We start from the raw sequence: 60948 nt of genomic DNA, 5'->3' as shown, positions 1-60948 counted from the left end.
ATCCCCTGGAAAAGGAAATGGCAGCCCACTCCAGTTTTCTTGCCTGGGAAGTTCCATGGATAGAGGAGCCTGGCCAGCTAGAGTCCATGGGAGGGCGATAACAAAGAGTCAGACGTAACTTAGCATCTAAACAACGAAAACATACTCTGTAAAAGTACGAGCACAATCAAAGTGACTCTTCCTATTACTCTCAAAAGGTCCCTCGTGCCCTTCTGTGACCTCTCCTTCCCTCTCTCCCTGCTTCTGGGCCCCAGACAACCCCTGATCTACCTTCTGTTATTACAGGTCAGCATGCATGTTCTATGGCAGAGTTTTTCCATCTTGGTGCTTTTGACATTGGGGTTGAAAAGGTGAAACCAACTTAAGAAACTGGATTTTGGGGACTTCCCTGGTGGTCCAGTGGCCAAGACTCCGTGCTCCCAATGCAGGGGGCCAGGTTCGATTCCTGGTCAGGGAACTAGATCCTGCGTGCCGCAACTGAGAGTTCATATGCCACCACGATGATCAAAGATCCTGCCTGCTGCAACTAAGACCTGGTGCAGCCAAATCAATGAATTTTTAAAATAGTAAAAAAAAAAAAAAAAGGTCACAGACTTATTGCAGAAGCGCTAAGGAAACTTGGAATGCTCTTCCTGAGCTACATATTTTGAAATTTGTGAAAGGACATGATGTCTGTAATGGTAGGTCTGTGGTTCTCAGCTGTGGGTGGGGATTCTGCCCCAACGGGCCACCAGGCCACAACTGCGAGTGTCACCACTGGGGTGGGGGCTCCTGGCATTGAGTGGATGGGGCCAGCAATGCTGCTGAGCCCCTCACAGTGCTCAGGACGAACCCCTATAGAGAAGGACTCAGTCCCCATGTCAGCAGTGCTAGGAGAGAGACCTTGTTTAATTTAAACTGTCAAAACACATGAAACAATATAAACAGCCTTGTTGGTTTGTCCACATAATGTACTTTTAGCACACATGGGTCATCATAGGTGTTACCCATGGAAACAGCTCTTGGGACTTCCCTGACCCAGTAGCTAAGACTCCATGTTCCCAAAGCAGGGGTCCTGGGTTCAATCCCTGGTCAGGGAACTAGATCCCATATGCCACAACTAAGAGTTCATATGCTGCAACTAAAGATCCTGAGGGCCGCAACTAAGACCAATCAAATAAATAAACAAAAATGGCTAAGACCAGCTGTGGTATGGGGGCTTCCCTGGCGGCTCAGCAGTAAAGAGGCCACTTACAGTGCAGGAGTTGTTCAGTCGCTCAGCTGCATCTGACTCTCTGCAACCCCATGGACTGCAGCACGCCAGGCTTCCCTTTCCTTCACCATCTCCTGGAGTTTGCTCAAACTCATGTCCATTGAGTCAGTGATATTATCCAACCATCTCATCCTCTGTTGCCCCCTTCTCCTCTCAGTCTTTCCCAGAATCAGTCTTTTCCAACAAGTCGGCTCTTCGCATCAGGAGGGCAAAGTACTGAAATTTCAGCTTCAACATCAGTTCTTTCGATGAATATTCAGGGTTGATTTCCTTCAGGATTGACTGGATTGATCTTCCTGCTGTCCAAGGGACTCTCAAGAGTCTTCTCCAGCATCACAGTTTGAAAGCACCAGTCCTTCTGCGCTCAGCCTTCTTTATGGTCCAGAGGGAATGGCAACCCACTCCAGTATTTTTGCCTAGAGAATTCCATGGACAGAGGAGACTGGTGGGCTACAGTCTATGGGGTTGCAAAAAGTCGGACACAACACGACTGAGCGACTGAGCACATTTGTTTTTTTAAAGAGAACAAATTATTATGGACTGAAGCCCGCCAGTATGCAGACACCTGTTAGAGCAGCTGCGAAAAATTCAGTCCCCGAATATCCACACCCCTCACCCCATCTGATGATGTAAAGAAACCAGCTGCCCTGTGCTGGAGGGCAGGGGGGCTCAGCCTTCAAAGGCACATTCTAAAACCTGCAGCCAGCTGTTTGCAGCTGGAAATTGTGAGCCACTTCAGGATCCCTGAGAAGCAATGGGAAGTGGATTTTGTCAGTGACTCACCACCAGTGAAAGTCCTGAACACATAAGCCCCCCTCCCACCCCCAGGTGGTACTAGGAGACCTTCAGGGTGGAGGCTGGCACCCTCCTACCCCTCCCACCTCCTTCAAAAGCAACTCCTATTTCTATGCCTCGTGAAGCAGGCGAAACCGGACGTTTAGAAACATAGACAAGTTCAAAGAGCACAGTGTTTAAAACACCCACCTGCTCTTATTAAAAAACAGACACGGTTTAATATCTGAGGGTTCTTTCCTCGGATGTTTTTGCAACCTCACATTTCAATATTATTTACAGATTTATTTTCACAAGACTGGTATCATTAGTGAAGGTCTGAACATCTTATTTTGGAACCTACATTTTTTTTTTTCTCTTAAGAGTATATTATGGCTTGGCAGTTCCTCAAAAAGCTAAACATAGAGTCACCATATGACAGTGATTCCACTCCTACGTGTACACCCGAAGGAATAGAAAGCGAGGACTAGAATAGATATTTGTGAATGTACGTCCAGAGCAGTGCGATTCACAAAAGCCAAAAGATACAAATGACATAAACGTCCTTCGATAGATTAATGAGGAGATAAACACAGGTGTCCCTCCACACACTGGAGCATCACTCAGCCCCAAAAATGGGAGAAACCCTGATGCTCGCTATCACATGGACCAACCCTAAGAACACGATGCTCAGTGGGAGAAGCAGACACAGAAGGACACACAGGGTGTGGTTCTACCCATGGGAAATGTCCAGAACAGGCCAATCCACAGACACAGAGAGTGGGTTCATTTTTAACATCCTACTTTGAAATAATTTTAGGCTTGTAGAAGAAGGCAAAGACAGTCCCCAGAGTGGCTGTGTACCTTTCACCACCAGTTCCTAAATATTGCTTTGAAACTTTTCATTGTGGGAAAATACATATCCTGTGAAATTTACCATCCTGTCCATTCTGGGATCACGTCCAGGCTGGGGCCGTAGACTGCTGTCTGATTCCTTCCAGGGTCACAGCGAAATCCAATAGGGTGGGGTGCTCGGATCACTCCAGGGAGCAGCACCCCTTGTGGGCCCCAGAAGGCCATCAGGCAAGAGGAAGAAATACACTTGGATTGTGGGAGTGGGATGTCATTAAATATTTCTATTGTAAAATACACATACCATAATCTGCTGTCTTGACCTTTTCTAAGTCCACAGCTCAGTGGCATTAAGGACATTCACACTGTCCTGCAACCATCCCCACCATCATCTCCAGAACTTTCTCACCTTCCCAAACTGAAACTCTGTCCCCATGAAACTCTGACTCCTCATCCCTGGGGCTTCTCTGATGGCTCAGACAGGGAAAGAATCTGCCTTCAGTGCAGGAGACCTGGGTTCAATCCCTAGGTCAAGAAGATCCCCTGGAGAAGGGAATGGCTACCCACTCTAGTATCCTTGCCTGGAGAATCCCATGGACAGAGGAACTTGGCAGGCTACAGTCCACAGGGTTGCAAAGAGTTGGACACAACTGAGCAACTAAGACTTTCACTACTACTACTTTCCCCATCTCCTCCCCCCAGCCCCTGGCCCCACCATATACTTCCTGTCTCTGGATCTGATTCCTCTAGGACCTCTTGTGAGTGGGATCAGACAGTGTGTGTTCTGTGTCTGGCTTCTCTTACTGAGCATCACATCCTCAAAGTTCATCCATGTAGTCAGAATCTCCTTCCTTTTTAAGGCTGACTAATACTCCACTTACGTGTGGATAGACCTCATTGTGTTCATCCATCGTCCATCCATGGACACTTGGGGTGTCTCCATCTTTTGGGTGGCATGCATCAAGCTGCTGTGAACACGGGGGTACAAATATCTCTTCCAGTCCCTGTGCTCAGCTCTTTGCCGGATGCACCCAGGTCATATGGTGATTCTGTGTTCAGCCATCCAGACTTTCCCACACCAGCTGCACCATTTTCCGTCCTTCTCAGCAGCCATGCTCAAGCTTCCAGTTTCTCTGCATCCTCGCTGCCTCTTGCCATTTTGCATCTTTTTAATAACAGTCAGCTTAGTGGGTATGACGTGGCGTCTTGCTGTGGTGAGCCCTTCCTGCTTTTTTGAAGACAAAAATTTTTTTAATTATGTACTTATTTATATTGAATTTTTTTGTTTTTCTTGGCTGCACCTCTCAGCATGAGGGACCTTAGTTCCCCACACCAGGGATGGAACCCACATCACCTACAGTGGAAGCCAACAGTCTTACCTGCTGGACCACCAGGAAGTCCTGAGCCCCTCCTGCCTTAAGCCATTTTGTTTCTGCAGCAGACCCCAGTCTTCCTGACTAACATAAACACAGCAGAAAGAAAATCTCCCCCAGGAGAAGACTTCCCAACCCCACATGCAAGCATTCGCATGCAGATCAAGGCAACAAGTGTTGCAAGACCTTTTTTTATGATAATACTTCCTATCAGTGAGGCTGTGGCAAAGCAGGCCTTCGCCTCTGCCGCTAGTGGGAGAGTAGATTCTTACAGCATTTCTAGAAGGCCTTAGGTAACAGCTGTTTGTTGCCCTAGAAATGCCACTTCTAGGAACTGATCCTAAGAAAATTATCTAGAATGCCACAAATATGTATACACTGAGGACCAAGACATCCTTTGTGTAATCACCACAAAACTGGAAACTCTGAGCTTCCCTGGTGGTACAGGGGACAGGAATCTGCCTGACAATGCAGGGGACACAGGTTCGATCCCTGGTCCGGGATGATTCCACACGCCTTAGAGCAACTAAGCCCCTGTGCCACAGCCACTGAGCCTGCCCTCCAGAGCCTGGGAGCCACAACTGCTGAAACCCGTGTGCTCTGGAGCCCATGCTCTGCAGCATGAGAAGCGCTGCAATGAGAAGACTGAGCATTGTAACTCAAGAGTAGCCCCCACTCACCACAGCCAGAGGAAGCCCACGCACAGCAGCAGACTTGGTACAGCCCAAAGTAAACACATAAGCGACTGGAAATTCCAAAACAGACAAGTAACAAGGAGCTATTGTATAGCACCGGACTTCTCCGAGGGCTCACGTGGTGAAGAATCTGCCTGCAGTACAGGAGACCCAGGTTCAACCCCTGGGCCAGGAAGAGCCCCTGGAGAAGGGTATGGCTACCCACTCTAGTATCCTTGCCTGGAGAATCCCATGGACAGAGGAGCCAGAGGGCTATAGTGCATGGAGTCACAGAGAGTCAGTCATGACCGAGTGACTTCCACTTCAGCCTTCACTGTATAGCATAGGGAGCTATATTCAATATCCTGTAATAACCTATATGGGAAAAGAATCTGAAAAAGGAAGTATGTGCGTGTGTGTGTGTAAAACTGATTCACTTTACTATACACTTGAAATTAACACAACATGGTAAATTAACTATACTTCAACTATATATATATATATATATATAAATGAGATAAAAAGTAGCCCAGAGTCTGAGATAAGCCTGCTCATCTCTGCCATCCCCCTCCAGCCCTCCAGTCCCTGGTGAGGGTGTTTTTATGGAGCTGCCATAATGCCAGGGTGCCTTGAGTTTTATCGCCAGTGACAGACGTGTGTGCATGCGGATTTGTGGCCAAATCCGGCCTCTTCAGGCTGAGGCCTGGTTCTTGCCCAGGCCTGTGCGAGGCATAGGGAAAAGTGGTTGTTTTTTGTTTACTTCCCTTTTCTGGCTGTTTCTTCAAGAGTCCAGAGGACTCTGAATGGTTCTGTGTGGAGCGTAAGCTCAGGAGAGTGGGCGGGGCTTGAACAGGCCACTGAACGAGGAGAAAGGCATTTAGCTTCTTTTCTGCTGACTTTTCAGCATTCGATGAAGAAACTTTTCAAACGGAGGGAACTTGACAGGGAAGGCCCTTATTGCCACTGCCCAGAGGCTATACAAGTCGTATTTTGCTGTGTTTGCTTTGTCCACTTACCCATCTTGTTGTTTAGTTGCTCAGTCGTGTCTGACTCTCTTCGATCATATAGTCTGGGGCCTGCCAGGTTCCTCCATCTATGGGATTTCCCAGACAAGAATACCAGAGTGGGCTGCCTTTTCCTTCTCTGGGGTGGGGGTGGGAGGGGGGAGAGGCGATCTTCCTGAGGGATCCAAAGCCAGTCTTCTGCATTGCAGGCAGATTCTTTATCACAGAGCCACCAGGGAAGCCCCTTACCCATCTTACTTTTTAAATTTTTTGGCCACACCATGCAGCTTTTGGGATCTTAGTTCCCCGAGTGATGGTTGACCGGTGCCAGTGAGTGTGGAAACCTAACCACTGGACTCGCCATACTGATTCCAGTGGGACCCTGGGCATGGGGCCTCCAACATCCATGTCTTCTCCTTTCCGTTCCTAGCAGCTCTGCTCTCACCACCTTCAGGAAGCCCTCCCTGATGCCCCTCTTTTCCTCCCTGTAGTCCAAGGGCCTTCACCTCTCACAGACTCCCTACCCCCAGTGAGGCACCTCCCCTCTGATTTCTTGCTTTTTCTTTTTTTGTCCTTTTAAAAAATTGTTTTGATTTTATTTTATTGAATTAGAGGACCCTGGAGGTCTACAGTCCATAGCATCTCAAAGTCAGACATGACTGAAACGACTTAGCAGGCACACACACATAGTTGATTTACAATATTGTGTTAATTTCCTCTGTACAGCAAAATGACTCAGTTATACTTACATGTACATTCTTCTTCATATTCATCTTCTCCCACTGTGTATATGTATTTATTTCTGGTGGTGCTGGGCCTTTCTTGCTGTGCAGCGCCTTTCTCTAGTTGTGGTGAGCGGAGGCTACCCTCTAGTTACTCGGTGCGTGGCCTTCTCATTGTGGTGGCTTCTCTTGTTGCTGAGCACGGGCTCTAGAGCACAGACTCAGTAGCTGTGGTGCACGGGCTTAGCTTTCCTCCACATGTGGGATCTTCCTGGACCAGGGATTAAACCTATGTCCCCTGCATTGGAAGGCGGATTCTTTACCAATGAGCCACCAGGGAAGCCGTCTTTTTCATATTCTTTTCCATTATGGCTTATCATAGGACATTGAATGTACTTTCCTGTGCTATATAGTAAGACCCTGTTGTTTACCCATTCTATGTATAATATATAGGGACTTCCCTGGTAGTTCAGTGGTTAAGAATTCACTGGGCAACGTAGGAGATGTGGGTTTGATTGCTGGTCAGGGAACTAAAATCCCACATGCCTTGGGGCAACTAAGCCTGCTCACCGCAAGCAGAGAATCTGTGAGCCTTGGAGAAAGATCTTGCATGCCACAACTAAGACCAGATAAAACCAAATAAATAATACATTAAGCTAATATGTAGGTTGCATCTGCCAATCCTACATTGTCACTCCTTCCCTTCCCCATCTGGGTGTCCCCGGATTACATGAAGAAAGAAGGAGAAAGTGACAGTGGAGGAAGACTGGATGAGTCGGGGAACTCCTGTGATTGTCATGCTGGTGACTGTCACTCCTGGCATCCTGTGGGGGGAGGGGGCTGGGAGGCTGCTCCACAGCCCACAGCTCCCAGGATGCCCCGAAAGTGGAGAGTGGGAATTCATTTCTCCCTCAAGAACTCCACCCTGGGACTTCCCTGGTGGTGCAGTGGCTAAGAATCCGCCTGCTGATGCAGGGGACGCAGATCTGGTCCCTGGTCCACGAAGGTTCAACATGCTGAGGAGCAACTAAAGCCGTGCGCCGCAACTCCTAAAGCCTGCGCTCCAGGACCTGTGCTCTGCAACAAGAGAACTCACCGCAGGGAGAAGCCTGAGCAGCACAACTAGAGAGTAGCCCCCACTCGCTGCAACTAGAGAAAAGCCTGCATGCAGCAAGAAAGACCCAGCTCAGACCAAACTAAAGTAATAATAATAATAGAACACCCAACCCTGACTGAGTTTCACGAGGGAGATGTGACAGCAAGCAACGTTTCTGGTGCTGGAAGAATCTGGGGGAGAGTTTGGTCCTATTCCATGTTTACCATCTTAGTGGCAGGTGCCTTGGTGCCCCTGATGGGCACCCACAGTGATAGAACAGAGGTATCATCTTGTACATCACTTCCACCTCCCCCACAGCAGGCTGAGGGAGCTGCCTCCAGAACCGGAGTACACTCTCCCCACCAGGATGACAGGACACTGCTCACATCTCTGCCCAGAGTTGGGAGCCCTCTGACACCCGGCTCCTCCATGGCCACTTTCCCAGACACATCCCACTGTAACCCTACAAACACCCATTTTTCCCTCCACCCCTGCTTTTCTCCAAGCTGCTGCAGTTTTTCGTTTGTTTTTTGCCAGTGTGTGCTCAGTCGCTCTGTCATGTCTGACTCTCTGTGATTTCATGGACTCCAGGTTCCTCTGTCCATGGGATTCTCCAGGCCAGAATGCTAGAGTGGGCTGCCATTTTCTCCTCCAGGGAATCTTCCTGACCCAGGGATCGAAACTTCGTCGCGAATCTCCTGCATTGCAGGCAGATTGTTTTACCACCAGTACCACCTAGGAAGCCCAAACCAGGCTGTATTTTTGCCCCTTTCCATCCACGGTGATTCCAAATTAAAGCGTGCTTTGGCCTGCAAGGGCTTGGGGCCAGCCACTGAGGAAGGAACCTCCTGACCCAAAGTTTTGAATCCAGAGGCTCCTGATGGCTCCTTGTGGACAGCAGAGACCTGGACGACATCCCCTAGACCCTGGCCTGGCAGGTGAGAACTTCTTGGAGACACCTCCCTGACCAGGTTCTGTATGCTGGGGGCTCAGCTCGGAGCCTGGTTGCTGTCTGCCCTCAGTCATGGGGGGTAAACACAGCTCAACCCAACTGCCCACTGCCATGGGCAGTTCTGGATCCTGGCATTCTTAACCCAGAATCGCTCATCTGTGTAACACACTAGAGAGTTGCCACGTGGCAAAGACCCAGATTTGGAAACCCAGAGGCTCTTCTGCCGCTGCTGCTGCTGCTAAGTCGCTTCAGTAGTGTCTGACTCTGTGCGACTCCATGGACTGCAGCCCACCAGGCTCCTCCATCCATGGGATTTTCCAGGCAAGAGTACTGGAGTGGGGTGCCATTGCCTTCTCTGAGAGGCTCTTCTAGCCTCAAGAAATCAGAGCCTAGGACTTCCCTGGTGGTCTAGTGGTTAAGAATCTGCCTGTCAATGCAGGGGACACCAGTTTGATCTCTGGTCTGGGAAGATCCCACACAGTGCGGGGCAACTAAGCCCATGAGCTACAACAACTGAATCTGCACACCCCAGAGCTCGTCTTGGCCACAAGAGAAGCCACCATAAATGAGAAGCCTGAGCATGGCAACTAGAGAAATCCCTTGGTAGCAACGAAGACCCAGTGCAGCCATAAATAAATAAATAACATTTTTTTAAAAAAGAAAACTCTTTAAAAAAGTTTAAATAATGACATACTGGCCCCACAAATAGTGAGGACCCTTAAGTGGTACCCTAAGATGGGGGATTTTCATTTCTTGAATGTTGAGTTTTAAGCTAGCATTTTCTCTCCTCTTTCACCTTCATCAAGAGGCTCTTTAGTTCTTCTTCGCTTTCTGCCATAAGGGTGGTGTCATCCTGCTTATCTGAAGTTATTGATGTTTCTCCCAGCAATCTTGATTCCAGTTTGTGCTTCATCCAGCCCAGCATTTCACACGATGGACTCTGCATAGAAGTTAAATAAGCAGGGTGACAATATACAGCCTTGACCTACTCTTTTCCCAATTTGGAACCAGTCCATTGTTCTATGTCCAGTTCTAACTGTTGCTTCTTGACCTGCATACAGGTTTCTCAGGAGGCAGATAAGGTGGTCTGGTATTCCCATGTGTTTAAAAATTTTCTGCAATTTGTTGTGATCCACACAAAGGCTTTGCTGTAGTCCATGAAGCAGAAGTAGATGTTTTTCTGGAACTCTCTTGCTTTTTCGATGTTGGCTTAGAACTCAACATTCAAAAAATAAAGATCATGACTGACATCCGGTCCCATCACTTCATGACAAATAGATGGGGAAACAATGGAAACAGTGACAGACTTTATTTTGGGGGGCTCCCAAATCACTGCAGATGGTGACTGTAGCCATGAAATCAAAAGACGCTCGCTCCTTGGGAGAAAAGCTATGACCAACCTAGACAGCATGTTAAAAAGAAGAGACATTACTTTGCCAACAAAGGTCCATCTAGTCAAAGCTATGGCTTTTCCAGTGGTCATGTATGGGTATGAGAGTTGGACTATAAAGCAAGCTGAGTACCAAAGAACTGACACTTTTAAATTGTGGTGTTGGAGAAGACTCTTGAGAGTCCCTTGGACTGCAAGGAGATCAAACCAATTAATCCTCAAGGAAATCAACCTTGAATATTCATTGGAAGGACTGATGCTGAAGCTGAAGCTCCAATACTTTGGCCACCTGATACGAGAACTGACTCACTGGAAAAGACCTTGATGCTGGGAAAGATTGAAGGCAGAAGGAGAAGACGACAACGGGGGGAGATGGTTAGATCAATGACTCGATCACTGACTTGATGGACATGAGTTTGAGCAAGCTCCGGGAGTTGGTTATGGACAGGGAAGTCTGGTGTGCTGCAGTCCGTGGGGTTGCAAAGAGTCAGGCATGACTGAGTGACTGAACTGAACTAAGATGGGTGAGTGACAGCAAACCCTGGAAATAAAAGAAACATTGAAAGCAATTATAAAGTTAAGTACAAATTCATCTGCTTTTTGTCTTCACAATGTGACAATTCTAAACAATATCATTGATTAAATACTCTTCCCCTGAGAAATTTCTTCAGTTGGCCTAACACTTGTTATTATTATAGTCTTTGTTGAGTTTTTCTTTAAAAAAAAAAGATTTTAAAAGAATTTATTTATTTATTTTTGGCTGTGCTGCGATTCATGGGGTTGCAGAGAGTCGGACACGACTGAGCGACTGAACTGAACTGAACTGAGGTCTTCATTGCTGCAAGCAGGCTTTTAAAAGATTCAGCAAGCCCGAGACTACTCTCTAGTTGAGGTGCAAAGACTTCTCATTGTGGTGGCTTTTTTGTTTCGGAGCACAGGCTCTAGGGTGCACAGGCTTCAGTAGTTTTGGAGAGTGGGCTCAGCAGTTGTAACACATGAGCTTAGTTGCCCTGTGGCATGTGGAATCTTTCCTGACTAGGGGTCAAACCCATGTCCCCTGCACTGGCAGGTGAATTCTTACCCAGTGGACCACCAGGGAAGTCCTAAGTAATTTTCGATGTGGACCACTTTTTAAAAGTCTTTATTGAGTTTGTCCTTACATTGCTTCTGTTCTATGTGTTGGTTGTTTGGCCCTGAGGCATGTAGGCTCTTAACTACAAGACCGGGGATGAAACCTGTACCCTGTGCATTGGAAGGTGAAGCCTTAAGCACTGAACTGCCAGGGCAATTCCTCTGTTCAGTCTTAATAATTGTACATAGGGAGGCTGAAAATTAGATGTTTGTATTACAAATGCTGTGTAAGTAAATAATAAAGTCTTCATCCAACAGAAAAGGGAATTTGAAAACACACAGGGACTCAGCCATATGCTTTGAAGAGTAAATTTCTATCAGTTTTGTATATTTCAAGGTCCCTCTGTGGAAAGTTTTTGTCTCTAACCCCAATGGACACAGCACTGTAGATTGGAAATAAAAACGAGATAAAACGGAGAGTCAAGGATTGTAAAGACAAAGAAGCAAGTAGCTACTTCATTCCGTGTAACTCTTTGGAGACTCTATTTGTGCCTAAAACATAAAAACATGAAACAAAGTGGGGCCTGAAAGAATAATATTTTTGCTTGGGGCAAAATTTAATTCAAACGTGAAATATCTCTGTCATTTTATCCACAAGCAAAAGCATTTTTGCTGAAGTCCAAATGGTACATGAAATATTTTACTAAATTTGAATATTACCTTTACCATTTAAATTTCTTTTTTAACTGTAAATTGTTTCAACATGTGAAAGATAGGATCCAGGTAATCATTATTAAGATCGATAAATATCAGGTTACTAAAAATTATTCTTTCCTATAAGGGGACGGGGCGCTAGGACGCCTCCTCCAAATATCCGTGGCCTTTGTCGCCCAGAGCCGGCTCCAGGAGAAGGGACCTTGACTAGGGCGACGTGGACCACGGTGGAGACGTGGCCCCCGTAACATTCCGACCCCACCCCCACCTCCACCCTAAAAGCCGGCGCAGAGGTGGGCCACGGTCGCTAGGCCCGGCTGAGGGGGGGCGGGGCGAGGTGCGCGCGCCGCGCGTTCCCGACGCCACGGCTGCCCCGCCCCCTCCGCGCGTCCGCAGAGCTTGGCAACGGAACGGGGCGGGACCCGAAGCATTCTTCCAATCCAAGGCGCGGCCCCAACTCGTGTACCTCGCCGCTTGCCAATCAGACGCCGAGAGGGGCGGGCGCGCCTGGGTTTCCCTGTGGCTCGGCACCCTCGTGCGGCCGCGTTCCCGCGGCGTGGGGGCGTGGCCTGAGCCCGTTGTCTATAAAGGTGGGCGGCGACGGCGGCGCCATTTTGCGAACGGCGAGCAGCGGCGGCGGCGCGGAGAAGCGCAGCGGAGGTTTTGCTGGTTTCGGACCCCAGCGGCCGGATGGTGAAATCCTCCCTGCAGCGGATCCTCAACAGCCACTGCTTCGCCAGAGAGAAGGAAGGGGATAAACCCAGCGCCACCGTCCACGCCACCCGCACCATGCCGCTCCTTAGCCTGCACAGCCGCGGAGGCCGCAGCAGCGAGAGGTAAGCGCCCCGCCCCCGCCCGAAGCTTCCAGAAGCGGCGCCGCGCAGGCCCGCAGGGGGCAGGCCTCGGGGCGCCGCGGAAGTCCGGGGAGCGCGAGGTCCGCCCCTTTGTCGAGGCCACAATCGCACCGGGGGCGGGGTGGGGGCGGGTCGGGCCCGAAGCGGGCGGAGGGGCCTCTGATTGGATTGAGGGGCTTCCAGGGTACCTGGTCGAATTGAGGTGTGGGGCGGGGGGAAACACGGCGGTTTCCGTTTGGATTGGGGGAAGCTTCCAGGGTCCCTGGTTGGGTTTGGGAGACACCAGAGTTCACGGCCCGTTTTAGAGGCGCGGGGGTCGGATTTGGGGGGCGGCTAAACTCGAGGGGCGAGGTCAGGCCCACGGGTCCGGGGAATGTGGACTTTGTGGGCGGACAAGCCCAGCGGAGTAGCCTTTCCCACGGGACGGCGGCCGCCCTGGCGATCTCTTTATAGCCCCGAGGACGCGCGGAGTCGGACAGCGCCACGTAGACGGCGCCCGGGGCCCTTATCAGGGTGAATGCCGGATCGCCCTTTCCCCGGAGGACTGCTGTGCCAGGAGTGGTCGTAGCCAGGGACGGGGGTCCAGGGGGCCGCGCTTGGCGCGGAGCGCGCGCTCTTTGATGAAGGGGACCCCGGATAGGAGCCGAGGAAAATGGAGGCGACTTTGGGGCTTGTTTACACTGCTCAGCAAATGGCTGCTGGCATTGCCGGCTGCGCGATTGTGAAAATCTCCCCCGGGGCCGAGGGCCCTTTGCCGAGATGACGCAACCGGAGGCCGCGGGGAGCGCGCGGGAGGGCGTCTCCGCGGGCCGGGCCTCGCAGCACCGGCGGGGGCGCTGATCGGGCCCCACGTCTCTGGGCGAGCGAAGGGACCGCCACAGGGACAGCGTCTGCGGACGGACAGGTCAGATCCCTAAGGAAAGCTTGCTGGAGCTTCAGGTCGGCTACAGACCGCACAGTGGGAAAGAGGAAGCTGGAGCGCTGGACTTAGAAATGGGAAGTAGAACTTGACGCAGAATTGGGTGGGGCGGCACTTCGTGCCAGTCGTGAGATGGGTAAAGGGCAAAAGCGCCCCCGCCCCCGGGGACGGGTGGGTCTTTAAGCAGCGTATCATTCGAGGCGTCTGGTTTGAATGGCCACTTGTTTCTGTGATTGTTTAGCTGCCCCGCCGCCCGATGTTGATTTTTGTGCTCAGTGTGAACATCGCCCTTGGAAAAGGGAGTCAGAGTCCCTGGTGGACTTGAGCTCTGGAAGGCCTTGACCTTCAGTTTGGCCATATTGGGACCCCAGGCCCTGTTGGCAAAGGCCGTGGGGTTTCCTCCCAGTGCTGCTCACCTGCTGTCTCCTCCAGTTCCAGGGTCTCCATCAACTGCTGTAGTAACCTGGGTCCAGGGCCTCGGTGGTGCTCCTGATGTCCCTCACCCACCCCTGAAGATCCCAGGTGGGCGAGGGAATAGTCAGAGGGATCACAATCTTTCAGCTAATTTATTTTACTCTGTAAGTATGCTCCTTCCTCTGGACTCCTGGGGACCTGAGCTAGGGGGGATGTGGTCAGACCCACAGTGCCTGCCTCTCAGCAGACGGCAATCGTCTGTGCTCTTGTCATGTGCTGGGAGCGCTCCTCCTGGTTTTACCCAGTGCCCTGAGCCCGAGATACAAGGAACAAAGGTGCGAGCCACTGCCCAGGCTTTGCCTGAATCTCTAGTCGTTGTTGGCAGCTCTTGATAGCACCTTAGCCTGGGGCTCTCTGTGGTCTTGGGCAGAGCTGCTCAGAGGCCTCCGTAGCCAACATCAGCACTGGGTGGTGGTGTGTGAGAGGTCATTTTGGTGCTTGTCTGGGTTGTCAGGGTAGCCGAAGGAAAGATCCCTAACCTGTGAAGGTTGGTGTTTATGGTTGAATGTGATTTTTTTTCCCCTGCAGGATAATCGGCTGAATGTAACAGAGGAACTAACGTCTAATAACAAGACGAGGATTTTTAATGTCCAGTCCAGGCTCACAGAGGCCAAACATATTAACTGGAGAGCGGTGCTGAGCAACAGCTGCCTCTACATCGAGATCCCGGGCGGCGCTCTGCCCGAGGGGAGCAAGGACAGGTGAGGGCCGGCCTGTGTGCAAGGAGGAGGGAAGCCTGAGTCAGGAGACAGATGGGTTGTTCATGTTCTGGAATGGGGGTTCCCCTTTGAGGCAGTGGACCAGCAGTTACCACCCAAGGGATGAGGGGAGGGGGTGTTACTGTTGGCCTCAGGTAGATGGGGCCAGGGGCACCCCACAGTGTCTAGGAATGTCCCCTTGAGTGACCTGGCTCCAGTGTCAGCAGTGCTGGAGGTGACCCTGGATTAGACCTGGGAGAAATTGGGGTTCAGACAGAAGTGGAAGAATCAGGCTGGGGCCCCGATGGGATATGGGCGGGCAGCTCCTGATGCTGGAACTTCAGCTTCGCAGTTCTTCTTGAGTTTGCTGAAGAGCAGCTCCATGTTGACCATGTCTTCATTTGCTTCCACAAGAACCGCGATGATCGAGGTAGGTTGACTGCCTTCCTCAGATTCTCCAGGGTTGGGGGGGGTGGGGGGCAGGCAAGGAGGTGGAGCTCATGGAGTCCAGGACTCAGGCCTTGGTCTCCAGACCTGAGCCCTGATTGTGGACAGGAGTTCTGACTTAATTGTCTCTCTTCCGTGTCTCTTCTGCAGCCGCCTTGCTCCGTACCTTCAGCTTTTTGGGCTTTGAGATTGTGAGACCGGGGCATCCCCTTGTCCCCAAGAGACCTGACGCTTGCTTCATGGCCTACACGTTTGAGAGAGAGTCCTCGGGTGAGGAGGAGTAGTGTGACGACCCTGGGGCCACTCGGGCCTCAGTTGCAGTCCCTTGCGTGTGTGCTTTGCGCCGTGCCTGGTGCGGGTGGTGTGATCAACTGTGCTGACCAGCGTCAGCCTGCTCACCTGCTGGTTTGTCCGCATGTTGTAATTGTGCAAATAAACGCTCACTCCAAATTAGCCGTGTATTTCTTGAAGTTTAATATTGTGTTTGTGATACTGAAGTATTTGCTTTAATTCTAAATAAAAGTTTATATTTTACTTTTTTATTGCTGGTTTAAGATGATTCAGATTATCCTTGTACTTTGAGGAGTTTCTTATTTGAAAGTCTTTTTGGAACAGTCTTAGGTCTCTTAACTTGGAAAGATAGGTATTAATCTACCATTCTATTGCTCTCAGAAATCCAAATAAAAGTGATTATCCCTCTTAAGACCTGTGTTGGCTTGATGGTTTTGATGGGCTCTGGGGCCAAGGGAATAGGGGCCTTGGGCTTGCCAGGGGCTGAGGGAGCTGCGCCAGCAAGAGTCGTGAGCCAAGTAAGGGCCTGGTGTCACCTTTGGCCACAGCCAGCTCACCCTGGGCTCCACCTGGCTACCTCCATACCTCATCTTCCTGCTACCCGTGGGCAGGTGGTAGCCCTTCCCACCCTACCTGCCACTCCCCTTTCCCCAGATCCCTTCCCTGGGGTGACTGAGGCAGGCTGGAGTGGCCTGGTTCCAGGCTGAAGCTGTTTACTGGGCCTTGAGAAGTGGAGCAGGGCCTGAGTGGGGCTTTCCCGGGGGGGAAGGGGAAGGAAGGGGTGGGTGTTTGGCTGTGGGCATCCTCAGCCCTCTTATGTTGTCTTGCTGGGGAGGGAGCTTTGCTGGTGGGTGTTCTGGCCAGAGCAGAGGTGCAGTCTGAAGCAGTCAGAAGGCAGACTCTTCATTGGTTGGGGTGCTGTGCTTAGTTGCCCAGTTGTCATGGGGTACATCTCTGTGACCCCATGGGAGACCCTCTGCTAGGCCTTTCTGTCCATAGGGATTCTCCAGGCAAGAATACTGGAGTAGGTTGCCATGCCCTTCTCCAAGGGATTTTCCTCACCCAGGGACTGAACCGAGGTCCCCCACATTGTGGGCAGATTCTTTACCATCTGAGCCCACCAGAGAAGAGTGGAGCTAAGTGGGTGGCTGAAGGCCGAAGACAGCAGTCCTGCAGTGCCACCTGCTGGCTGCATCTGGGGTTGTGCCCTGCAGATTGACAAATAGGTTGCAAAGCAGGTATCTTAAAGGAGTTCAGAGGGATTCAAGTATATCCGGGGGTTGGGTGGGATATTCAGTTACCTGATTGATGATGGAGTGGGCTTTCAAAGGTCTGGAGAGAGGGCTGGACATACTCCAGTCTGTGTGGGTAGGGCATGGGCAGAGAAAGGGCTTTGGGATTGGGGTGCTGGAGGATGTACAGGAGTCTGAAGCAGAGCATAGTGGGGAGGTATATCAGCAGAACAATGGGTAAGGTCTGGAGGCTAGATAGCACCTACATAGAAAGGTGATGTGGCAGGAGAGGGCCGGACAGCATGCAGAGGCTTTAGATGAACCCCTTGTGTTTTGAAGGTACTAGGGAGCCATGGGAGAGATTTGAGCAGGAGAGGGACGGAGTCATACCTGGGGGTTAGAAAGTTCCCCCCAGCATCACCATGGCTGGTGAAGAGGCATGACTGGAGATCCCAGACAAGGGCATTGAGACCCCTCAGGGCTCCTGTATCTACTTTTCAGAGGTATAAACAGACTTCCTCCTCATCCTCTCCCTCAGGTCCCTGATGAGTCTGTAAACAACTTTGTTTATTCTATCATTCTATGCTATTAAAGACTTGGTGTGTGTTAAGCATGGGCAGGGCCTCAGAACTCAACCTGATGGGTGAGATGAACAGGTGACAAGTGCTTTGGTGGGAAGCAGGGCCAGGAGCTGGAGAGGGCCCAGGAGGGTCAACTTTATTTGCTTAAAAGAGGTGAGATTCAGCAAGTCTGGCAGAGGAAAGAGCCAGTGCAAAGACTTGATGGCTGGACAGAATTTAGTGTCACAGAGGGGAGCAAGGAGGCCACAGTGGGTGGAGGGAGTTGGGGGGTGGGCATGGGAACCAGGGGAGCATGTGGGCAGGTGAGCTCAGACCCTGCTGGGGTGGGCTGGCTGTCTCAGATTCCAGAAACCTCTCTCCCCATGGAAGCCCCCAGCAGTTCTTGACAAGTTGTTGACAGTTCACACCACCAGCTTCAGCGCAAGGGCAGGCTCCAGGGCCTTTGGGAGGAGTGTCCACATTGCCATGGACACAGTGACCATCAGACCATAGTACTGCAAGGGCACCTGGTTTCTACTGGAAGGCGGTGGGAGGGGTTCCAATCACTGGGAGAGGCATGAACTGGCAGTGGTTGCACACCCGGATGGGCTGCTCTGAAAGCATCTACGAGCACTGGCCATTAGGTCCCAGCCCTGGAAGGGGGCAACTGCATTCTTGGGGGTAATAGGGGGGATTGGGGCTAATTTTCCAACTGCATTCTCTGCTGTCCTGTTGGTCCCTTCTGAAAAGGGGCATCCACCCTATGATGGATTCACCGGCCACCAGTTCCAGCCCTGGGAGGTTGAGGGGGGCCTGCCACTTGGAGGGGCCCTGGAACAGGTGCGTCACTCACGGGCAGGGTCAGTCCCACAGCAGACTGAGGGCGAGGTCCACTGAGGCTGCTGTGGCCTCCGTCAGGTATTCACAGCAGAGCCAGTCCTCCAGACCGGGCACCTCCCCACCCACGGCCCGCTCAGCCAGGTGCAGGACCAGCATGGTTCGGCGCACCCGCAGCCAGGACCCCAGTGGGGCTCCGTGGCTGCGCAGCTCTGGTCCGGGCCCCCAGAGCAGCGCCTGCAGCGCGCTGCGTGTCCGGGCCGCTGTTGGCCACACACGGGTCAGCTGGGCCGCCAGGCGCTCCAGGCCTGCGGCCACGGGTGTGGCCAAGGGCACTCCCGGGCCAAGCAGCTCTCGGAACAGGCAGCCCAGCTGCCGTGCGTGGATGCCGGGGGTGCCGGGAGGCCGCGGGCGAATGCGTCCGAAGTCCGCCAGCAGCAGGCGTGGGGGCCCAGTGGTCATGCAGCCCCGAGGCGCCACCAGCAGTAGGTTCTCCGGCCGAAGCTCAGCCAGGGCCGCGCCCTGTGCCTCCAGGCGCTCTAGGGCGGCGCTCAGCTGCAGCAGCAGCAGGGCCACAGTCTTTGTGAACTCCTCCGGCGGCTGAGCACCTGCCTCCACAAGCCACTGGGCCACAGTGAGCTCTGGCACCTCAGCCACCAGCGCCACACAGCCGCTCCAGGGCGCCTCAGGCAGTGCACCCTCGGGCAACAAGCCACACAGCCCCTGGAGGTTGAAATGTGGGAGCAGAGAGACCTGTAGCTCCAGGCCCCAGGGGTGGGGCTCCTCAGCTCCTGGCTTGGGCACCTGTGGGACAGAGGGGGCCTTCAGAGCCTGACCACAGAGCCCCTCCACCCTGAAAACCAGCATAGCTTGCCTAGAGGCTCTACCTGTTCTGAAACCTTCCCACCCACCACAACTTGCCCCGCTATCACTGATCACTCCAGAAGCAAGGTTCTTGTTAATTCAGATATTATTCGCCAACATGATTTAAGGAAAACCACCTGGGAGGATGGTGCTATGGGTCCTCCCTGATAGCTCAGATGGTAAAGAATCTGCCTGCAATGCGGGAGACCCAGGTTTGATACCTGGGTCGGGGAAGATTCCCTGGAGAATGGAATGGCTACCCACTCCAGTATTCTTGTCTGGAGAATCCCATGGACAGAGGAGACTGGTGGGCTACAGTCCATGGGTTTTCAAAGAGTCAAACACGACTGAGTGACTAACACTAACAGTACACCAGGGAGGAGGTGTTCAAGGGTTAAAGTTTCCAGCCTGCCAAAGGGTGTCCATCGTTTGTGCTTGCCACTTGGTAAGGAGGAAGATGACAGCAAAGGTGCTGGAGCACAGACCACAGTGTAATTCAAAATTTCCAGTAGCCACGTTTTAAAAAGTGAAAACAAACAGGTGAAAGTAACTTTCTTTCTTCTTCCTCTTCTTTTTAATATTCACTAGTTTAATTTTTTAGATTCTACATATAATTGAAAACATACAGGATTTGTCTTTTGTTTCACTAAGTATAATACCCTCTTGTGGTGTTGGAGAAGACTCTTGAGAGTCCCTTGGACAGCAAGATCAAACCAGTCAATCCTAAAGGAAATCAATCCTGAATATTCATTGAAAGGACTGATGCTGATGCTGAAGCTCCAATACCTTGGCCAACCTGATTCGAAGAACTGACTCATGAAAAAGACCCTGATGCTGGGAAAGATTAAAGGCAGGAGGAGAAGGAGACGACAGAGGATGAGATGGTTGGATGGCATCACTGACTTGGTGGATATGAGTGTGAGCAAGCTCCAGGAGTTGGTGACGAACAGGGAAGTCTGGCGTGATGCAGTTCACGGATGGGGTCACAAAGAGTCAGACAGAACTGAGCGACTGAACTGAACTGATAATACCCTCCAGGTTCATCTATGTTGCAAATGGCAAAATTATATTCTTTTTTATGGCAGATTAGTAGTTGTCCATTGTATATCTATTCCACATCTTCTGTTGATGGACAGTTAGGTTGCTTCCATGTCTTGGCTATTGTAAATAATGTTGCTGTGAACATTGGGGGCACATATATATTTTCTAATGAGTGTTTTGTTTTGTTTTGTTCCTAGATATATACTCAGGATTAGGGTTGTTGGATTATATGCAGTCCTATTTTTAGTTTTCTGAGGAACTTCTAAACTGTTTTCCACAGTGGCCACATCATTTTACATTCCCACCAACAGTGTACAGGATTCTCTTTTCTCCACATCCTTGCCAACATTTGTTATCTGTGGTCTTTTTGATGATGGTCATTCTGACAGGTGTGAGGAGATACCTCCTTATGGTGTTGCTTTATATTTCTCTCATTAGTGATGTTGAGCATCTTTTCATTTGCTTGTTGACTGTCTGTGTGTTTTCTTTGGAAAAATGTCTCTTCAGGTCTTCTGCCTAACTTTTCATTAGCTTTTTTTTTTAAATTGAGTTGTATGAGCTTGAAAATAACTTTCATAATCTATTTTATTTAATCCAACATACCCAGAATATTCTCATTCAACAGGTCATCAATGAAAAAAATATCAGTGAGATGTTTTTACACGATTGTTATTGATACTAAATCTTTGAGACCTGGTGTATATTTGGCACTCAGAGCACATCTCAGTCAGTACCAGCCCCATTTCAAGTGCTCAGAAGTCGCCCATGGCCAGCAGCTGCAGTACTGGTCAGCAAAGCTCCTTCTAGAAAGTAGGAGAACATCAACTCTGGAGATTACATTTGAATCACTCTGGGGCAGGGGTTAAAAAGCACAGGTGCTGAGGTGGGGCACTGGGAGTGTGTATTTTAAAAATAAAGACTTCTCTGGTGGTCCAGTGGTGAGGACTCCAAGCTTCCAGTGCGGGTTCAGTTCCTGGTTGGGGAACTAAGATCCCCCATGCCATGTGGCACGGCCAAAAAAACCCCAGAACAACCAACACAACAACTCCCCAGGGGCCTGTGAGATGGAATCAGGATCAAGCTGTCAACAAAAGAACTCACAGCTAGCAACAACTTACTCCCTCCACACTCCCATCTGTAAAATGGGTTCATAATAGCACAATCTGTCAAATGGATGAGGTTCCTCCAAAATGGTGACGTGTCTGACTCTTGGTGGTCACACTTATTTGACAGGAATCTTTTTTTTTTTCCCTTGGTGGTGCATAAAACAGAAGCACCTTATAATAAAGTATGGTAATGCTTGCATGAGGATTAGCTGAATGAAAGTGTTTAAATCTCATTAGAACAGCAAGCACAGGACACGAAGGAACAGCGCTCAGTACATTTTGTTGAAGATGTTGATGATGGAAAGTGGTATCTATCAGCTGGCAGTGGTCAGAATTTACTGGGGAGTGAGTTCAAAGGCAGACTACTGGGGACTTCCCAAGAGGTCCAGTGTTCAAGACTCCTAGCTTCTACTACAGGGGGTGCGGGTTCAATCCCTGGTTGGGGAACTAAGATCCCACATGCCCAGTGGCAGGAAATTAAAAAAAGCAGACTCCTGAGTCCCAGAGAGGCGTGGGGAGATTTTAACAAGACTCCCAGGTGACTCGAATGTAGGTGGCCCCACACCTTAGAAACGTGATTCCTGGGACTGACGGTGTTAGTTGCAAAATAAGCAATTAGGCCCGAGAAGAAAGGGTTATGCCTTGGAGGGGAAACTGGGGAAACCTCCAAGGGGCGGGGCGGGCAGAGCTCACCTTGGCAGCCAGGAGGTGCCACGCCTCCTCATGCACGCGCACCAGGCGGTAGTAGAGGGCGTCCCCGCTCTCCACACAGGGCGAGTTGTCCAGGAGGCGGAAGCCGTGGTCTGGCCGGCAGGGGCCCGGGCGGCCCCCCAGAAGCCGGGTGTGCAGCCGGGCGTGCACGGCGCGGAGACCCTCCAGCTGCCAGGCCTCCAGAGCTGCGTGCACGGCCTCCGGGTGGTGCAAATCGTGGAGGGAGAGGCCCAGTTCGGTGTCCAGCGAGCTGAAGGGCGGCTCTGCAGGAGACTGGGCTGACCCCGCCCTGTCGTCGCCTGCCTGGCTCTCATCCACACTGCGGGACCCCACAAGGGGCTTCCGAGGAGGCCTTGCTCGAGTGAGGCTGGGGCTGGAGGCTTTGTGGGTGGGCAGCGATTGGGTCCTGGTGAGGGTCTTCTTGGGCAGGGGTGGGGGCAGGGGCTGCGGGTCAGTCGCGGGAGGCTCAGATGTCCGTGGGCGGCAGGCCTTGGAGGGCAGCAGGTGGGTGCGGACCTCACCTGGACGGGGGGGGGAGCAGTGGGGGAAGGGCGTGAGGACAGGGGGAGTGGATGCCCGGGACTCTACCCTAGGCCGGAATTCCTGCCTCTCTGAAACGGAAGAAACGGGGACTTCTCTGGTGGTGCAGTGGTTAAGACTCCGTGTTGCCCCTGCAGGGGGCGCTGGTTCCATCCCTGAGCAGGGAGATAAGATCCCACATGCCACGGAAGTGGGGTGGGGGTACCCCAAAAAACTTTTTTGACTGGAAAAAAATAGGGAGTTCCTAGGTGGTCCAGCAGTTAGGACTCAGCGCTCTCACTGCTGGGGCCGGGGTTCAATCCCTGGTCAGGGAACTGAGATCCCACAAAACCGTACTGCACCGCCAAAAAAAGAAAATACCAATGCTCAACTACCTTGTGCCCTATGAGTTAAGGATGCCATCTCCAATTTGCAAATAAGGAAACAATGCTTCAGAGGAGTGACAAGTCAGTGGCAGAGAAACATCCGGCCCCCACTTTCCTGTGTGGTTCTGGGCAGGTGACTGAGCCTCTCTGAGCTTGTTTCCTCATTTTTAGAAGCTGGCGATCCAGCTTTTTTTTTTTTTTTTTAAAGAGTTTTATTAAAATACTTAAAAAGCTGCTATGGGGGACTTCCCTGGTGGTCCAGTGGCTAAGACTCTGCTCCCAGTGCAGAGGGCCCAGAACTAGCCAGGGAACTAGCTCCCACATGTCGCAACTACAACCCAGCACAACCAAATAAATAAGTATTTTTAAAAAGCTGCTATAATTGAGTTAAATGATTCCTTAGACGGTAATGAAAGACCCAACCTTCCTGTTCTGGCTGCCTTACCGGCCACCTGTCCCACCGCCCACCCAGAGCCCCTTCCCAGGCTCTCACCAAGGTTGCTGTAGGTGTGCTGTGCTGAACAGGTAGGGGTGTTGGCCCCAGGCATCTTGGTGGGTGGCTCCAGGTTGCTCATGCTGCTGGGGGAAGATCAGAGTGGATGGCATGTGTGTGAGGGCCCTCCCTGCTGTGTGGCCCTTGGGAGGGTTGCTTGACCTCTCTGGGTGAATGTCGCCCATCAACCTTTCAAGGCTACAGGAAGGAACTTGTACTCTAGTGATAGAGACGAAATGTCCAGCTGGGAGGGCAAGTCATCTAGGGGGCAGGTGTAGCATCTGGGGGCTGGTGACAATACCCAAGAACCAGTACTTAGGCCTTGTCCGCAGAGCTCAGCCCCCTCAAGCAGTTACCAACAGCAGCCTGACCCCTAGCCCTGCCCCGCCTAGATTCTAGGTCACCCCAGCCTTGAAAAGTAGCTTCTTCCTCCCAGCCCCCACCTCAGCCCCCCTCCAGGAGTGCCCTACCTTCAGGACTGGCTTGACCTCGGGGCAGGAGGCCCTTGAGGACCAACTCCCAATAGCTGCAGCTCCTGGCCTCCCGGACTGTCTGACCCGGTCCCTGCAGTGAACCGGAAACGCCAGGGCAACTGTTAGACCACAGGCCCAGACGGGAGGGGGCCTTTCTGCAGTACTTCCCCATGAAGGCTGATGGGCTCCAGGGCTGCAAGCTGATGGGAGGAGAAGGGAAGACGGGCCAAGGTCCCGAAGGTTACACGAGGTGGGCAGCCGAGAGGATCGAGCCCTGAGAGGTTGGGGGGAATCGAGGCTTTTAAGACTCCCCCACCTTTGGGGAGGCAGGGAAACTCAGAAGTGAAGGTTCAAGCAGAAATTCAGCCAGGTGACCTTTCCTCTGTGGTTTTCACTTCCTCCGAAGCCACTTCCCCTTCTGTAGGATCATCTGAGAAGACCCCAGAATGCATGCCCCCACTCCCCACCCATCCCAGGACCCTTGGCACGTACTGCTCCATTTGAGCCCCAGTTCTGTGACTTGCTCTGTGACTTTGGGCCAGTCACCACTCCTTCCGTGTTCCAGCAAATACAGAAAAATGGCTCCTGTTTGCTGTCTCCAGCCACACTAGTTGGATTTGTTTTTTTAATTTAATCAACTCACTTCCCTTTCCCTCCACTACCTTAATGGATTGATTTAGAAAAAGAGATTTGATAATAGAATTACCATACATGGAAAATGAAGGAATGGTGAAAATCCAGGGAAAGCCAGACAGTGTGAAATTTTAGCTTAAGTACATGCTGTCTAAACTGTCTGGGGGCCTGAGGCTTACCTTACCTGCACGGAGGCGTGAGTGGCATCTCTCTGAAACCCAGCCTCTTCCCCTCTGTAGAGGAAGAACCAAGAAGTCACAGCAGTTGAGAAGATGCAAAGACATTTTTGTTTTGTAGTCTGAGCATCTTCCATGCTGAGTTTCTCCTGCTCCATCTCATTTCCCTTAGAGGGCTGGAGTCCACGCAGGGTCACACAGCAGGTCCAGGATGGGCTGAGAGGTCTACAGGCCATTACTGGGTGCCCCCTGGGTGTGGGGAAGGAGAGAAATCCATCTCGTGGAGTCCCCCACATTTTGGGCCACTCTGACTTGCTGACCCTCAGCATTTCCAGTGTGAGGGTCCGTAACTTGATTCAACATTTTTTCTGTACTGGCACTCAGCTTCTGTAATTCACAGAATGGATATTCTCTGTCTTTAATCCATGGGGCAGCCTGTGATTTGGGTGGATTTCAGAATCATGCAGTGGGAGGACCGTGAGCTTGTGGAAGGGTCTGTGAATTATGCTGGACAAGGATTCCACAAATCCCAGACTGTTTCAGGTGGATCAGAAGGGACCAGGGGTACTGAGGAAATGGCCTCCTCAGTGCCCAAACCCCTGCTGATGACCAATTCTTATTCTTCCCTTCATAAGACCCTGGGGCGGGGGGAGGGGTAGTTACCCAGCCAGGCCACGGCTCCAATCCAGGATTAATTAGGGTGAGGCAAGCAAGACACTCACTTCAGGCACAGAATTTAAGCTGATGCCAACAAAACAAAACACCCCAGCAATCAAGATAAATAAGATTTTTGCTGTTGCTGTTCGTTACTAAGTCGGGTCTGACTCTTTGCAACCCCATGGACTGCAGCACGCCAGGCTTCCCTGTCCTTCACTATCTCCCTGATGTCGCTCAGATTCATGTCCATTGAGTTGGTGATGCTATCTAAACATCTTGTCCTGTCGCTTCCTTCTCCTCCTGCCTTCAGTCTTTCCCAGCATCAGGGTCTTTTCCAATGAGTCTGCTCTTCCCATCAGGTGGCCAAAGTATTGGAGCTTCGGCTTCTGCAGCAGTCCTTCCAATGAATATTCAGGGTTGATTTCCTTTAGGATTGCCTGGTTTGATCTCTTTGTTGTCCAAGGGACTCTCAACAATCTTTTCCAGCACCACAATTCAAAGGCATAAGTTCTTTGGTGCTCAGCCTTCTTTATGGTCCAGCTCTCACATCCATACATGACTACTGGAAAAACCATAGCTTTGACTATAGGCACTTTTGTCGGCAGAGTGATGTCTTAAATAACATTGTAATATAATATTAAAAAAAACTTATTTGCAAACTGTGGCCCTTGGGCTGGTGGCTGTTTTTGTAAATAACGTTTTGTTGGAATGAGGGCCAGCATTAGGGTGTGGGGAGTGAGGCAGGGTCATGCCAAGGCAGAGTGGATCTTTATTTAAAAGTTTGGTATTCTATCCATTGTGGACTTGGGGCATGAATTGATTCCATTTGTTGATTATTGATCTTTTTAAAAACTTCTTTTTATTTTTAAATTTTATTTGGCTGAGTCAGGTCTTAGTCACAGCACATGGATCTTTATCGCTTGATGGCGGGTCTTTTTTTGGGGCTCATGGACTCTCTAGTTGTGATTTTCACGTTCAATAGTCTCTGAGTTCAGGCTTAGCTGCCCTGTGGCATGTGGGGTTTTAGTTCCCTGACCAGGGTTGGAACCTGCATCCCCTGCACTGCAAGGTAGATTCTTAACCACTGAACCACCAGGGAGAGCCCTAGACTACTGATCTTGATGACTGAGATCTGGGCGCCCCCTTAAATTTTATGCTCAGGGTCAGTGCCTCACTCGCCTCACCCTGGGGTCGGGTAGGGGAGGCTGGCAGAGGGGCCAGGGTAGAACAAGCAGTGACATCCCCGGGGACTTCTCCACTCAGGACAGGCAGGGCTGAGGGGAACTAGTGTCTGGGACCGCCTCAAGATGGCCCCCCGTTGGAGTGGGTGGGGGGCTGTGTGGTGAAGGAGAGCAGTCGCCTGCTAACATCTGTTCAGCACCCCAACATGCCCAGCACCCCGTCGAGCCCCAACAGACAGTTCTCCCCTTCAGCCTAGAAATCGGGAATGCCTGCCTCAGCTCACCCTCAGATGTGACCTCCGTGTGTGTGACCCTCGCAGTGGCCCCGTCTGGCTACCCCAGCTCGGGGTCAGGCCCTCTGCAGATCCTAAAGCTGTTCTTTTATTTGAAGAGTATTTTTGGAGCACTGAGGGAGCTGAGGCCAAGCTCCCTGCATCCCTGGCATTACCCAGAGCAGGGTTCCCAATGCCAGATGCTCCCGAATTTTCCATGACTTGGCATTTCTGAGAAAAATGCCTCAGTTTTGGTGGCAGGCAGGGTTACAGTCCCCAAAGGCGTCCATCTCCAGGACCTGTGAAAATGTTATGTGGCATGACAGGGGGAAATGAAGGTTGCAGATTAGATGAGGATGAGAGTGACCCTGGATTCCTCGGGGGTCCTTATAAGAGGGAGGGGGAGGGTCAGAGGCAGAGAGAGACGGGCGATGCTGTGTTGTTGGCTGTGAGGATGGAGGAAGAGGCTGTGAGCCAGGGATGCGGTGCCTCTAGAAGCTGGAAAAGGCAGGAGCCTCTGCAAGAAACCAACTCCAATCCATTTTAGACTTCGGAGCCCCAGAGCTGTTGAATGACGAATCTCGGTTGTTGTAAGCCATTAAGTTTCGTTACAGCGGCTGTAGGAAGCTGATTCAGTTCCCTGCATGAAAGAGGACCACAATCCTCCAGTTTATGGATGTGCACACTGCACAGAGAGGGGGCCTGACTTCCCAGAGGGCACACAGCACTCAGGCCACAGACACCCATCTGAGGGGCCCCGCCTTGGGTTTCTGGCCACCAACTGGATGGGACCCCTTCTGCTGTCCTTGGACACCTGAGGAAGGAGTACCCCTCAGCTGCATCCCAAAGATAAGACAGGATTCAGGAAATCCTGGATCTTGTACCTGGTTTGAACCAGGGACTCAGGTGGCCCCTGTGGATGAGGAAACTGAGGCACAGGAGGAGGCAATCTTTTATCTGCCTTTACTACAGCACGATAGGGGAGATGAGGCCCCAAGGGAGGGTCCTATGGCCCAGTCCGCCCACTCCCACCTGACTTCTTGGAAATCGGGCTTGGTGGGGTTGCCCCAGAGTGCCCCCCACATCCCCTTTTCTGTTTCTGTCTCCTGCAGGGTAGGAAGGCAGTTTCATCCCACGTTCAAATGAAGCAAGTGAGGTCCTGGCACTGTTCTGTTGGTCCAGTGGCTAAGACTCTGTGCTCCCAATGCAGGGGACCCAGGTTCAATCCCTGGTCAGGGAACTAGATCCCATATGCTGCAACTAAAGGTCTCGCTTGCGGCAATGAAGATGGAAGATCCCGCGTGCTGCCACCAAGACCTGGTGCAGCCCAATAAGTAAATATTTAAAAAAAGAAAGAAACTGAGGCCCAGAGAGTGACCCTGGGGTGTGAGAGGCTGCCTTTGGCCATAGTTTCTACTGGGTGCCCTCAGGCCACCTCCTTCCAGAAATATTAATGGCAGAGGCCTCCAGGGCCCAGCAGGGTTTGAGCCCTGACATCAAGCTCTGTGCTGTGCTGTCCCCATCCATCAGGAGGGGGTGGGAGAGACTCTCCAGCCCCAGGGCAGGAAGCCGCCAGCTCCAGAGTCACAGCGGGGAGGGCATAAGTCTGCACCTCCTTTCTCCTTTCCTCCCAGCCGCTTGGCTCTTCCCCTGGATCCAGCTCAGGGCAGGAGTTTCCCTGGACAGCTTGGTCTCACTGGCCCCTCTCAGCAGCCTACTAATCCCTGGCTGCGGACTCTGGGTAGGCTTGACCCTCCCTTTGCCCATCTGTAAAATGGGGTTATAATCTTCCCTCATAACTCAGTCAGTAAAGAATCTTCCTGCAAGGCAGGAGACCAAGGTTTGATTTCTAGGTCAGGAAGATTCCTGGGAGAAGGCAATGGCACCCCACTCCAGTACTCTTGCCTGGAAAATCCCATGGATGGGGGAGCCTGGTAGGCTGCAGTCCATGGGGTTGCTAAGAGTCAGAAACGACTGAGCAACTTCACTTTCACTTTTCACTTTCATGCATTGGAGAAGGAAATGGCAACCCACTCCAGTATTCTTGCCTGGAGAATCCCAGGGACGGGGGAGCCTCGTGGGCTGCCATCTATGGGGTCGCACAGAGTTGGACACAACTGAAGTGACTTAGCAGCAGCAGCCAGTATTCTTGCCTGGAGAATCCCATGGACAGAGGAGCCTGGCAGGCTAGAGTCTATGGGGTTGCAAGAGTCAGCCATGACTTAGCTACTAAACCAACCACCACCAAAATGGCATCAGAGCAGTACCCAGCAGTACCAGTACCCAGGGGAGTGAACACAGGCAGTGCTGGGAACTGCATAAGCACTCCTGAAGTGTGACCTCCAACCTCATCACAGGGTTCATTCTTCACAAACACCCTGTTACTCAGGGTCAGCTTTGGTGCTGAAGCCAGGCAGCTCCCCGAGAGACCCCAGAAACTCCTACTTCCTCTCCTTGCTCTTCCCATAAAAAGAAAGCTCCGATGTTTGCTATTAAATTGGTTTCATCTTTATTGGATTCCAACCAAATACAGCAGGGTAGGGGTGGGAGGGGACAAGGGGTGTTGGTTCATGTTGGGATGGGGGCAGGCAGAGGGGGGCTGGGAGATCCCGATAACACTGACGTTCTATGAGTCCTAACACTGTCCTAACACTGTCAAGAACATACTCCCTCTCGTCATGATGATGCTAAAGGCACTTGGATGTCATTTTTTGAGGGACCCTCAGGGTTGTCATGGCAACCAAGGTCAGGCGGATGCTAAGGGAAAAAAAAACTCGTCCATTCTGTTCGACTCTGTATGGGGCTGCTGGACACCCCATTTGGCTCTCACTCACGTCCTGCCATGAATGGGGTTGGGTTGGGGTCCCCACCTGGACTGCCTGTGGCCAGTAGCCTGCCACTCTGTCCTATTGGCCCACTAACACAATATGGGGGCAGGACCAGGGCCTCCTAATGTTTCTAGCCCAGGGAGAACGGCCAGTGTCCATTCCCAAGTTCTGTCTGAATCCTTTGCTCAAAATTGCCAGGGTAGACATGTGTGAGCAGAAAGACCTTGAGGAATCCAGAAAACAAGTCAATCATCAAACTTGTCCGTGGGCCTGGCCTCTATGTATGGAGCAATAGGTTTGACCATCAGACTGATTTTATAGACGTGGACATCAATGGTCTTCAGTTGCCAAGCAGGATTACATAGCTGGGTGAAAACAGAGCCTTCTTACAAGGTCCGTGAGAATACTGTCTAACCTCCTGGTCAGTAGCCAAGCTCCTCTCTGGCTGAGGTCTGGCCCCACAACACTTCCTGTGCCCCTTCCCCCCAACTGCTTGTCTGGCCGAGGTAGAAAGAGTCGGGGCAAGGACCAGGCTAGGGAAGGCAGGGTCATGTATGGCTCCTGTTTGGTATCTGAATGCTTATGCAAAACCTCAGCTCCTGCTGCACATCTCCAGTGACAGGGAGCTCACTACCTGTAGAGCAACAGGCAATGACCTTGGGGCAGTGACCTTCTTTCACCTGAGCGACAGTCTTCCTGTGACTCTCCACTCTTTGGCCCTAGATCTGCCCCAGTGTTGCAGAGACAAATGTGCCTCTGTCATCTAATGTCCCAGGTTTGGACTTCCTTGTGGCTTGAACCTCTGTTCCATCCTTGCTCCCTGTCACTGCCCCTACGGTGCACGTGACAAGGACCCTCAGAACCATCCAGACACTTGTCTTCTTCCCAAGGCGAGCAGTGGTCAACAGGGTAGGGGTGGTGCAGACTCAAGACCGAAGGTCTCACCATCTGGCCTGCTGGAAAGGGACACCCTGGAAGCAATGCTCCTGGACCAGGGGCCAGGACAGCTGTCCCTCCAGGGTGGTGAGGGCACAGGAAGCAAGCAGCAGCTGAAGGATGGTGGGAGGAACTGGAGGAATGGCTTCTCCTAGCTGGCAGCCCGTCTTGCTGGCCTGGCAGGTCCTGGTGGGAGAGAGTCTGGGTACAGGTACTTGGGCCATCAGGTCAGGGGCCATCCTGTGTGCTGGACCCCTTCAGGGTGAGCCTGATCAGCAAGACCTTAGCTCAGCACCTGAGGTCTGCATCAAGTGGCCAGCTGAGAGGGAGCTGGGGGTCAGTGAACGTCTGGGTGTGTGTGAGCAGAAATGGGTCCCAGATGGGAGCTGCCTGGCCGAGGTAGGGACTGGTCTCTACCAAGAGCCCAAAGCGCCCGTGGTGATATCAGGGCACCTGCTTAGTGTCAGCTGGGTATGAGGGCTGTGTGTGTGTGTGTGTGTGTGTTCCCCTATGGATCTGTGCATCATTGTTCTATGTCCTGGGTGTAAGTATGTGCTCTGGTGTTGTTGGAGGGGGGTATCCAGGTGTGAACAGAGTGGGCTTTCTCATGCTCTGACCCGGAGGCAGACTGCCTTCCCTGGGATCCCAGGTGTAGACCATCTCCACCAGGTGTGAGTTGTTTTGTGTTGAGGACCCTGGATCTCTGAGCTCCCATCCCACCCTCTCCCAGCTGAGCAACCACTCCAGGGGCAGGAAGACAGGGTGAAACCCTTAGAAAAAAAACGCTTGAGAAACTCTGCAAAAGACGCATCCTGATGAAAAAACAGTCCTGTGTTTGGGTCCCTACAAAAAAAGGGGGAAGTTCTGCCAGGAGCCGGCTCGCGGCCGCCCCCTATGGGAGATGCATAGGTGGTCGTCAGATGCGCCAGCCGCCGGCCGGCGTGGGCTCGGACGGAGACGGAGGCGCGGCTTCCGGCGCAGGCGCCGCCGCGCGGCCCGCGGGCGGGGGGCCCCGGGGCCTCTCATATCATCTTCATGTTGAACTTGCGGGCGCCCCCCTGGCCCGCCGCGGCGGCGGGCCCGTCCACCTTGCGGAAGGAGTACTCCACCGAGAAGTTGTTCTTGTGCTGCCCGCGGCCGCGGCTCCACACGAAGAGCAGCAGGAAGCAGAAGAGGACGACACCCAGGAAGGTGATGCAGCCCATGGCGGTGGACACCAAGATCGTGGTGAGGTCGAGCGGGAAGCGCGCGGCCACCTGCGTGTCGTTGCGGCCCTCGCCCGGGGTCCGGTTGACGGCCGGCTCGGGCTGCACGCTCAGGGTGGCGAAGTAGGTGTCGTTGCCGCCCGCGTTGCTGGCCACGCACGTGTAGGTGCCGCTGTCCCCCGGCCGTGCGTCCCGGATGTGCAGCGTGCCGCCCGGCAGCACGCGCGCCCGGCCGGCGCTGGCGGCGGTCACCGTGCGGTGGCGCGGGGTCACCCAGGCTACGGTGGGCGCCGGCTCGCCCTCGGCGCGGCACTGGAAGCGCACGTCGGCGCCCGCGGCCGCTGTGATGCGCTGCAGCCGCCGCTCGCGGATCTTGGGCTTGCGGCACACGAAGTACTCGAAGAGCGCCGAGTCTGGCAGGCTGCGCAGCGCGTCGCCGCGGACCTCGGCCGGGGTGGCACAGGCCGGCGGGCGGCCGTCGAAGTTGAGGGTCTTGCGGCGTTGCACGACCCACAGCAGGCGGCAGTCGCAGGCCAGCGGGTTCCCGTCCACGCGCAGCGTCTCCAGCGTGTTGATTGAGTGGAAGGTGCTCTCCTCCAGCGTGGACAGCAGGTTGTTGGAGAGGTTGAGCAGGCGAATCTGCCGCAGCCCCAGGAAGGCCTGCGGCTCCACCACGGCCAATAGGGCCCCAGCCAGGTGCAGCTCTCGCAGGCGCACCAGGTCGCGGAAGGACCCGCGTGGCACCGTGCTGATGGGGTTGTGCGACAGGTTGAGGCAGGTGAGGTGAGCCTGGTGGCGCAGGGCGGCGGCGGGCACGGCGGTGATGTTGGTGTGTGTGACGGAGAGCGAGGTCAAGTTGAGCCCCCGCAGGCTGCCGGCGGCCACCTCCTCCAGCAGCGGCCAGTTGTCGATCTCCAAGTGCAGCAGGCCCGGGAGCCGCTGGAAGTTCTGGTCCTCTAGGGCTGCGATGGCCAGGTGGCGCAGCCGCAGGGCGCCCAAGCCCCGCAGGTGGCCCAGCGACTCCCCCGACAGCGCTGTCAGGTTGCAGCGCTCCAGGGTGAGCTCCTCCAGAGCCAGCAGCCCGGCAAAGGCTCGGCGCGAGATGAACACCAGGTCGTTGTCGCCCACCTCCAGCTGGCGGAGGCTGCGCAGATCCTGGAAGGTGTAGTCCAGGAGGATGACCAGCTTGTTCTCGCTCAGGTCCAGCAGCGTGAGGTTGTCCAGGCGTGTGAAGACGCCGGGCGGGATGAGCTTGAGCAGGTTACCGCGGAGGCGCAGCACTCGCAGGCGCGGCAGGTTGGCGAAGGCACCCGGCTCCACGTGCGCGATCACGTTCTCGCTCAGGTCCAGCTCCTCCAGCAGCGGCAGGGCGGCCAGGTCGCCCGGGTTCAGGCAGCGGATGCGGTTGCGGCTGAGCTCCAGCAAGCGCGTCTCGGCCGGGATGCCGTCGGGCACCGCGGTCAACCGGCGCCGGGGACAGGCTACCGCGCGCGTCTGCGCCGTACACTCGCAGCGGGCCGGGCAGCCCCCTGCGGGGGGCAGGGCCGCGGGCAGGAGCAGGAGCTGCAGGCTTAGCACCCACAGCCAGCAGGTCATGGTGCGGAGCCTGGGCCTAGGGCCACACCACCATCCTCGTGGGCACCTGTGGGCAGGGTCAGCATTAGTACCCGCACTCCAGGCCTGTCCCATCCCATCCTAGCAGTGCGCTCAGGAAGCAATTGTCCACCGTGGGACCCGGAATCCCACTCCCGGGCATCTACCCAAGGGCTGTGAGGGGAGCAGCCTGGATGGATGATTAGGGTGGACAGAGGGGTAACTTCAGATCAGGACAGGTGACATTTGTGCTGAGACCCTGTACAGGGTTCATTTGTGTTCTCCCTAAAAGAACCTTCCCAGGTGGCACTGGTGGTAGACAGTCTGCGTGCCAATGCAGGAGACATAAGAGATGTGGGTTCAATCCCTGGGTCAAGAAGATCCCCTGGACAGGAAATGGCTACTCACTCCAGTATTCATGCCTGGAGAATCCCACGGAGACAGGAGCCTGGCAGGCTACAGTCTATGAGGTTGCAAAGAGTTGGTCGTGACTGAACACACACAGACAGACAGACACACACAGTACATGTAGAAGTCCCCCGATTCACTGTAAGGGGACTCCTTTGAAAATAGGTTCTTTGCAGATAGGATGAATTGAGACGAATTTATATTGGATTCAGTTGGCCCTGAATCAAATGACTGATGTCCTTGTAACAAAATGGCAGTTTGGATGCACACAGAGACGCACACAGAGGGAATAAGGCCATGTGAAGACAGAGGCAGAGGCTGGAGGGATGTGTCTATATAAGTTGGGGGTGGCTGGGGTCCCCAGAAGCTGGGAGAGGCATGAAAGACCCTCCCTGGGAGCCTTTGGAGGGAGATGGCCCTACAACACCTGAATTTCAGACTTGTGGCCTCCAGAAGCCAGAGCGCATAGACTTCTGTTGTTTTAAGTCACTCAGTTTGCAGTACTTTGTTTTGGCCACCGGAAGCTCATGCAAACCCATAGGAGGACAAGGAAAGGGCCGTGGGTGTTAGGGAAAGCTGGTTCCAGGCTGGAGGAATGGCTAGTGCAAAGGCCCTGAGGCAGCAGGAGCAAGTGGAGTGAATTGGGATGGGGAACCAGGAGATGCACTGGAGGGGCCACAGAGGCCGATGATGTGACCGGGAAGGACCAGAGGAACAGATGCCAAACGCCTGGGCCTCTGCACCTGTGCCTTCCGAGTCGCTCCATCTCTCCAGGCAGCCAGCTGGCCCTCCATCCCCCATCTCCCCCATGCTCTGCTGGGCTGCAGCCCAGATCCCAGGGCCAAGGTGGGTGGGGGTGGGGAAGGAGCAGCCAGATGGCAGCTGGAGGGAGCTGCTCTGTTGGCTGGGCAGCTATTTTCAGCATCTGAGCAGCCGAACCCCCCAGGCTTCCCCTGAATGCTCCCCCTCCCGGCACATCCCTACTGCCTCTTTCCTCACTGTTCCCACAGGCCTGACCCAGCAAGGACCCGGGCTCTAGATCCTTACCCATGAGGTCAGCTCCTGCCTCCCTGGACCCTTTTGAGAATTTTAGGTGAAAACGAACAGACAACAGAGCCCGGAGTAACTGTTGGCTTAATGCTAGAGGCGAATCATACGTCACTAGGAGGAGAGTTTGTATTTTGCAGGTGTCATCAAATTAAGATGAGGTCATGCCAGAGTAGGGTGGGGCCTGATCCAATGACGGGTGTCCTTATGAAAGGGGGACATTTGGATGCAGACATGCAGGAATGATGGCCATGTGATGACGGAGGCAGAGGTTGGAGAGATACATTTATAAGCCAAGAGACACCAGGGTTGCCAGTAAGCACCAGAAGCTGCAAGAAACAAAGGAGGATCCACCCCTTGAGTCTCTGCAGGGAGCACAGCCCTGCTGACACCTTGACTTTGAATGTCTGGTCTCTAGAACAGAGAGAGTAACTTTCTGTTGTTTAAGGCCGCCCTGTTTGTGGCCTTTCATTATGGCAGCTACTGGATACTAATACAAGACCTTCATGAGTAGCCACATATCCATTAAAAAAACACACACGAGAGCAGAGTGGCATCAACAAGGAGGTTTGCTGCAGTGTCATTTGGAAAACCAAAACACTGGAACTAACCTAGATACCCATCTACAGGGGATCCAGGAAATGAATTGTGGTCCATGCCTGCTGTGGAACACAGGGAGGCTTTTATGTACCAATGAAGAAAGACAGTGGAGGTGCATGTATACGGGGGGGATAAAACCCCCAGAACTAATCTCAGTGTCCATCAATGGGTGCTTAGTTGTGTCCAGCTCTTTGCGACCCCATGGACTGTAGCCATCCAGGCTCCTCTGCCCATGGAATTTTCTAGGCAAGAATATTGCAGTGGGGTGCCATTTTGTACTCAAGGGGATCTTCCTGATCCAGGGATTGAATCCTTGTCTCACATCTCCTGCATTGGTAAGTGGATTCTTTCCCACTAGCACCACCTGGGAAGCTGGTTCATCAATAGGATATTGGTTAAATAAGCTAGGGTCTGTGCCTGCTGTGGAATTGAGGAGATTCGTGTGTACTTAGTAGAGAAAGAAAGCCGAGATTTAATTATATGGAGGAAAAATGGAACTAACCTAGGCGCCCATCAATAGGGGATCAAAGAAGCCATAATGCATGGTTATTGTGGAATGCTGGGAGATTTGAATGCACCCACAAGGAAAGATGGCTGAGTTGTAGTTCCAAAAGAGGCTGGAGGAATCGAGGTTACCAAACAATCACAGACAGCACAAGCCTATTCATCAGGAAGTAAAATCAAACACCAAGCTCAATTCCTGATTTGGGTGTGCACATAAACACGTGCAGGTGCTCCAGAATGCCCGGGGATTCACACACTGTGTGAACAGCACTGTGAGTAGCAGGGATGGAGCTGCAGTCACGGAGAGCGTGGTCACACCATGAGGAGACCAAGGCACCCCTGGTCTCCAGGAGGCCATGGGTCTTAGCTCTCTAACCCTGGCTGGGGAACCCAGTGGGGAGGCGGACAGAGGGAGTGGGAAGCATCTGGTTCTGCTTTCCCACTGCAACTGTGCTTAATCCCAACCTGCGTATCGCAGGGATCACAATCCTTCCCTGAGGCAAGCTGCCTTCCTGGGCTCTCTTTCTAGGTCATTCTCTTCCATGTTGTTGCCCTGGACAGCAAGCAGAGGGGCCATGTCCCACGAGGGGACAAGACAGTCAGAAACAATGGTCCCCTATTCATCCATCTCTCTCTACCTTAAATTGGCTCTGCAGTCACTCCTAGGTCGGGCTGCTTCTTGTGGTCAAGGGGTCACTGTCTGTCACCCAGGGATAGGGGACAACTCCTCAGTGGTCTGCTTCGGAGCAGCCAGGCCCCGCCAGCTCTGTCCCCAGAAGGAAATGACTGGTGTCGTTCAGTGCCCCAAACAGACTCCTCGTAGGGGTGGGGGCAGAGCGGCCTGCTCTTTTCTTTCTGCAGGAGAGAATTCACACCCCAGTCCCCTCCCCGCCCTCCCCTCCTCCCTCTCTCCCTCTCCGCTCCAGATGCACAGGCCTCCTCACTGCCCCTCCAACACACCTGGTGTGGTCCCGCCCCAGGGCCTTTGCACATGTTAGGCAATACCCAGACCATCATCCCTACAAGGCTCTCTCCCTGACTTTGTTTGGATCTGGCCCTCAATGTCACTTCCTTGGTGACTTTTAGTACTCCAGTACCCTCCCAGTCTCTCTTGTATGCCACTTAAACCCCTGTTCAAAGCTGGTCATTGTCTTCATCCACATGGCAAACACTGCAGCAGCCACTGCTCTGGGCTATCTGAATGGGTCCATTTAAGTCCCACAACATCCTCGTTGGGAGAGGGAAGCCCCACTGTCACCCTCATTTTACAGATGGGAACACTGAGGCACAAAGCAACTTAAGTCACCAGCTCAGGTACACATAGGGCTTCCCAGGTGGCAGCAGTGGTAAAGAATCCGCCAGTGCAGGAGATACAAGAGAGGTGTGTTGGACTCCTGGGTTGAAAAGATCTGGAGAAGGAAATGGCAACCCATTTCAGTATTCTTGCCTGGGAAACCCCATGGACAGAGGAACCAGGCAGGCTGTAGGCCATGGGGTTGCAGAGAGTTAGACATGTCTTAGCACAGGTTCACATAGCGCGTCAGAGGTGGCAGGGGACAGTCTCAGGGAGAGGCTGGTGGTGCTCAATCCTGTAACACTCTCTCTCTCTTTTTTAAACAGGCAGGAGAGTCTTGACAGTTCATCCAGCTAGGATTCAAAACACAGTGCTGTTTTCACTGGCCCTGCAATGCTCGTCTCCTCTCATTCATCGATTCCATCCACCTATCAGTCAACAAACATCTACCGTGCCAGGCATCTTCCAAGTGCTGGGGACCCAGAGTGCCTGAGACAAACAGGTCAGCTTTCTGGGAGCGGACAGATAATAAAAGAGGTAAATACATGCTCTTCCACCTCCGGCGGCCATGAATGAAGAGGAATAAATCAGGAAGATGACAGCGGGGTGTCGAGGGTATTGTAATCACCATCATCATCAATTTACTGAGGAAAGATGGTTGTGCAAAGAGTTAGGGAGGAAGAGAAGGGGCCTAGCAGATGGGGGGCAGCAGGACCGGGCCGGTCAGCGCAGGAGGCTGGGAGCAGGCACTGTAGAGACAGGAAGGTGGACTGACAGGGAGGCCTGGCGTGCTGCAATTCATGGGGTCGCAAAGAGTCGGACACGACTGAGCAACTGAACTGAACTGAATTTTAAAAATATTAAAAAAATTTTTTCAAAGTTTTTATTTATTTGGTTGTGCCAGGTCTTACTTGCAGCATGTGGGATTTAGTTGCCTGCTCAGGGATCAAACCCAGGGTCCCTGCACTGGGAGCACAGAGTCCTAACCACTGGACCACCAGGGAAGTCTCCCCCTCAAATTTTTTAAGTTGGAAAGAATAAAAAAAATCGTTGTCGCAGAGGCAGCTAGGAACAATGTCAGGAAGGAAGTATTCAATTCGAGAGGTCAGGACAGCTAGGGCACAGCCAGTGTCATACAGTTTCTTGGAAAGGCCTGTGGAGACCTTGGTTCTGATGAGCTGTGTAACCTCCAATGAAAAACGTGCCCTCTGTGAACCTCGCCTGCCAAAGGCAGTGAAACCTCGGTGTCCTCAGAGTTCTCGTGCTGTAATTGCTCCCAGGATGAGAGGACAGCTGGTCCTTTGGTGCCCAGCAGGGGCCACTCCAGCTGTGACCTAGTTTGTGAACTCCAGCCTCTCCCAACGCAGGGTGGGCCTGTCATCTTCTCTGCAGCAACTGGGCTGGCACTTCCGATGCCTCCAGGACTAGGGTTCTGGCCCCTCCATGGTGGGAAGGGATTCTGGGACCTTGACAGCCTCCAGTAGCTGCATTCACTCACATTCCTGGATGTTGTAGCTGGGAAGTGGGAGAGCTCGAGGGAGGGCTGAGGGTGACAGAACTGAGCTGAGATGCCCAAATGCCCTGCAACCCTGCTGCTCTTGGATAATCAAGGGCCGGGTACCCTGAGCAAGTGAATCACCCTCTCTGGGCCTGTTTCCTTGCCTGGAGGCCTGGGCCTTGCAATGGGGTTAGAAGGCCAGGTTCCCAGGCCCTGATTAGGGTGCTCACGCTCAGTCATGTCTGACTCTTTGCGACCCCGTGTCTGCAGCCCGCCAGGCTCCTCTGTCCATGGGATTATCCCAGGCAAGAATACTGGAGTGGGTTCCCAGTCCCTTCTCCAGGGGATCTTCCTGACCCAGGGATCAAACCTGAATCTCCTGCATTGGCAGGTGGATTCTTTACCGCTGAGCCACCAGGGAAGCCCCCCAGTTAGGCTGGGAGTCTAATTCTAGTCTCGCTTCTGCTGCTAAGTTTTCAGGCCATCAGGCCCACTTCCTGAAAGGCGGTAAGAACGCCAGCTGTGGATGGTGGTGGGAAGGGCAGGCTGGGCAGGGAGGACAGGATGGGCAAAGGCTGTGGAGTGGGGGCCACGCTAGATGGCAAAGTGAGGCTGCGTGGACAGGCTGCTGTTGAGTCCACACTTTCTCTGCCCCTTCCCTCCTCCGTGAGGCCGTGGCCTTGGGGGAGGTGACCCCCACAGGGCTGTCAAGGTCCCCACCTGCCCTCCAGACCCTCCATTTCCCCCCAGGGACCCGCCTCCCACCTGGGGCCTCGCCTCCCGTCTGCTCAGAACTAGACACCATCTGTTCACTGATGACTCCCAGTCCTGTGTCTCTTCTGAGCTCCAGCCCCAGGGACTGGAGCCACATCCCTGACATCACCCGGAGGCCCTGCAGCATCCCAGTTTCAGTCTCCCCTGGCAGCTCCTTGCTCACACCCCCGGCCCATCCGTCACCAGGTGCAGTCAGCTTCACCTCCAAATATATCCCAGATCCACCTTGTTCTGCAGCTCTGCCACCGCCAGGCCCCCGCCTGCCAGCATGGGCTCCAGCTCACTCCCCAGCGTTCAGCAGACACCCTGCCTTCTCAGGCTTCAGTGTTCCTGCCTGCAGAATGGACTGGAGTTGTGTGAGGGTCTCTTGACCCTGCTGACCTTGGGGCCAGGTCATTCTCTGTGTGTGTGGGGGGGTGCTGTCCTGGGTGCTGTAGGGTGTGGAGCAGCCTCCCTGGCCCCCACTCCCTTGACACCAGGAGCCCCGTAGTCATGACAACCACAGATGTCTCTAGACATCACCCAGGTAAGATCCATGTTGTAGAAGGTGCTGGACACAGAGCAGGCATCCAGCTGATGCCCCAAGAAGAAACAGGCTGATTATCTGTTTGTGTTATCAGTGAGGAAGCAGAGGCCTGGGGAGGGGAAGTGACTCACCCAAGAGGAAAGAAGTATAAGTGAGATTCGAACCCAAGGCTTCATACCCTCTTCTCCCATGGCTCTCTCTGGGTCAGGGCGAGGGGACCCCCACCTCCGTGGAACCCTGACTTCTGCCAGCTCTGCAGACCCAGGAGCTGCCCTGTGTCAGTTGGCCAGAACCAAGACGCCCCAGGGCTGCCTAAGAGCCTGGCTCCCTCCTCCCATGTTATGGAGGCTTCGGGGTCAGTGAGCACATGACCTGTGGCCAGGGGTTGAGGAGGCCCTGGGTCCAGCCTGGCCGTTCCTGGGTCCCTTGCCCCAGTGTGGCTGCCAATGTCAGAAAAACTCCTCACCACATGATCGAACACTGCTCATGCTGACCATGGTTAGACCAGATCCCCTGAATACTCAGGCCCCTATGCAGAGCCAGTGTCTGCTACCCTCATTTTTCAGACTTGGGATCCAGAGCCTGGGGGTTGGTGGCTGATAACCTACCCATCTCGTTCCCCAGCAAGGGGCAGGTCCCATGGGGGCAGGGCTCTACCAGCCACAGTCCAAACCTCTGTCTGTCCCTCTAAACCCCAGCAGGCCAAGCATGGGTGCTGGGGGCGCAGCGGCACCCCAGCTTTTCTCGGCACTTTTTTTTTCCTATTTCAAGTGTTCAGTGGTTTTTTGGTGTGTTCACAAGTGTGTGTAGTCATCACCACTACCTAATTCCAGAACATCCCATCCCCCAAAAGAAGCCCTGTCCCCATCGGCAGTCATGCCCTCCCAGCCCCTGCCAACAGGAACCCACTCTCTGTGTCTGTGGAGCTGGCTATTGTGGACGTTTCCCATCAGTGGAGTCACACCCTGTGTGTGCTTCTGTGTCTGCTTTTCTCACTGAGCATCGTGTGGGGCAGGCAAGCAGCAAGAGATGCAAACACATCCGTGAAGTTTATCGTTTGGGAGAAGCAGGGGTCTGCTATGGTCTGATGCTTTGTCCAGCATGGCTGGAAAGGTGTGTCTGAGTTGAGTCTTGAATGGAGGTGGGTGGGCAGGAGTGAGCCTGGAGGAAGGCTGGGAGATGGTGTTTTGGGTGGAGGGGCCTGCCAGGGGACGGTCCTGAGGTGGGGGGGAAGGGCTGGTGATGGAAGGACAGAAGCGGGGGTGACTGGAGGCTGAGGGCACATCTGAGTTTGGGGCTGGGAGTTGGGGTTGGCAAGGGTGGAACCATGCAGGGTGCTGAACCCACAGTGAGGTGTAGGGACTTGATTCTGAGAGCGATGGGGAGGTTTGAGAAGGAACATGATAGAGCTGAGTTGGCATCTGAAGATCCATCTGCGTTTGTGTGTTCTGGGCCTGTCACCCTACATCACATGAACCCGGACAGTCAGCCTCCTGGACAGCACTGTCCTGAGGGGGGGACCACGTCAGTCCCTTCTCTACCCCCCACCACCAGCATGCACAGAGCTGGGTGCTCCGTGGGCCAGTGAGGGAAGCAGAGAGATTCCAGCAACAGGACGAGATCTCCAGGGTCCCCACGGGAGCCTGCCCCTGACTACCTTGGAAGAAACTTGTAAAGCACTGAACCAGCTTCCTATTCTGCAAAAGGGACTCAGGTGACCAACACTGCCCTCCGGGCGCTGACTGAGTAGCAGGTGAGAACTCAGAGAGAGAAGGTACTTTATAACCTGGGGCCTTAGGAAAAGACTCCACTGGGTGCTGGCTGGGGTCAGGTGCCCTGAGTCCTAGGCCTTGTTCTGCTCTCAGCCATTCATTCCACATGCGTTTAATGGGCACCTTCTGTGTACCACGCACTGTTCTAGTTCTTAAGGGAAACAGCTTTGAAAAATACAGGTGGAATCCCTGCCAGTCATCCACAGGTGATAAAGAGAAGAAAGAGTACCGGAGGCCATGTGTGGACGGTGCAACAGAGAATAATGGGGAGGTGGGGCCTGTGGTCGGCCAAAGAACAGCCCCTCCAAAGATGCCCACAGCCTGACGCCTGGAACCTGCAAATGTTACTTTATGTGGCAAAGAGAGATGAAATTAAGGATGCTGATCGGTTCACCCTGAGGTGGGGACAGTCCTGGATTTCCCGGGGGCCAAGTGACATCACAGTGTCCTTATAAGAGGAAGGCGGGAGGGTCAGAGGCACAGAGAGATGGGAGATGCTGGGCTGCTGACTGTGAGCACGGAGGGAGGGGCCATAAGCCAGGAATGAGGCGCCTCTAGAAGCTAGAAAAGACAGGAGCCGGTGCTTCCCAGGAGCCTCCGGAAGGACCAGCCCTGCCCACGCCTGGGTTTAGCCGTGTGAGGCCTGAGCTGGACTCCTGATCTGCAGGACTGTGAGAGAATCAATGTGTGTGGTTTGAGCACTAGGTTTGTGGCAATCTGTGGCAGCACCCCTGGGAGCCCTGCGCAGGGTCTTTGCAGATTTGAAGAGGAGGTGGGCGGAGGCCTCTGTGGAGCTGTGCGCCCGCTCTGGGGGCTGGAAGGGGGAGGGGGCCCTGCTCCCCGCAGTATCTGCCATCAGTATCAGCGGCAGTGCAGGAAGCTATCTGGGGGAGGAACCCAAAATCTGTCTGTCCAGGGCAACAGAGAGAGAGAGAACCTCCTCTCCAGAGCCCCTAGCAGGCCTTAACTCAAATTTACCATGAAGTTCTTAACCCAGGCGGTGGGGTGGTGGCTGGGGTTGCCGGGGCCCCTTCCCAGGATCAGAGGCAGCCCAGCTCCTCCCTGCCCCACCCCATGGAGAGAGCTTTGCCCCCACAGACACATGGGACAAGTTGTCCCGTTCCCTCCCAGGCTGGGGGATGCTGAACACTGCTTTGGGTGAGACTGAGCCAAGCCCCCTGAAGGAAGCAGCTAAACCCATAGGAGGACAGGGAGGGGGTGAATAGATGCAGCTGGCAGTTGGTCCCTCTGTCCCCTCCCCCTACTCCACCACAGCTGGGGCCAGAGGGACTCAGGGCAGTGTTGTTTGGTGGGCCCTCAAAGTGTTCCCTGTTCAGGCTTCCAGATGGACTTGGGAGGTGGGGCCCGGCCCCAAGCAGCACGCAGCCCTCTGAGGCCCGTTTTTGGGGACATACTGCCGACCCCTTCAGGACTGGTGTATCCTTCGTCCTAGATCTGGCCCTTCCGGGACTTTCATCCACGACAATTCATTAAGCCCTAATTAGTCTCTGTCAGCCATTAGTCCCTTTTAACCCTTCAGGGGACTGGGGGGCCTCCCGACCCACTTTCCTTGGCTGCCTTTGGCAGGTGAGGCCTCTAGAACCACATTTTGAATGTGTACCATCTACCACAGCCACTCAGCCAGTAGCCCAGCCCAGCCCAGCCCTGCGGGCGGGAACAGTGAAGCCCACTTGGAGAAAACGAGACTGAGGGTCAGAGTGGTCCCCAGTTCACCTGGCAGCACTCAGCTTGAGAGTCAACATTTGAACCCTGGTCCAATGCCACCTCCCTTTCGCTGAGTCCCAGAACCCTATTGGAAGGTCCTCTTCAGAGGCCCTGGATTGACATGTGGTGGTGGGCAGCTCCCCCTGGGCCCGCCAGGAACGAGCTTTGCTTGGAGAGTTCTCTGAGAGGCTCTCTACCTGGTGAGTAGGTGATGACTCAGGGGCACCCGAGAATGACAGCTTTGTGGGAAGAGAAATCAAGCTGATGCCTGAGATCTGCTTTATGTTCCCACTCAGCAAGGTACCTTCGGATCCTGGGCGGCCTGTGGGGGTGGCTGGGAGCAGCCACCCCCATTCTACAGATGAACACACTGAGGCCGAGCTGCTATGTTAACAGTGGGGATGATCATGGCTGCCCTGCCATCACACAATATCTAGCTCATGGCAGCCCCATGCTGGGGGCGCAATGCACCTGCATTTCTTACACCCTGCGTTGATGTCCATCTCAAAACTGGAGCTCACGGAAGGGCTGTCTTTTGTCAGAAGTCACCAGCGAGGATGGGGAACAGAGAGGCAGGCTGAGGAAGTCTGGCTTTAGCCCTTTCGAGCCCTCATGCCATGGTGGGCAGCCCCTTCCCACCACTCCATGCCATCCAGGTAGAAGGAGGAGAAGTGGCAACACCTGTGGGGGAAGCCTACAGGGTCTCCCAACTCAGATCCTGTCTCAGATGGCTGCCACTCTGGCTCAGAGGAGAAATGGGGCAAGGCAGGACACTCACAGCCCAACGGCTCCAGACCTCTCCCTACCTGCCTGCACCTGGCTTCCACCAACCTCACCCACAGAAACCCCATGTCCTCTGCCTCTGGGTACTCACACACCACAGCCTTCCCAGCCTCCACACCTCCTCGAGGGAGCCCTCCTGTGTTGCTCCAGGGTTTAGAGCCCTACTCTCCCTGAAAGTCCCCCCGCCCCGCCCCGATCAAACCCCAGATGGTCCTTCTGTCTGCTGCCATGCTGCCGCAGACACCCCCTCCCCACGCCCTCGCCAGAAGCAAGAGGTTCTCAACCATCTCTGTACAAACGTGGATTCACCGGGGACTGCTTGTTAACAAGGCAGGCTCCTGGGCACAAACCCCAGAAGTCCTGATTCCTCAGAACTGGGGGGCTGGGTGCCTGTACTGTTAGTGCTGGGGCACGTGGTCTGGAAAATAAGGACCAGGTCTTTTCCTGCACTGGGATCAGGGCACAAGGTGCTGCCCTCCCCAACTTGTTGAATGGGGCTCAGTGGCCTCCCAGGCCAGGCCCTGGGAGGCACCTATGCCAAGCTTCAGGGGACAGAGAGAAGCCCCCACCCCACCCTTGCTGCTGACTGGACACAGGCCCGCGGGGCAGGGGGTCTGGCCCTGCGCTCCCCAGTCCTCCCACCTGGCTGGACTGTCCCCAGCCCAGCGATGCAGCAGGTCCTAGTGTTAACGCCTCCTGCACCTTCCTGGCGCAGCCCCCCAGGCTGGACCAGACCTCACCGGAAGGGAGGGCGGAAAGGCTCCGGACCCAACCGTCCTCGATTCCCAGACCCAGCCAGTGCCCTATCCTAACCCCCTTTGGAGGGGAGCGCATTCCTCCAGGCGTCCCCACTGCCTCCAGAGAGACGACCACCGGGCTCCTTGCTCCTCGGCGCCCTGGAAAGGGACAGGGGGACCTCAGCATGGCGAGTGGCCCCCCAAAGTTTCCAGGGGGAGCGCTGGGGGCCTGGCGAGGAGCAACGCACCCGGGAGGGGCGCTCAGGGAGAGTGGCCCCCCAGGCGAGGATGGGGGCGCGCGTGGGGGCTACGGCGCGCAGGTGGTGCGGGGTCACCGGGCCCACCGCGGACACTCACCTGGGCGGCTCCGCCGTGGACACGGCGCGGGCTGCGGCGCGGGGGCCGCCCGGAGCCGACAGGAGCCGCCGCCACCGCCGCCTCCCGGGTCCGCCGTGCGCGCCCCCACCGGCGCGTGCCCGCCGCCGCCCTCCTCGGCGCGCGGGACTGCGCTCCGCCGTGCGCGCGGCCCGCCGGCCGGGGTGCGCGGCGTCCCAACCGCAGGTGTGCGGGGCTGCAGGAAGCCAGCACACGTGCGCGCAGGTGCCGGGACGCGCGCCAGGGCGGCGGGCGGGGGCAGGGCGTCCAGGCTCTGGGAGCGTGTGCTGCCCCGTGCACACCCGCCCGTGGACCCGGGCCTTTGTGGACCTGTAGAGGCTGCGGTGCGGGAAACGCAGGGCTCCCCATCTGCGCTTGTCTGGCCTCTGCCCCTCCTCGCTGCCCCCACTCCGGGTCTCCAGCACCTGATACCTGGACCCCTGCCCCAGCTTCTTCCGCTCCTGCCAGCCCTTCAGGTCCATTCCCCGTGCAGGTCGCAGAGGCTGCTTAACCACTGGCCTCTGGAATTGACTATGGCTCCCTATTGAACCTGGATTCACGTCTAAACGCGGTGTATGTTTCTGGATTTTCGGTACCCGTGACTTCCTCCCGCCACCTCACTCGTGCCTCACTCCTTCCCCGGAAGGGCCCCTTGCTCCCCTTTGAACACACCAAGAGGGCCCCGCCAAGCTCAGGGCCTTTCCCCTTACTGCTCCCTCTGCCTTTCCCTGCATCCTTCTTGGCCAGTGTGTAATTACTTGTGTTTATGCAGCAGCCTGCTCAGTGGATGTTAGTGGAAAGAATGACTCTTACTTTTACGTACTGTGATGTATGTAGTTTCCTGATCCCCCGGTACTGGGCCTGCCCGGGGTCGGCCCCGTTTAGGGATCTTATGCTGTGGAGTCTGGGGTGGGAGGTAGATGGTACTACAGTGTGGGGGGGCATAGGGGCAGAGGAGGGGGCACCCAACCCCCCCAACCATCATGCTAAGACATGATTAGTAGCAAGATTACTGAATGCTCACTATATGCTGGGCTCTTTTTTTTTTAATGTTTATTTTGTGTTTATTTGGCTGCACTGGGTCTTAGTTGTAGCACGTGGGATCTAGTTCCCTGACCAGGAATCGAACCAGGGTCTCCTGCATCAGTAGTGTGGAGTCTTAGACACTGGACCACCAGGGAAGTCCCTGGGCTCTGTTCTTAACATGAGCCCTCTGGTGCTTGCTGTAGCCCCACCGTTACAGGTGGAGGCTAATTATCCCCATTTCACAAATCAGCAAGTTGAGGCTCAAAGATGCCATCTTTCCCAAGCAAGGGGCTCCAGGTGGGCCTGGCTGCTTCAGGAGGCCAGGTGTGTAACCTTGCAAGATCCCACCCCCAGCCCTTCCCACCCGCTATGCCGTCCTAGCTGCTCCCATGGTGGCTTGGCGTCAACTCAGCCACCTGTGACTCAAGCAGGCTCCGTTCCCAGACTGTCGCATTGGCCTGAGGCCCAGAAACTGCATCCCGGGAGGCTGCAGGCCAGGTGCCCAAGGGGCAAGAGGACGGATCCCTTCCTGGCTTGCAGAGGTCCAAGAGGAGGACATGGGGTCCCCTCCCTGGTGGTTCTCCATCCCCACGGGCAGCCCAGCCCCCACACAGAGGAATCACTGCTGTAGAGGCTGTGTAATCTCGGGGTAGTCACTTTCCCTCTCTGAGCTTCTGTCTCCTGTGAAATGAGGTTCTGGTAACTGCCACCCAGAGGCTCTTAGAGGAAAGTGTTTATTGAGTACCTACTGTGTACCAGGTCAACCACCAGAAGGAGAAGATGCGGCAGGGGGCTCGCCATGGTCCTGGGGGAGCAGACCAGTGAGACGGCCACGAAAGGGTGTGGTGGGAAACTCAGCAGAGAGCCGGTACCCAATCTAGGGTGGGAGTCAGTGATGCTTTTCCAAGGAAGGGGCTCTTGAGATGAGTCCTGCAGGCAGCAGGGGTAACTGATGTGGTGGCCAGGATTGGAACCCACTTCCAAGCTGTGGAACTGTGGGAGACTCCCCTCCAGCCTCAGTTTCCACATCTGTAGAATGGGAACTCAAACTGTAGACCCATCTTCTAGGATAGCAAGGACTCCACTCTGACACAGAGGAAAACCAGGGCTCTCAGTGGCCCTGCCCAGCTCTCATTCATTGCTCCAGAAGCCTGGTTGAAGGGCAGGATGAGGCCTTGGATGCTGCCCACCTCAGGACCTTTGCATGGCTCTTCCCTCCAAGGCAGCACCTTTCTCCCAGCCACCAGCCCAGCTCACCCCTTCCTGACTCATGTCTCCACCCCTTGCCTCCTCTGTCCCCTCCCTGCCTCCTCGGCACTCTCCTCACTTAAGACACCATGTAATTTACTGATTTATCCTGTTAATCATGGGCTTTTCCTTCTTTCCTGCTGTGGAACGGCTCCAGTAGACACAGAGTAGGTGTCCAGTAAGTGCTGGCTGAATAAACAAATGGCCCAGTGATGCTGAGGGCTGTAGGTTTTGCCCCTGGAAGTGGGGGTTCTAGGGGGCTCTGAGTGGGGAAGTGTCTGTTGCTGCCTGGAACCACTGTCTTATCATCTCTCCATTCTTGGTCAGTGTCAGCCTGCTCCGTATACCAAAAGGAAGCCTGGGAGCATGTAGTAGGCCCTCAGTGACCAGCAAGAATGTGCACATTGGCACTGCTGTCCTATCACATTTAGCAGGGACATGGAGGTGGGCTCAGCCACCGAATGGCCTCTCTGGGCCCAGCATCCCCAGTGGGATGCTGCCGTGAGGGCAGAGGTGGGTGTGGGAACGGGGTGTAGCTAGGGATTCCAGCCTCCCAGGTGGTGGGGTGGCAGTACCTGGTTGCCAAGGTTACGAACACCTGCGATGGGGATGTTGCCATGGAGACAGACCCCTGGGAGGAGAGGGCAGCTCCAGATGGGGGAGCTGTAGGTTGGGCAGGGGCCCTGGAGGTGGCTGCCAGCCCCAGGGGCTTCCCGTGTACTGCCCCCCCAGCTGTGAGTGCAGCAGGGCCCTGACTCTCCCCATCCTGTGTCCTCGTACCTGGGAAAGCCTGCAGGAGCCCTTAGGCAGCAGTAATGATTTCTAAAATTAAAGACCTTCTCTTCTCTCCTTTCTCTGGCGAGATGTGTAGGACTGGCAGTTGGGGCCGGGGAAAGCAGGGGTCACACGGCCTGGGAAGCTCAGCTGTGGCCTCGGACAAGTGGCTTTCCCACTGTAATGGGAGTGGAATCCTGGGTTTCTGGGAGACAAGAGTGCAGAGGGATTGAGGCCTTGGACTCCAGACCCCAGTGGCTACCCCAGGCAGGTCCCTGCTTGGACCTCTAGGAGGTTGATATGGGCCTGTGTTGTTTACAGGTCTGCCCGACCCACAATAAACGGTGGTGTTATTTACTTAGTCAACATTTCCTCGGGCTGTGCCTGGGGATGCTCCTGCTTAACAAAGGGGCCCAAAGCTAGCACGACAAGCTCTCAGGGTTGCAGAGGGTGGGAACGGCCCAACAGCGGAGAACCCAGTGAAGGCATAGGCTGGAGGGCTTCTCAGACATGGCACTGGGGCTTCTGCAGCTTTTCTGTGTGGCCACATAGTGGCCTCAAACCGACACTAACTCCTGAGTAAGGTGGGCCCTCGATGGCAGCCCCCAAGTCCCAAGTAAGCATAGGTCCCTGATATGGTTATGATAAACAGTCCACTCAGGGCCTCCGTGCATGTGCCCCATGGAGCTTACCAAAACTCAGCTCTTTTTTGGTTGAATTGACCTATCTGACTGCAGCCAAGGGAACCCACAGCAGGCACCATCATGATCTAGCTGCAGGATCCTGGGGCTTGAATCACCCACTGGGGCCTGGGGCCTGAATCACTTGCAAGGGTTTTCAGCAAGTAAATCTTGCAGTAGTAAGCAATTTCAGATTTTGCAAATAAGATCATCTTAGTTCCTCCTTTCTTCTTCTTTTTTAAAAAAATATTTATTTGGCTGTGCTGGGTCTTAGTTGTGGCTCATGTTCCTTGAGCAGGGATGGAACCCAGCCTCCCTGCATTGGGAGCATGGAGTCTTAACCCCTGGACCACCAGGGAATTTCCTTAGTCCTTCCTGTCTGATATTTATCATTAATTTCATTTTCCTGTCCTTTCATACTGTTCAGGCTAGTAGAATGTCCAAGACGACAATGGACATCCTTTCCTTGCTCCTGGTCTTAGGGGGAAAGCTATCAGTTTTTCACCATTTATGGTGATGTCAGCTGTCAGTTTTTTACAGATGACCTTTATCAGGTTGAGGAAATTCCCTCTTTCTATTTGCCAAGATTTCAACCTGAATTGAGTGTTGAATTTTGTCAGATGCTTCTTCTGCAGGTACGAAAAAAACCGGTCATAGCATTTTTCTCCTTTCTTGTGTCAATGAGGTGAATCCCATTCACAGATTTTCCAGTGTTAAACCCAACCTGTCATTCCTGGAGTTGGCCATACTCTGTGGTCATGATGTACAATCCTTGGGATCCAATCTACTGATGTTTTGTGAAAGTTTCTTGCATCTGTATTTTTTTAATTATTTATTTTTAATGGAAGGATAATTGCTTTACGATATTGCATTGATTTCTGCCATACATCGACATGAATCAGTCATAGGTACACATATGTCCCCTCCCTCTTGAACCTCACTCCCACCTCCCATCCCTTCCCACCCCTCTAGGTTGTTACAGAGCCCTGGTTTGGGTTCCCTGAGTCATACAGCAAATTCCCATTGGCTGTCTGTTTTACATCAGTTCAGTTGCTCAGTCGTATCCGACTCTTTGCGACCCCGTGAATCGCAGCATGCCAGGCCTCCCTGTTCATCACCAACTCCCGGAGTTCACTCAGATTCATGTCCATCGAATCCGTGATGCCATCCAGCCATCTCATCCTCTGTCGTCCCCTTCTCCTCCTGCCCCCAATCCCTCCCAGCATCAGAGTCTTTTCCAATGAATCAACTCTTCTCATGAGGTGGCCAAAGTACTGGAGTTTCAGCTTCAGCATCAGTCCTTCCAAAGAAACCTCAGGGCTGATCTCCTTCAGAATGGACTGGTTGGATCTCCTTGCAGTCCAAGGGACTCTCAAGAGTCTTCTCCAACAACACAGTTCAAAAGCATCAATTCTTCAGCGCTCAGCCTTCTTCACAGTCCAACTTTCACATCCATACATGACCACAGGAAAAACCATAGCCTTGACTAGACAGACCTTAGTTGGCAAAGTAATGTCTCTGCATTTGAATATACTATCTAGGTTGGTCATAACTTTTCTTCCAAGGAGTAAGCATCTTTTAATTTCATGGCTGAAATCACCATCTGCAGTGATTTTGGAGCTCCAAAAAATAAAGTCTGACACTGTTTCCACTGTTTCCCCATCTATTTGCCATGAAGTGATGGGACCAGATGCCATGATCTTCATTTTCTGAATGTTGAGCTTTAAGCCAGCTTTTTCGCTCTCCTCTTTCACTTTCATCAAGAGGCTTTTTAGCTCCTCTTCACTTTCTGCCATAAGGGTGGTGTCATCTGCATATCTGAGGTTATTGATATTTCTCCCGGCAAATCTTGATTCCAGCTTGTGTTTCTTCCAGTCCAGTGTTTCTCATGATGTACTCTGCATATAAGTTAAATAAGCAGGGTGACAAAATACAGCCTTGACGTACTCCTTTTCCTACTTGGAACCGGTCTGTTGTTCCATGTCCAGTTCTAACTGTTGCTTCCTGACCTGCATACAGATTTCTCAAGAGGCAGGTCAGGTGGTCTGGTATTCCCATCTCTCTCAGAATTTTCCAGTTTATTGTGATCCACAGTCAGGTGGTGTATATGTTTCTGTGCTACTCTCTCCGTCCCTCCTCTCCTTCCTCCCACCCTCCTGTGTCCATAGGTCTGTTCTCTATGCCTGCATCTCCATTTTGTGCTAAGACATTTCAGCCATGTCTGACTCTTTGGGACCCCATGGGTTGTAGCCCATTAGGCTCCTCTGTCCACGGAGTTCTCCAGGCAAGAATACTGGAGTGGGCTGCCATGACCTCCTCCAGGAGATCTTCCTGACCCAGGGATTGAACCTGTGTCTCCTGCATTGGCAGGCAGGTTTCTTACCACTAGCACCATCTGGAAAGCCCCTGGGTCTCCATGGCTGCCCTGCAAATAGCTCATCAGTGTCATCTTTCTAGATTTCGTATGTATTGCATCTGTATTCGCGACGGGTATTGGTTTGTGGCTTTCTTTTTCTGCAGTGTTTTTTGACAGATTTTGCTTATGCTGCCCTCCTGTAGCAGTTAGGGAGTGTTCCTTCCTCCCCAGGTTTCTGAAGCTGGATTAGTGTAATTTGTTCCTGAAAAGCTTTGGGATCAATTCTGAAGTAGAGTTGTCAGTACTTGTCAAGGGTGAGCCCAGGGTTTTTTTGGACCTGAACTATTCAAGGAGTTGTGGGGATGAATCTTGGGGTGGGGATAGCTGTGGAGGCAGCCGGAGGAAGGGGGAGTGTCAGCTTGGGGCACGTTAATTTGGGGTTCCTCTAAGACATGCAGTAGGTGTGGATGTGTACTTTGGGGGCGATGGGGGCCAGGAAAGTTCAGAAGTTCCCAGCGACAAGGTGGAGTCCAAAGGCATATCTGCCCTGATTCCAGGCTCCTGATCAGCCTCCCCCACACCCTTATTTCCCTGCCCCCCCACCCCACCCCCCCAACACACACACAGACTCCTACAAACCAGGAATGTTGTTTTCTGTCTGGGCTCTTCGTTCCTAGGTAAGCCCTGACCCCTGCTGGTCAGCATGGCTGGGGACAGGGTGGGTGGGTGCTGGTTGAGGGTGGGGAGACAGGGAGCTGACCTGGGCCCTGAACATAAGCAGGAAGCATGAGAAGACATGTGCTCACCAGCAGAGGACATTTATTGAGCATCAGAGCCCACCCCCACGAAGCTCCCAGTCTGGTGAGGGGGTGGCAGGGGGACCTATCTGTGCAGATAGTGGAGGCTCCAGGTCGGATTGGAGCTGCAGGGGGACGTGGGAAGCAGGAGGGCCACGCCCCTGGGTCAGGGGCATCGTCAGTCTCACCTGGGCCAGGCTGAGCTCAAACCAACAGCCCCAGGGATTGAAGATCCCTTCTCCACCCCACCCCCCATTTGCAAAGTTGACCAAAGCTTCTTATTTTTACATCCATGTCCACGCGGTACTGGAGTCCTCTCCTGCATCACTGGCTGGAAACCTGAGGGTGGCCAGCCATGCCCGGATCACCCTGGGGGACTGCAGGGCTCTGCGGTGTCCCTGGTGCTCCGGGTTGGAGTGAGGGCTCCAGGGGCTGTGGGTGGCAGACCTGCATTGTGAGAGCAGGGGAGTCTGTTTCTTCCCAATTCCTGGGACTCGGTGGGCAGGCAGCGCCTTCCCCTCCCAACATGTGCCCCCCTTATGCATCCAGTGCTTTCCCCTCCCAATGTGTGCCCCCCCCCCACATCCAGCTTTGGGTCTTACTTTCCGCACCCACATGATGGGCTTCAGAACACAGGAGGGATGTGGGGGGCAGACGATGCTGGAGGCAGCCCACCCCCCTGGACTAGAATCCCGGCTCTGTGACCCAGGACACATTGGTCAACCTCTCTGGACCTTAGCTTCCTTGTCTGTGAATGGGGATAATGAAGGGGTTTGGGATTGGTGGGGAGCTGAGTGAACCAGGTACACATCAGCCCATCCTGTCACTAAAGCCATTCAGGGGACAAGGCAGTGAGGGAGGGGCAGCGCTGACCGTCAGCAGGGTCAAGATCCTGTCCACCTTCGAGAGATTCTGGAATCTGCCATGGGGCGGGGTCCTGAGAATCTCGGGTTGGTCCGGGCTCCAGCTGGGGTCTGCAGGGGTCTCTGGTGATGTCCCCCAGAGTGGGGCCTCGGCAGACAGCACCTGGGGCCTCTGGGCCAGCACCTGGAATCCGTGGGCTGCGGTGACCATGGGCACGTGGGGCAGGGCAGGTCCCCCATCTGATGGCTGCAGCCCCCGGCTGTTGCTCCGAAGGCGCTGACCGTGGGCTGGGAGCTGGAAGGGCGGGATCCGGGCTGGGGTCAGTGGGCTGCCTCTTGAGAGCATGGTGGGCTGGCAGGCGGGCTGGCTGGCCACTGGGGATTTATACCAGGGTGGCGGGGGAGGGGAGGGCAATATCAGTGTCGCCAGCCAGGCTGCTGTGTCCTCATTTCTCCCTGTCCCTGCTCTAGTCTCTGCCTCTGTATCTGCCTTTCCTTGTCTCCCTCAATCTCTCTCTGCACCTCCCTATCTGCTTCTGGCCATCTCTTTCTCAAATTCCTTGTAAAATATTAAAATTTCAATATAACACTCAGTGTAAAATATTAAATATTAAATTTCTCCTTGTGAAATATTAAAACATTAAGGATAGTCTAACATCCATCTCTGATCATCATATTCAATCCTGGGTCAGCAGGATCTCTCTAGCTCCTTCTTTCTATATAAATTTAAAGCATAGAAACATAAGATTTTCTTAAAAAGGATCATCTTGACTAAATGGTGTTACACCACCCGCATGCTACACTTGTATGTCAGCAAGTCCCAGTGACCTGTCCACTGTGTAACAAACATCCCCCAACATAGGGGCATAAAACGTATTAATCCTCGTGATTCTGTAGGTTGGCAATGAAATTATTCTGCTGGTATCACCTGGGTTAACTCAGGGAATTTGTGGTTATATTTAACCCACCTCTGCACAGACAGCTCTGCCTCTCTGTAATACGTCACTTTGTGTGTGGCTGGAGGAACCTGAGTCTCTACAGCAGATTCCCCAGTGATGGGCAGCTAGGTTATTAAAAACAAGGTTAAAGTGACTCTCCAGGGTGCATGTGGTTCAGTGAACAGGCTCATTTCATCTGCCTTTCTGCAGCGTTCTGCCTGAGCCCCCAGGAGGTCGGGGTGTCCCTCTCTTGGCCCCCACAGCATTGTTCCCATCCTTAGACTTGACAGCAAACACCTGTACTCTTAACCAACTGGGCAGGGTCCCAGTGCCCAGCTGCAGAGTGGATATTCGATGGCTTTTCCTGAGCTTAAGAGGGAAGGAACGAGACCTCAGAGAGGTTGGGACACTTGCTGTCAGTCACACAGCAAGTGGGGGAAGGAGAACTGGAGTCTTGGACTTTGTGGCCACAGAGAACTTGTCTGTTCAGCTGGGAGAGGAGGGGTGGGTGGAGAGTGGTCTGAAGCCTGGGGGACTGCTGTGTGGGGGCAGAGGGTCCAGAGACAAGCCTTGCTGGGGCTGGAAAAATCAGGTGTTCTTGAGTTTCTGTCCTGGCCCTTGGCTACCTCGGGGGCTCTAAAGAGGTCTGATTATCCTCCAGGCCTCGCTGTTCCCCTACCCCACTCCCACCCCACCCTGTGGCCCAGGCCCCTGGGCTCTCTGACCCTGAGTTCTGGGTCTCCGCCTCTGTATCTTGGTCTCAGACAGCGCAGGCTGCGCAGGTGCGGAACAGAGGTCCCGGTGCCTGGGTCCTCGGTCCCTCCACTGCGTGAGGCCCCTGCCTGAGTCCCAGGCACCAGCTGTCGATTGCTCCCCAAGACCAGAGCACAGGGGTTGGATGTTTGCAGGCTGGGTGTGCGCAGGTTCTAGGTCACAGCCTTCCCCGGGGCTGTGACCCCAGCTTGCCCAGGGCCCCCGCCCGCTGGCCAGGGGACGGGAGGAGGCAGGGCCGCCAGATGGCAGGGAAGTGGGGCAGAGGGAGGAGGAGCATGTGGGATTGGCTAGCGGCCCCACAGCTAATTCCCGGCAGCAGGGGCTAATGCTGCTGGGCCATGGCAGAGCTCAGATCTCTGAGATAAGCCAGCTGCTCCCCCTTTATTTGGTGGCGACAACAGAGGACAGGTAGCGAGCGAGTCATCCAGCCTGGTCTCCTGTAGCCACTTCCAGTGTGTCCCCAGGTGTTGGTGGAGGGACCCCAGTTTAAACTTTCTGCCAGCACAACTCATGCTTACTCTCGGCCTCCCGTCCACCCTCATCAGTGCTCCAGAATGACAAATGGGAGACGAGCCTGCTGTCAGCAGGGATGGCCCCATGGGGGCAGGGTCCTAACAAGGACACTGGGTTTATGGAACGAGGCCAGGAGAAAGCCCTGCTCCTGAGGACAGGGACTGGGGACGTTCATGATGATGGCCTGGGGTCGCAGGCTGAGGGGCAGGGGTGGGCTTGTCCTCTGAGATGAGCGGGGAAGAGGTTTAGATCACCTCTGGGGTCGTGGGCCAGGTGGACAGCAAGGCTCCATCTAGTCTGTTCTTTGTGGGGTCATGGCTGTGCTTTGTGGGGACATAACAGAGTGGATCCGGCTCTGCAGGACCCCTCGGGCCAGAGCATAGAGGCACTGAAAGGACAGGACCTGCCGCTGAGAAGGCTGGCTGGGGTGTGTACAGAGGCGGTGATCCCTGGGGGATCTCTGCAGAGGCATGACCCATTCCCCCGCCTGCACTATGCATGCTTAGTCACCACCAAGTCCCCGGCCAGCGCTCAAGCTCTGCCAGATGAACCAAATTCCCAGGTCCGGGTTTTGCCAGAACATCAAAGCTGAAAGGAAGATTCCAGGGCTCCTGGACACTTGAGGTTTGCAATTTTATTAAGAAAACAAAAATGTAAGTTATACAAAAAAGAGTTCCATTCGGACGGGTGGCCAAGTCAGGGGAGCAGTGGCCTGGCTGCTAGGCATCCTGCTGCTGGATGAAGGGGTTGGGGATGGCCTCCATGCCATCCTGCGGGCAGATGAGCACCACCGAAGTGCCCCTGCACACCACCAGGCCCAGCTGCCGCGTGTCCTCTGTGAGCTTGTACTGATCGTCGGGGTCTGTGGGAGAAGAGGGGCGGCAGTGAGGCAGTGTGGGAAGGTGCCCAGAGATGTGCCTGGGTGGGAAGAAGTGGGGTGTGGGGGCTGGGGGGAGGGAAGGCAGGCTAAGCTCCCACCCCCCACCTCCGCTTCCCCCAGCCCATTGGCAGCTTCTCTGGAGATGGACAGAGAGGCTCAGGAAAAGCTCTGGAAACAGCCCTGTGCAGCCTGCCCTCCTTCCACAATGAGAACACAGCCCTGGGGAGATGGACCGAGTGCTCAGAGGGGTGGTGGGGAGAAGAAAAAACCATCTGCAGGATCTGGGAGTTCCTAGAGGGTCACCATTCACCCCTACACCAGCGGGCTGTTCCCAGTGGAGGGAAGTGACAGCGCATGGAGGCGAGCTTACTCTCAGAGATTACTGCGTGACGGGAGAGGCTGAGTTGGGGTGCCACTCCTCACTCCCAGGCCCTGCAGGACAACAGTTGTCCGAGCCTGCCCATTCCCTCCTAGAACTGCCGGGATGGGTCTGGCTGGCTCTGGGCCTGGGGCTGTTCTTGGGTGAGGAGAGGGCAAAAAGTCGCTGGACCAGCAAGCCAGGACCCCATGTAAGTGCATGGCACACACCAGCTCATGTGGTTCTCCCAGCAGCCCCACAGGGTGAGGCTGTCCTTTTTCAGAATGTCATCTGCCTGAGGAGGCTGGGCCAGGACCCCAGCAGCAGGACTCTGGGTAAACCCCGAGGGAAGAGAGAAAACAAGGGCGGGCAAAAGGCCCTACAGGGTTGCTCCTCCCACAAAGAGGGCCTCTGCCTGGTGGCCTCTGACACTTGTGTGTGGCCGCATTTACTCTGCACCAGAGTAATGTGTACTTCAACATCAACAGTCCCTGGAGGAGTGAGACCCCCTTCTCTCCTGAACCTGGGGGCTCCGTCGTGCCGCACTCAGGCTGAGCTGGTGGGTCTGGGGACTTGTGGAGACGGGGACGGGAAAGGAAGGGGAGGGGACCCTTTGTCAGCAGCAGGGAGTAGACAGATAGAGACAGCAAGAGAGGGGGCAGGATGAGGCCCCTGGAAGCCAGCTTTATTGTGGCAGGTGCAGCACCTTTCTAGCCCCACCAGGCAGACTTCAACTCCAGCAAGTGCTCAGGGTCGGTGACGAGTGAATCTAGAGAACACTCTACCCTTGAAGTCCTGAGGTGACAGTGTACTGAACCCCACCAGGACAGTGGCAGAGCAAACACACCTGTCAGCAGTCTGACCCACCAGGCGCCACATTCACGGTGGCTCAGCATGTGGGTGGCGGCCTAGGAACAGTAAGGAAGGCCTGGCAAGGATGCTTCCGAGCCCTGCAGCTGCACTCACCTCGCATGTACTCGATGGTGCCGTCCAGCACGAGGTTGAGCAGAGGGTCGAACCCTTTCAGGATTCCACTGGCTTGTCGGAATCACCAAGCAGAGAAGAGAGATGGATAAGCATAAGATCAATGGTCATTCTGGGTACAGTGCGAGCTGCACGAGGGTGTCAGCACATGAAATTGGGGTGCCCTCACTGGTGAGGGGCCACCCCCCAGCCAGACGCAGGCGTGGCAGCAGCCTCTTCAGGGACAGAACAGATGCAGGACCAAAGGGGGAGCAAGGGAAGGGCTCCCAGGAGACGAGCAGTGGCAGCTGACCCCACACCATTGCCACTGCAACAGTCGGCAAATCCGCCTGCGCCTGTTTTGTAAACAGTTTAACTGGAGCCCGGCCGCGCTCATTTGTTAAATGTCGCTGTGGCAGCTCAGCTGCTGCAATGGTGGAGTTGAGGAGCTGCGACAGAGACTGTCTGGCCAGCACAGCTGAAAATGTTCCCTGTCTGGTCTTCTGCAGAACAAGTCTGCCAGGCCCGCCTGAGTGCGAGGCCCTGGCTCTGCTTCCTCTGCTGTTGACAGCCCTCCTCAACCCTGTGACGGCGCTCACCAAGTGGGGTGATGGAGAGTGACAAATCCCAGAATCCATCTGGGAACTTGGCCCCGGGTTGGGTAGGGAGCCCACACCTGTGGGTCCTCCCTTCTTACTGGGGGAGGTGCTGCAGCAGGTGGGTGGGATTTTCAGATGAATCCAGCATTCCCCCACCCCTCCCTCTGATGTGGGATGGGACCCTCGATCAGACGTCAGTCTGTGGTCAGGCTGTAACAGAGGGCTTTGTGGATGTGATCAAGGTCCATGAGTCAGTCCACTCTTAGTGAATCTAAAGGGAGGCTATGCTGGGTGGGCCTGACCTACAGGTGAGCCATTAAAAGGATGGGCCCTTTCTGAAAAGAGAATTTGAAAAAATGAGATTTTTCTGCTAGCCTTGAAGGAGTCAACTGCCATGCTGTGGACAGTGTCTGTGGCAGAGGCAGCCTCTAGGAGCCCAGAGGGTCCCTGGCCAACACTTGCCAGAAAACGGGGACCCTGGGCCTGAGATACAGGCTCCCAGAGACACTCCCTTACTGCAACCTCGTCAGAGACCTGAGCCTGAGGCACCCGGAGTCTGGAACCACAGGTGCTGTGAGATAAAAATGGGTTGTTGAAGCACAGAAAATGAACAGAAGGGACTTCCCTGGTGGTCCAGGTGGTTAAGAATTCATTCTGCAGTGCAGCAAATGTGGGTTCCATCCTTGGTCTTACATTCCATGGAGCAACTAAGCCCATATGGCGTAATTAGAGAGACCTGGCCTGGCATCTGAGACCTTACGCAGCTAAATTAATTAAAAAAAAAACAAACACAAGCGCCTTGAGAAGCAGGAGCCCCATCTCCTTGTACATCCCAGAACCGGCATGGTGCCAGTGTTTGTTCAGATTCAGAGCCTCACTGGGCTGGGTACCTAGACGGGCAGGCACTGTGTTTTTAGCCACTCTGATGCTACCCAGGCGTCCACATCTCAGAGGAGTCGTCTGAATCACCATCTTACGAACAAAGAAACTGAAGATCAGAGATAGCTGAATAAGTGAAGCACTGGGTGCTCACTAAGTGTCAGGAACTTGGCTAACGACATTACCCTTTAATTTCACCACCACTGCTGAGGTAAGTGGAGTTAACAGCCTCTGACAGATGAGACAGACTCAGAGATTGTAGCGACTTGCCCAAAGTCCCACAGCCAGTGAGCTGGGGCTCTGCCCTGGACCGCTCTCTCCACATAACCTTGCATCATCTTTCCTGCCAGTCTCCTCACCAGATCGCAGAGGGAGATGCAGTTAAAGCCTCATAGTAACTGAAAAAAACCTGCCAAGCCCTGACAGCTGTTACCAGGAGCTTATACCAAAGGACCCTGACTTGGGATACAGAGTCAAGCAGAGCTTCCCAAAGCAGCTGAGAGCTGCCTGCCTCACTCAAAAGCAAAAGGCTCATTCTTTACCCTGGAACAGTGGTGAACAAGGAGATGAGGTTTGCTTTCAACAGGTGCCTCAGGTGGCTTCGTGTAAATTGAGTATAGGGCCTGGGTTCTCAACTGGGGCAATTCTGCCCCTGCCAGGGAACACCAGGCCAGGTCTGGGATGCCTGTAGTCATCAGGACTAGAAGGCTCCTGGAATCGAGTGGATGGGACCAGAGATGCTGCTCCACACCCTACAGCGCCCAGGACGGCCCCCTACAGAGAACAATACGGCCTTAATGTCAGCAGTGCTGAAACTGAGAAACCCTGGTGCTGAGGGGGCCCATGAGGGGCTGGGGCAGCCGCCTGGGTGAGACAAGACCCAAAGGAAGCAGAGACCTGAATCCTAGCCCCTGTGGCTGCGGGCGAGGTTTGGGCCCCTTTGCGTGCCTCAGTTTCCCCACCTGCAAAAGGGGTGTAACCGTTCCTATACACCGGCGCCGGCAGCAGGCCGGACGAGTTGTCCGAGCCAAGCGCCTAAAGCGCGGCCCAGGCATCCGTTACCGGTACCGCCTCCCGTTACTCCTCGTGGACCGTGGAGGGGGAGGGCAGCGGGGCCTCACCTTCTCTGCCTCCCTGGAACTTCACTCGGATGGTCTTGTCGATGTACTTGGATAGATCCAAGATGCTCTCTTTTTTTTTCTTCTCTTTGTCCTGCAGGGGATGCAGAACGCTGTGAAGCGGGGAGCACGGCTGGACTCTTCCCCAGTCAACCCCACCAGCCCCGCGAACCCCGCCAGCCCGGCGAAACCCGCCAACCCCACCAGCAGCGCCGCACGCTCACCGCCATCTTGTCGCGCCGCGTCGCTATGCGCAGGCGCCGCCACTGCGCCCTTTGTACCTACCCCTGCGCGCATGCGCGAAAGACGCAGGGCGCCTGCGCGGCGCTCTGCGCCGGGGCGTTGCTGGGAAACATCTGCCGACGCCTGTGGCGGGGACCGGGCGACATGGCGGCGGCGGCGGCGGCGGCGGCGGCGGCGGCGCTGGCGCGGCTCGCAGCGGCCTTCCTTCTCCTTGCGGCCCAGGTGAGGGCGGCGCCGACCCCGTTGGCCTCGCCGGCCGCGGTGCCCCGGCTTCTCACCCCTCCCCGGCCCCGCGCAGAACCCCGCCCTGACCGGCCTCGGGCCAGCTTAGGGGATCCGCGCCCCCGGTGCCGGCAACCCGTGGGCCTGGGGCCCGGCCGTGACCTTGCGGGTCTGTCCCCCGGCCAGTCTCCCTTCCCTGTCTGGACGCCGTTCCCAGCCGTGGTGTCACTGGGTTCCGCCTGGACCTAAAGTTTTAGGTCCCACTACCCCGCTTCCGCCCCGGCCCCTGCTGGTCTGTCTCGGGGTCTCCAACCGCCTCTGGGACTCCCGTCTCTGACTCCGTGGCCTTAGCCGGGGGCTACCCCTCTCTGACCCTGGCATCCCCTTGAAAGCGATACTACCCCCATTCCCCGTGGT

General features: G+C 54.3%; 4 protein-coding genes across 4 annotated transcripts; 1 reads left to right on the top strand and 3 right to left on the bottom strand.

Moving 5' to 3' along the window:
* Nucleotides 1-12508: 12508 nt before the first annotated feature.
* On the top strand, nt 12509-15946 carry OAZ1 (ornithine decarboxylase antizyme 1). The gene is given in 6 exon segments (XM_068979883.1): nt 12509-12707; nt 14077-14134; nt 14136-14222; nt 14647-14819; nt 15161-15246; nt 15414-15946. Coding segments are annotated over 6 exon segments (684 nt in total). The 5' UTR covers nt 12509-12561; the 3' UTR covers nt 15548-15946.
* Nucleotides 15947-18207: 2261 nt separating this feature from the next.
* On the bottom strand, nt 18208-23385 carry PEAK3 (PEAK family member 3). Its single transcript, XM_068979447.1, has 3 exons — nt 23304-23385; nt 21888-22426; nt 18208-18987 (listed from the first exon to the last, which is right to left on the bottom strand). Exons 1-3 carry the CDS (start codon nt 23383-23385, stop codon nt 18208-18210), a joined length of 1401 nt encoding a protein of 466 aa, XP_068835548.1.
* Nucleotides 23386-31481: 8096 nt separating this feature from the next.
* On the bottom strand, nt 31482-33260 carry LINGO3 (leucine rich repeat and Ig domain containing 3). Its single transcript, XM_068979403.1, has one exon. It carries the CDS (start codon nt 33258-33260, stop codon nt 31482-31484), a length of 1779 nt encoding a protein of 592 aa, XP_068835504.1.
* A 22641-nt stretch (nt 33261-55901) lies between these two features.
* On the bottom strand, nt 55902-60296 carry LSM7 (LSM7 homolog, U6 small nuclear RNA and mRNA degradation associated). The gene is made up of 4 exons (XM_068981020.1): nt 60291-60296; nt 60070-60199; nt 57474-57545; nt 55902-56131 (listed from the first exon to the last, which is right to left on the bottom strand). Exons 1-4 carry the CDS (start codon nt 60294-60296, stop codon nt 55989-55991), a joined length of 351 nt encoding a protein of 116 aa, XP_068837121.1. The 3' UTR covers nt 55902-55988.
* Nucleotides 60297-60948: the final 652 nt, after the last annotated feature.

The sequence above is a fragment of the Capricornis sumatraensis genome, chromosome 9, assembly GCF_032405125.1.
Source record: "Capricornis sumatraensis isolate serow.1 chromosome 9, serow.2, whole genome shotgun sequence".
NCBI lineage: Eukaryota > Metazoa > Chordata > Mammalia > Artiodactyla > Bovidae > Capricornis > Capricornis sumatraensis.
Note: the sequence above shows the minus strand (reverse complement) of the source record. Positions and strands in the feature narration are given on the sequence as shown.

What these genes read in the sequence shown, in the direction of transcription:
- PEAK3 (XM_068979447.1), bottom strand. Translation starts at nt 23,385, where the DNA reads ATGAGCAACCTGGAGCCACCCACCAAGATGCCTGGGGCCAACACCCCT. An exon ending in GCACACCTACAGCAACCTTG is followed by an intron (nt 22,427 to 23,303) that starts GTGAGAGCCTGG and finishes CCCCCCGTCCAG; the next exon opens with GTGAGGTCCGCACCCACCTG. An exon ending in GGCACCTCCTGGCTGCCAAG is followed by an intron (nt 18,988 to 21,887) that starts GTGAGCTCTGCC and finishes TCTGTCCCACAG; the next exon opens with GTGCCCAAGCCAGGAGCTGA.
- LINGO3 (XM_068979403.1), bottom strand. Translation starts at nt 33,260, where the DNA reads ATGACCTGCTGGCTGTGGGTGCTAAGCCTGCAGCTCCTGCTCCTGCCC.
- LSM7 (XM_068981020.1), bottom strand. An exon ending in GTTCCAGGGAGGCAGAGAAG is followed by an intron (nt 57,546 to 60,069) that starts GTGAGGCCCCGC and finishes GATTCCGACAAG; the next exon opens with CCAGTGGAATCCTGAAAGGG. An exon ending in CACCATCGAGTACATGCGAG is followed by an intron (nt 56,132 to 57,473) that starts GTGAGTGCAGCT and finishes CTTCTCCCACAG; the next exon opens with ACCCCGACGATCAGTACAAG.